This window comes from Mobula hypostoma, chromosome X1, assembly GCF_963921235.1.
Source record: "Mobula hypostoma chromosome X1, sMobHyp1.1, whole genome shotgun sequence".
Classification (NCBI taxonomy): Eukaryota; Metazoa; Chordata; class Chondrichthyes; order Myliobatiformes; family Myliobatidae; genus Mobula; species Mobula hypostoma.
The window spans coordinates 12,360,971-12,418,543 of record NC_086128.1 but is presented as its reverse complement, the minus strand read 5'-3'; the positions used below and the strand labels follow the sequence as shown (position 1 = coordinate 12,418,543).

The 57,573-nt window shown below is 41.2% G+C and overlaps 1 protein-coding gene across 2 annotated transcripts; it reads left to right on the top strand.

Moving 5' to 3' along the window:
- The first annotated feature begins 19,712 nt into the window (after positions 1 to 19,712).
- letmd1 (LETM1 domain containing 1) lies at positions 19,713 to 55,554 on the top strand. Of its 2 annotated transcripts, XM_063036954.1 has the most exons (9): positions 19,715 to 19,815; positions 23,798 to 23,958; positions 33,354 to 33,469; positions 34,161 to 34,243; positions 37,362 to 37,548; positions 46,224 to 46,325; positions 46,561 to 46,713; positions 49,257 to 49,353; positions 51,644 to 55,554. In XM_063036954.1, exons 1-9 carry the CDS (start codon positions 19,724 to 19,726, stop codon positions 51,724 to 51,726), a joined length of 1,074 nt encoding a protein of 357 aa, XP_062893024.1. In that variant the 5' UTR covers positions 19,715 to 19,723; the 3' UTR covers positions 51,727 to 55,554. The 2 variants fall into 2 exon arrangements, with proteins under 2 accessions (XP_062893025.1, XP_062893024.1); XM_063036955.1 differs by lacking the exon at positions 23,798 to 23,958 and having other exon boundaries at positions 19,713 to 19,815.
- The last annotated feature ends 2,019 nt before the right edge of the window (positions 55,555 to 57,573 follow it).

Sequence of the window (57,573 nt, the reverse complement as noted above, 5' to 3'; positions counted from 1 at the left end):
GTTGATGCCAATCTGAACTGACTGAGGTCTACAAGTGAGGAAATCGAGGATCCAGTTGTACAAGGAGGTATTGAGACCTAGGTCTCACCATCGTTGCTGGTTCTAAAGCCTGGAATTCCCTGTCCAGCAAAACTGAGGGAGCAGCTTCATGAGGAGGATGCAGTAATTCAATAAGGTGACTCATCACTACCTTCTGGAGGAAAAATAGGAGCGGCCAATAAATGATAGCCTTGCCCATAACATCAGGATCTTGAAAGTTAATGTTTCAAAAACTCCCCGATCTTGACTACAGAGCATCAAATTCACTCTGTGCCAGTACATTACTGAATCAGTTGAAATACTTATCGAATACCAAGAGGTTATCAAACTAGTCAACAGCATAACTGAACTCACGAAAATAGGAGCCTACAGAATCAGTGAGACAAAGTACTTAAATTTCTGCTTTCCTATTGAAAATCTTTGAAACATATGTGTTGTTCACTTCATGAAGAAAACAAAGTACTTGAAAAAAGAAATTTAGTTCCAGTAGTTAGGAACTAAAAAAAAAATCAATATTTGGCACTAGGACTAACTGACCTTTAATTATGGACTGCTGTTGTAAACCATTCAAGATTAATTTGTCAACAGGTCAGGTTTAATAAGATAATGAAAATCCCTGCTATACCAGTTGAATCTATTTAATACATTTACTTCCCACTCAGATTATTAAACTGTGAAGACTGCCTTAAAGTGTGTTTAAATGGATACAGAAATGATTTCTTGTCAAATTCAGCTTTGCAGCACTGCCTTCATTATTGAATCTAGACTGTCAATATTTACACTGGAAAATGGCCATTGGAGTTGCTAGTCTCAGTGATGATTCCTCCCAAAATTTAGTGGAAAGCCCTTCCTTTCCTACCATTTTTAAATCACTCTACCCCGAAGAGCAGCTTTTAACTTATGCATTCTTGGCAAAGAAATGAGCTTACTGCAAAATGATGTGGGACCCACAAGTTGCTGACTACTTTACAGAAATCTTATACATGACAGTTAGGCAATGCAGTGAATTGGATATGGGATTTGCACTCCTGGGGCTTAGTTCAAACTGGATGCAAGAACTCACAAGGAAATAGGAGCAGGAAGAGTCTGCCCTACTATTCAATATGATAAAATAGATAATCTGCCCTAGGAAGCTTCAACTCCCTCAGTGCCAATTACATACAACCCAAAAATCCCCAAGCTTTAAACATGTATCTACCCTCCAGTGATTCACTACCCCCTCCACAGAGGAATTTGCGTGCACCTTCAGTTTTAAATGATTGCCCTCTTATCTTGAATATAACGCCCCCCTTGTTTGAGAAATTCCTACTAATGAAAACATCTCGATGTCTATACTATCATGCTTCCTTAGGATTTTATAGAGTCATAGAACACTACAGCACAGAAAAAGGCCTTTTGGTTCATCTAGTCCATGCCAAATCATTAATCTGCCTAGTCCCATCAATCTGCACCTGAGCCATAGTCCTCACCTCCACTTACCTATCCAAATTTCTCTTAAATATTGAAATTGACCCCACATCCACCACTTATGCTGGCAGCTCATTCCACACTCTCACAACCCTCTAAGTGAAGAAGTTTCCCCTCATGCTCCCCTTAAACTTTTCACTTTTCATTCTTAACCCATGACCTCTAGTTGTAGTCCCACCCAACCTCAATGGAAAAAGTCTGCTTGCATTTACCCGATCTATACCCCTTATCATTTTTATACCTCTATCAAATCTCCTCTCAATCTTCTACGTTCCAAGAAATGAAGTCATAACCTATTCAATCTTTCCTCATAACTCAGGTCTTCCAGTCCCAGCAACATCCTTATAAATTTTCTGTGTATTCTTTCAACCTTGTTTACATCTTTCCTGTAGCTAGGTGACCAAAACTGCACACAGTACTCCAAATTAGGTCTCACCAATGTCTTATACAACTTCAGCATAACATCCCATTTCCTACAATCGATAGCAACACACTCAAAATGCTGGATGAACTCAGCAGGCCAGGCAGCATTTATGGAAAACATTTTGGGCGGAGACCCTTCATCAGGATTAGGAAGGAAGGGGAGAAGTCAGAATGAGAAGGTGAGGGGAAGGGAGGAAGAAGTATAAGTTGGTAGGTGATTGATGAAACTGGGAGGGGGAAGGGGTTGAAGTAGAGAGCTGGGAAGATGATAGGTGAAAGAGATAAAGGGCTGGAGAAGGGGTAATTTGATAGGAGAGGGCAGAAGACCATGAAAGAAAGGGAAAGGGAAGGAGCACAAGAGGGAGGTGATAGGCAGGTAAGGAGACAAGTTAAGAGTGAGAAACAGGAATGGGGAATGGTGAATGAGAGGAATTTTGGGGGGGGGGGCAATTACTAGAAGATTAAGAAATCAATGTTTATGCCATCAGGTTGGGGGCTACTCAGACGGAATACAAGGTGTTGCTCTTCTAATCTGATTGTGGCCTCATCATGGCAGTAGAGGAGGCTATGGACTGACATGTCGGAATGGGAATGGGAAGAAGAATTAAAATGGGTAGCCACTGCTTTTTCTGGCAGGCGGACAAAGGTGCTTGGTGAAGCAGTCTCCCAATCTACGTCAGGTCTCATCAATGTACAGGAGGCCACAGCGGGAGTACCGAACACACTGGATGACCCCAACAGACTCACAGGTGAAGTGTCGCCTCACCTGGAAGGACTGTTTGGAGCCCTGAACGGCAGTGAGGGAGGAGGTGTAGAGGCAGGTGTAGCACTTGTTCCACTTGCAAGGATAAGTGCCAGGAGGGAGACCAGTGGGGAGGGATGAATGAACAAGGGAGTCGCGTAGGGAGCGATCCCTGTGGAAAATGGAAAATGGGGGTGAGCGAAAGATGTGCTTGATGGTAAGATCCAGTTGGTGATGGCAGAGGTTACAGAGAATTATGTGCTAGACATGGAGGCTAGTGCGGTGGTAGGTGAGGACAAGAGGAACCCTATCCCTGGAGAGGTGGCGGGGGGTGGGGATGGGGTGAGAGTAGATGTGTGCGAAGTGGAAGAGATGTGGGTGAGGTCAATGTTGATGGTGAAGGAAGGGAAATCCTTTTCTTTGAAGAAAAAGGACATCTCAGTTGTTCTGAAATGAAAAGCTTCATCCTGACAGCAGATGCTGCGAAGAAGGAAGAATGAAGAAAATGGAATGGCATTTTTACAAGTATCAGGGTGGGAAGAGGTATCGTCTAGATAGCTGTGAGAGTCAGTGGGGTTATAAAATATATCATTAGGTAGACTGTTTCTGGAGATGGAGACAGAGATATCGAGAAGGGGGAGAGAGGTGCCAGAAAAGGACCAAGTCAATTTGAAGGCAGGGTGGAAGTTGGAGGTGAAATTGATGAAATTGATGAGCTCAGCATGGGTGCATGAAGTAGTCCCAATGATATCACATAGGAAGAGTTGGGGAGCAATGCCAGTGTATGCCTGGAACATGGACTGTTGCATGTAGCCGATGAAAAGGCAGGCATGGCTGCTGGCCTGGCCTGGCTATGAACACTGCCTCACTTTTTTAATATATACTATTTCTGCTTTTGCGTGATTTTTAATCTATTCACTGTAATCTGTTTATTTTTTTTCTTCTATATTATGTATTGCATTGAACTGCTGCTGCTAAGTTCACAAATTTCACAACAAATTCTGGTGATAGTACACCTGATTCTGATTCTGATTCCTCCAGCATTTTGTGTGTGCTGCTTTGGATTTCCAGAATCTGTAGATTTTCTCATGTTCCTGTACTCAGTGCTTTGATTTATGAAGGCCGATGTGCCAAGAGCTTTCTTTACAACCCTATCTACCTGTGATGCCACTTTCAAGGAATTATGGATCTGTATTCCCAGATTCCTTTGTTCTACCGCACTCCTCAGTGTCCTAACATTCACTGTGTTAGACTTACCTCTTGTTGGTCCTACCAAAGCACAAAATTTCACACTTGTCTGCATTACATTCCATCTGCCATTTTTCAGCCCCTTTATTCAGCTGTTCCACATCCAAGTGAATCTCTTCTGGACTGTCATGACTACAAAAATTGGTGTCATCTGCAAATTTGCTGATTCAGTTGACCGTTGATCTAGATCAGATAGTTGATCTAGATTATATAAATTGATTTACATGTTTCAATAAAATTATCCCTCATTTGAATTGAATGTTGCTTGTTTGGTCTGGTTTAAGCAGTGTATATGCATGGATTGACTGTTGACTACATTTATTAAATCGGAATGTTGTCGGTGCGGAGAAATTAAACTTACTGCAAAAGCTTTGGTGAATAGAATCAAAAGTTTTCAAAAGGAATATAAGAAAAATGTGAGTTAAATTAAAGGTTTAATACAATAAATTAAGGATTTATGGGAGATATGGAAAATGTCTTACGTGCAGTCTTAACTTAAAAACTTGAATAGTCGCTGTGAAGCTGTTGCTGAGGAACATCATATGTTGTTGTTCTTAATTCCAGAGCCAGAGCAAGGTAAAAAAAAACTGCAAGTTTTGTAGATATTGAATCGCTTAGTAGTGTAGGGGATGCTGAACAATGGCTGATACAAACACGTGCTGTCGAAGGTCATGTTGTTGAAACAAGTGAAAATGCTTTTCAAATTCCAAGGCATGTTTTGACCATGCAAAAAGTGGAGAGCTCACAGGATGATGTGAACCCGAGTGACAGTGCATCATATGTCCAAGCTCCAAGTTCTGCTGCAATCAGAGCATTTTCCATACTTAATACCTCCTCTGCACGCATTAAAATGGAAGCTAATTTAGCTGCCTCTATTTCCTTGATCAGTTTACTGGAAGTCATCCTAGAAAGCTTGTCAGAAGTTGCCAGCAGGTTGACTCTAAGGAAGGTTATCTAAAGGCCAAGGTATTACTACAGGAACATTTTTGTGAAGAACAGAAAATTGCATCAGCCTAAATGCGAAAGCCTCTTTCTTGGGCACCTATCAATTCTGAAGACGTGAAAGCTCTTCAAGACTGTGGGCTATTTCTTAGAGGCTGTTGTAGTGCCATGGGAGAAGTGCAGTGCATACAAGAGCTGAATATGTCTGCCAATATGTCGATTGTTAAAAAAGAAATTGCCCTATATGCTTAGGGATAAATGAAGAACAGTGGTATGTGAACTGCAAGAAAGGCACAACCATAAAATTACACATCAAAGTTGCTGGTGAACACAGCAGGCCAGGCAGCATCTCTAGGAAGAGGTACAGTCGACGTTTCAGGCTGAGACTCTTCATCAGGACTAACTGAAAGAAGAGCTAGTAAGAGATTTGAAAGGGGAGGGGGAGGGGAGATCCAAATTGATAGGAGAAGACAGGAGGGGGAGGGATGGAGCTAAGAGCTGGACAGTTGATTGGCAAAAGGGATATGAGAGGATCATGGGACGGGAGGCCTAGGGAGAAAGAAAGGGGGAGAGGGGAAGCCCAGAGGATGGGCAAGGAGTATAGTGAGAGGGACAGAGGGAGAAAAAGGAGAGAGAGAAAAAGAATATATATATGTAAAAAAAGCGATGGGGTATGAGGGGGAGGAGGGGCATTAACGGAAGTTAGAGAAGTCAATGTTCATGCCATCAGGTTGGAGGCTACCCAGACGGAATATAAGGTGTTGTTCCTCCAACCTGAGTGTGGCTTCATCTTTACAGTAGAGGAGGCCGTGGATAGATATGTCAGAATGGGAATGGGACGTGGAAGTAAAATGTGTGGCCACTGGGAGATCCTGCTTTCTCTGGCGGACAGAGCGTAGGTGTTCAGCAAAGCGGTCTCCCAGTCTGCGTCGGGTCTCGCCAATATATAGAAGGCCACATCGGGAGCACCGGATGCAGTATATCACCCCAGCCGACTCACAGGTGAAGTGTCGCCTCACCTGGAAGGACTGTTTGGGGCCCTGAATGGTGGTAAGGGAGGAAGTGTAAGGGCATGTGTAGCACTTGTTCCGCTTACACGGATAAGTGCCAGGAGGGAGATCGATGGGGAGGGATGGGGGGAACGAATGGACAAGGGAGTTGTGTAGGGAGCAATCCCTGCGGAATGCAGAGAGAGGGGGGAAGGGAAAGGTGTGCTTAGTGGTGGGATCCCGTTGGAGGTGGCGGAAGTTACGGAGAATAATATGTTGGACCCGGAGGCTGGTGGGGTGGTAAGTGAGGACCAGGGGAACCCTATTCCTAGTGGGGTGGCGGGAGGATGGAGTGAGAGCAGATGTACGTGAAATGGGGGAGATGCGTTTGAGAGCAGAGTTGATAGTGGAAGAAGGGAAGCCCCTTTCTTTAAAAAAGGAGGACATCTCCTTCGTCCTGGAATGAAAAGCCTCATCCTGAGAGCAGATGCGGCGGAGACGGAGGAATTGCGAGGAGGGGATGGCGTTTTTGCAAAAGTAAGCACTGCACATAGGAAAGTTAAATTACAAGGAAAATTCTTGAAAAAATACCATTTCTACACCCTAATTCAACATTCCCCCCTTTGCTTCCAAATCCCACAAAAAGAATAATCACAACCAAAAATTTAGAGGCAGAAAAACTTGTGGTATCTTTGCTGAGATTAAAATTTAATCAAAAGGACACCCTATATCCAACACGTTTGATGGCTCTAGGCCTGTGTTTACTGAAGTTTAGAAGAATGGGAGGGTGGCATCTGTTTGAAAACTGTCAAATATAGAAAGGCCTAGATAGAGTGGATGTGGAGAGGATGTCTCCTACAGTGGGAGAGTTTAGGACCAGAGGGCACAGCCTCAGAATAGAATGATGAAGAAGAATTTATTTAGCCAGAGGGTGGTGAATCTGTTGAATTCACTGCCATCTATCTTCCAACATCTAACATCACCTTAATAAGAACAAACTTATAAAAGAAAGTTCTCCTTCAATGAGACCCTACATTTTAAATTTTACATTGATTCATTCTACTGCTTTACCACAACCCAGATATATTGACCTATTCCATTTACCTCATCATAATATAACCAAAAATAGAAACTTCTTCTGAAAGTGTGTTGTAGAAAGTATAAATTATTGCTGATTCTAGATTAATAGAGATCTTACTCAAAAGTCAAGGGTTACTTTGAAACACTTGGCATTGACATGATGAGCCAAAGGAACTGTTTCTGTGTTGTAAGGCTCTATGACAAACTTGACAAAGTAATTCAACTTCCTCCCTTCCAGCATTGTAGTTTTCAAGAGTGGTGTAATACCATGCAATGGAGCTTGGGTGAAAATTGGTAGCAGATGCTAAGTTCACTCAAATATCTACACAGCACAAATGGAAAAAATTGCTAGGGTATATGTAAATAAGGCATTAGTTCAATCTTTGAAAGTATGTAAGTGATGGGAAAATAAACTTTCAAACCTGATATTAAGGCTGATATTTCAAGTGTTGATCCCTGTATGATGGATATTCACTGTCCAGGGTCATGGGGTCTTTCTGTTTTGCCAAGCTCAGCTTTCTAAACACAGCAGCTGACGCTTTTAGAGATCAAAGTGTTGTTTTTGAATAAGTTAAACTTTTAACCAATATTCTTTGTTCAGCTTCTTGTCATAAATGGGAGCCAATATTCTTAATGTAAATGGCAAGCAATAATCAGTCTGAATTTAAAAGGACAGCTTTGCAAATAAGCACTGTTTATAGCGCAGACTTGCTGGCCCACAGCACCGAGACTTATTGCTCAAAAGGTGCGGTGTACGACAATGGGGTATGTTAATGTGCTTGCTTCAAACCAAATAATGCTGGCTAAGTTGTTAGTTCAGGGAAGCTTGCAGACCAGATTAATATTATCACTTAGCATATGAAATAGTTGGAAAATGTGTGTGCTCGGAATTGGCTTCACAGCATTAATTGTAGGTACCTGGGATCTCTGTCTCCAGAAGCTTTTAGACCACTTATGTTAAAAACATCACATGTGTATAAAGTCACCCAAGTGACAAAGAAATTGTATAAATAAGAATAGCAGTTCAGACTTATTATGACAAAAGATGGGGTACCAGAATCCATTTTTCTGCCTTCAGTTTCTGTGACATGTGTTTGCAGGCCATGGGTACAGAATGTCTTTTTAGCTTATAGGAACTGTGCCTGTGTTTTGGAAATCCTTTGTGTTTTAGAAATAGTTTGAATTTACACGTGTATCACTGAAAATGAATGAACTGTGCTTTAAATTACTTTGTTAGCTGGAAGTATCTTCTCCTTGTTGGAGGGGAGGGTGGGGGGCAGACCCACCACTCAAATAATGGGTATTGGCAGCTAAACTCACCATGGAGAATAAACAACTAAGTAAACTAGCCTTTAAATATTGGATAGTTACAGTACAACCTCCCTTTGGTGAGAGTGCACATAGTTATCTACAGAATATCGGATAAGGCTTAAAATCTTTGTTTGAGTTTAGAACTGTGATCAGCAAAGCTGATACTATCGCACTAGCAGTGTGATACAAACTAAAACATTTTTTTCGGCATTTGATATGTAAAATATCATGAGAGTGCTAAATCGTCAGACATGCCATGTTTTGAATGTGACCCCTAGTTTCCCTTTCATTTGAATGTAAAAGATCCCATGAGCATTTCTTGAAGACCAGGAGAGTTCTCCCTGATAGGCTGTCCAATACTTATCTTCAGTTGACAAACTGAAATAGATCATTTGGTCATCATTAAGCTGCTGTTTTTGAGAACTTGCTGTGCACATATCATCTCCCATATATCCTGTATTACACATAAAAGTACAAGTCCTTTGGACATTCTACAGTTATGCAAGATGTTATAAAATGCAAGTTCATTCTGCTTACCTTCGCAGTAAATGGAGGGAAGTACGAATTGCCTTTTACTTTTGTAATTTGTTGCTTGACCCAACTAGATTCCATGTCGAAGGTAAAACTCTAGCTATTTACAGTGAGATATCCAAATATATCATTGAAATTTCTTAATTTAATACTATACTCTCATCAACTAATCAGAACCTCAAACAGGCCTAGTATTAGGACCACAGTCCCACCAATATTCCTCTTCAATATATCAAATTATAGAAGCAAGAATCACAACAGAATCATTTCCAGAAAGTCATTGCTACTTGCTTATTTAATGTGATTTAATTAATCTTACTCTACCCAAAGAAAATGAGATGGTATATAGCTGCCATAATAATTGCTCTCTACTGCCACAATATAACCCTAAAAATTACAAAGATGTAAGAAGATTTACCAATCCCATCTTCCAATTGCCATCTATAAATTCACCCATGCCACAACCGATATCAGCAGAATCTCAGGTGGTGACGAGGAGGCGTACAGGAGCGAGATAGATCGGCTGGTTGAGTGGTGTCACAACCACAGCCTTGCACTCAACACCAGTAAAACCAAGGAAATTATTGTGGACTTCAGGAAGGGGAAGCCGGGAAAAGATGCACCATTGAGGGGTCAGCAGTGGAAAAGGTGAGCAGTTTCAAGCTCCTTTCTACAGACGTACTGTAGAGAGGATTCTAACAGCTTGCATTACCATCTAGTATGGAGAGGCTACTGCATAGGATTGGAAAAAAAGCTGCAAAGGATGTGAACTCAGCCAGCTCCATCATGGCCACTAGTCTCCCCACCATTGAGGACATCTTCAGAAGGCGATGACCCCACCACCAAAAGGGGACATGACCTCTTCTCAGTACTACCATCGGAGAGGAGGTACAGGATCCTGAAGGCACACACTCAACACTTTAGGAACAGCTTCTTCCCCTCCACCATCAGATTTCTGAATGGACATACTATATATTTCTTATTGTAATTTATAGTGTATTTTCTGTACTGCACTGTACTGCTGCCGCAAAACAAATTTCAAAACAAACTGTATGCCAGTGATAATAACACACATCAAAGTTGCTGGTGAACGCAGCAGGCCAGGCAGCATCTCTAGGAAGCGGTACAGTCGACGTTTCAGGCCGAGACCCTTCGTCAGGACTAACGAAGGGTCTCGGCCTGAAACGTCGACTGTAGTTAGTCCTGACGAAGGGTCTCGGCCTGAAACGTCGACTGTACCTCTTCCTAGAGATGCTGCCTGGCCTACTGCGTTCACCAGCAACTTTGATGTGTGTTGCTTGAATTTCCAGCATCTGCAGAATTCCTGTTGCCAGTGATAATAAACCTGATTCTGATTCAATTGGTCCAACAGGTATCATGATATGCCTAATGTATCTTCTCCCATGCTCTTGTCACTTCCCACCAATTCTGAATGCACTCAGCCTTCCTGTTCTCTCCCTCATATTACCTGTAACACCATTGCCATACCTGCCGCTTTGTGGCTGAACACTCCTGCATTGAAGATCTAATTCTGTTATGGTGATCCAAATGGATTTTTGGAAGTTCCTGGATCCAGAAATTACCTTCACACTATCATGTGTTTTTCCATCTGGAAGTAATAGAACATTTCTGAAAAGAATCATGTTACTAGGTGAATAATAAACATCAGTTTAATAAAGAAAAGGTGGCTTGTATAAAGTAGTTGTATGGAAGTTGCCTCACAATCAGAACATAACATACTGTATGTTTAAGTTAGTTAATGAAAAGTGAAAAACTACAGATGCTAGAATTCTGAAATAAACAGTAAATTCTGGATATACTCAGCAAGTCAGGCAGCATCTATGGAGAGAGAAACAGAATTAAAATTTCAGGTCAATCACCTTTCATCAATTCTAATATAGATGGAGGATCCTTGACTTGAAATGCTAACTCTGTTTCTCTCTGCATATTTTTGCTTGATCAGTTCATATTTCCAGCACTTTCTATTTTTGTTCTTGTCCTTGTGGACAAGCCTTCCTGGTTAGTCACACAGAATTGAGGATGACATGTTTTCACTCCAGTTTTATGGATTCTGAGGTGGTTGATAAGATCAATGTAAGATTCCTCTGCAGATAGGGCAAGAGGTTTCTGACAGGGTGGATGGGTAGGTAGTTTGTAAGGTGGTGTGTTCTCGCTGCCATTTACACAGGATGCTCCTTCTCCACTCTAAGTGGTCATGGGCCACAGACCAAGTGTGAGCAGAATGTTGCATTTTTCCAGGGTGGATTTGAACACATCTTTGAATATTTACCTCTGTCCATTTGGTAATCTCTACCCATAAATGAGCTCGGAACAGTGTTTGCATCAGGGATTGGAAACACTAATTACCTGGTCTGGCTGATAGAGCCAGCTAGGTGTAGTTAGGACTTCAGCATTGGGATGTTGGCCCGGGAGAGAACATTGAGACTGGTCGCTTATCCTTCCAGACAATTTGGAGTAAAACAGTAAATATAACAGCAACTATTTAAGTGGAATGAAGGGTCTGAGCATGAATATGTGTTATCAAAATCACAACCTTGGCATTTGTCTCACATCTATTGGTTCTTGCAAGACTAACACTATATTTTCTGCTATTATCTGCTGAGTTGGAGTGAAAACTTCCTTGATGACTAAATGTTAATTGTGCCATCTGTTGTGGCATAAAGGCCATTCTTGATCATGCAAAACCTGAATTAAAAACCAAAGCAATTGAAGCAATGAACAGTCTGCAATCCATGCACAATGTAATCAATCAAAGGTGGACATTATAATCAATAAAAGGTTTCAAAGTAGTCCTCCATTCTTCAAAGAGTTATTCTGGAGAATGGAATGGCAATGATAGGCAATCTACCAAAATTTGCAAACAGGTAGGTAGAACTCCATCCAAAAGTCAGAATTTTTTTAAGAAGTTCAAGCATGGAGGGATGATTGTAAGCACGCTTCCTAGGAAATATTTTGATTAGGTTTTAAAAAATTGAGCATCTTGTAAAAATTAATGAAATATCAAACATATTTTTATTTTTCCCTCTGAAAGTCCCATTCCACAAGGCAGCATGTCAGTCTAACAATTGATGCAGCCATGGATGCTAAATAAAGGCAGAATGGTAGCGTAGCGGTTAGTGTAACACTATTACTGTCACAAACACGGATTCGGCAGTGCAGCAGATTTGGCAATTGCGCTCCTGAATATGCACATGTCAGCTAATTATTACTTCATTGTGATAGTACTTAACTCCATTCATTCTGTCGCAGTATTTGTCGAGACTTGGACACAGCAACGCTTCACTGCCTGCATTCCACCTTGCCTGAGAAATTGGACTGTCGAGTCAACTGACTCTGAAGACTACGGGTATTCGTTTTATTCTTAGTCGTTCTTTTCAGCCACAGTGCAGGCTTCGTTTTTCATTTTGAGAGTTTTAGATAACGGCCCTGTTCAGCCTAGCATTTATTGTTTTATTTTCCCTTTAACACTGTTCTCATTAAAGTCTGTGAACTATCGACCCACTTCAGTGTCTCTCACTCCGCACTTGGGCCAGATCTGAACCTGGTGACAATTACAGCACCAGCAATCTGGATTTGGCTCCACCGCTCTCTGTAAATTGTTTGTACATTCTCCCCGTAACCGCATGGGTTTCCTTCAGGTGCTACAGACGTTTGGGTTAGGGTTAGTGAGTTGAGGGCATGCTATGTTGGCGCCAGAAACCTGGCAACACTTGTGAGATGCCCCCAGCATAATCCTTAGATCATTTTGGGTGTTAACGCAAATGATATATATTTTAATGTACATATGACAAATAAAATTAATCTCAAAATAAAATCTTGAATTGTAAATTTCAGAGTAGCTATAAATGCCAGTGAAGGAAATATTTGTCACAACATCAAGCTGCTGTGCTGTTGGATTAAAGCAATTATTGCATAAAACAACTGGATGTCATATGTGACCCACAGGTTCTGTACTGTCACTGGCCTTATTGCTTACCATTGATTTTATACAAGTTCATATAGAACTAGTCTTACATTTCATGCTAGGAAGAAGAAAATATTAATTGGTGACACGTAAGCAAACCTGAATTCACCATCATGGCCAGTAAAGAAAGTAACCTTGCTTCTTTCTGACATAAATAGGAGTCAATGTTGTCACGGTCCTGACCGTTAATTCCCTATTTGCTACTAATTCTCTTTGATGACAGCAGATCTGGTTTCCATTAAGACCTGCAGCATAAGAACCCCGGTTTTACAACCACTGGTTGCCAGATCGCTGGTTTTGCCTGTGTGGTAATTAACATTTCCCGGCCACTTAGGACTGTGTGTTCTAGGTTTTGCTCCAGTACCGAGAATTACCTGTGAAAGTCAAGATAAGTCTTTTAAAGTTTTACTTCAGCACCAAGGTTTGCCTGCATAACTCCGTCTCTCCGTGCTAAGAAGAGTTTTGTATGCCATTTCCTTTTCTATGCACTGTGTCAAGATAATTCTGCCTGTCTCCTGCCTTCCTGCTCTCCCTCCTGTTTGCCATTCACGTCTGAATCCCTGTGCCTGTGTCCTGCACTTGGGTCCACCTCATTCGTTGCAACAAATGCAGCAACATAGGCTTGAAGTTGCACCAAAGAGTACACCTTAACTGCAACTTATTATGTATCACAGCAGTGCTAAAGTTATGGTATTGACCCCTGACCTGGCCCGGAAGGGGAATGATGTAATATTTCTCCAGCATGGTGTGATATCAGGTTATATGCACCTGGTATTTCATTGCCTTACATTGACTTGATTCAAATATACTAAAAGTTTAGATGTTCCCTCCTGCAATTTCAATCCCAGCAGCAATCCCAGCTGTAGGTACTGTCAAATGGATAATGCAGCAGGCAATCTACAATAAACTGCATTCAATCAAATGAGAAAGCCACTTTAAGGACAGGATGAATTGATGAGGAGACAAGAGGTAGGAATAAATAGGTGTTTGGGTTGTGGGGGTGAAGAGAAGAAGTAGAGTGTAGAGCGGGACTGTGAGGATACAGTAGATGTGGGGTCTGGAGGTTGGATGTAAGTGGCTAGTTTTGGCAGGAGAATCAGAGCTGTGGAGAAAATAAAGGTGCAGGTATGGAGTTGGACTTTGAAGGGAGGGATGGAGGATGGATGGATGGATAATGCTGGGAGTAAAGAAAAGAAATGGAACTGGTTGAAATAAAACAATTCGATGAAGTGTCATCATGGCTGAAGTTCAAGATATGAATGGGGCTGTGTTGTAAAAGCTTGAATAAAATTGGCTAAGTAACAGAAAACAGTAAAAGGTTGCTTTTTGTAGGGCAGTGGCAATGAAGTTTCCTGAGGTTGGTACTAGAATCACTGTTTTTCTTTATATTAATGATTTGGTCTTGGATATACAGGACAAAATTGAAAGTCAAAAAACTGCAGATGCTGGAAACTGAAGTAAAGCCATACAGTACTTCAAAAAGCCAGAGGGATAGGCAATATTTGTGGAGAGAAAAATAAAATTAATGCTTCAGGTCAATGACCTTTCATCATAACTAGGAAATATTTGAAATCAATAGTAGGGTGATTCTTTAATTAGGGTAACATTTCTGCCCCTGGGGTAGATTTTCAAGAAAAAAATAGTTTTTACAAAAACAAGTAAACTGTAGTTTTAAAAGTTAGATAATAGTAACTCTAAACTTTTTTCAGTATGCTTCATATATAATATTTTCTTAACATTTAAGTGAGTTAAGAATTTGAATGTGCCAGAATTTCACTATTTTGGGCTTGTCCCCAACCCAGACTCTGTAACTTTGTCTTCAAAATAAGGTAATAATAAGTATTAATTTCATGAAACTTTTAGCTTGCATTTTCTCACAAGAACTTTTAAAACACATGTCAAACTTATGTGGCCTATTTTTTATACAATTTGTACATTTCTTTGTGACAAAGAACCGCTGTCCCCAACACCTCTTTCATTACCAACACACAACATATTTTAGAGACCTAACAAGTTTTTTCAAACAACTGCTTATGTGGTTTCCATGGAAATGTGAGTAATTTCAAGATTTATACCTCCTGATCCAAGTGTACGTTCATTATGTGTCATTACCAAACGTTATTATTTGAATGTTTTAACTGAGAAATAAATAACATAACTCTATTTCTGTATATTTCAATTACATTTACAAGCTAGCTATCCAGTCAAGTTAGCAAGTGTGAGACTTAGCCAACTTTTTCTATAAAAAGTGAGAAATGTCATTACCATCACACAACTGGCAGTGAAGTGGTCAGGATGGCCCCAAAATCATCAGCTGACCAATCAAAAAAATACAGAGGCACAATCAAAGAAGGCCCAGTAAAATATCAGCAGTACTTTGAAAGAGAGAGTGAGATACAAAAAAAGAAAGTAGACAGGAAAAGTTAAGATCATCTCACAATTACCAAAGCACAAACAGACTGAAGGGACGACAGTGGAGAGTTAATCAAAGAAACAAAAGAGCTGCTGATAAGAAAAGACAGCCAGTACAAAGTTTTATAGCAGAGAATACCCTGCCAGAATCTCCAACAGGCCAGCAACAAAAACAGAATGACTGCCATCTTCTTGAGGCTTCACCTATTTACTAATAAAGACTATAAGAAGGTGCTTTAAAATTCAAGTGTTGCTTTTTTCAGAGTTGTTGAGATTTCAGTGACTGTTTCATAGACGTACTGTGGTAAACCATGTATGTAGGTTGTAACTGGGTTACCTGTCTGGACCCGCCCCTCTGCTGACTGCTCCTGCGGCTCCTCCCACAGACCCCTGAATAAAGGTGATTGTGCCACTGCTCCTCCCCCTCAGTCCAGGACAAACATAGCATGGACAAGGACCCATTTTACTGTTAATAAAAGCCTTTCAGTATTTACTCTACTTCCAGTCTTTTGCAGTAATTGATAGTGCATCACGTACTGATAAAAAAAATGTGCGTAGAGGGTTGAGTAAATGTTTCGTCAGTGTTAAAAAAGTATTCTCTCTTATGGACAGTTGAAAAATAATGATCTCTATAACCTGTTTGAAATTTGATTTGCTGCTTATTCCAGATTCCAGACAAATGTTTTGTAAGCATTATTGTTTTTTTCTAATAAGACAATAATCATTTCGTCCAGTAGCACTCACATCTATGGTGATGAAATGCTTTGAGAGGTTGGTCATGGCCAGAATCAACTCCTGTCTCAGCAAGGACCTGAACCTGCTGCAATTTGCCTATTGCCACAATAGGTCTGGATGATACACCTACCAGATATGGCATGGAGATTAGCGCAGAGAAAACCAAGCGGATGAGAAACAGTGAGGAGCCAATCATGACAAAAATCACTGACAGTGGACAGGAACCAGAGACTGACAAACGGTTCAAGTATCTTGGCCATCATCAGCCAAAAAGCATCAAAGCCTTAAGTCCTTGCAAGGACAGCCCAAACAACAGCAACGCTGGCTAAACTAATACTAGACTGGAAAGACAATAACATTACTCACAGATCCAAGTTGAAACTCCTGCATGCTCTTGTGCTCTCCATCTTCCTGTGTGCATGAGAATCGTGGACTTTGACAGCAGAACTACAAAAGAAAGTCCAGGCAGTAGAAATGAGATGCTTCAGAAGGGTCCTTGGCATTTCCTATACAGACCATGTCTCAAACGACGAAGTATGAAGAACCATCACCCAGCACATGAGACACTACCCAGGTGGGTTGTAGGATCTGTAACCGTTACTGTAACAATAGGTCTACAGCAGATGCAATCTCAATGGCTCCTCACATGATCTTAGATCACCTGGACAATAGAAAAACCTACGTCAGGATGCTGTTCATTGATTACAACTCACCATTTAACATTATTCCTACAGCCCTGATCAATAAGCTACAGAACCTGAGCCTCTGTGCCACTCTCTGCAACGGGATCTTCAACTTCCTAACTGGAAGACCACAATCTGTGCAGACTGGTATTAATACTGTACCTCCTCCTCACTGGCAATCAACATTGGCGCACCTCAGGGGTGTGTGCTTAGCCCACTGCTCTACTCCCTCTATACCCATGACCGTGTGGCTAAGCATAGCTCAAACAGCATCTATGAATTTGCTGATGATACAACCATTGTTGGTAGAACCTCAGATGGTGATGAGTGGGTGTACAGGAGTGAGATATGCCAACTAGTGGAATGGTGTTGCAGCAACAACCTTGCACTCAATGTCTGTAAGATGAAAGAGCTGACTGTGGACTTCAGGAAGGGTAAGACGAAGGAACACATACCAATCCTCATAGAGGGATCAGAAGTAGAGAGAGTGAGCAGTTTCAAGTTCCTGGGTGTCAATATCTCTGAGGACCTAACCTGGTCCCAACATACCAATGCAGCTACAAAGAAGGCAAAACAGTGGAAATATTTCATTAGGAGTTTGAGGAGATTTGGTTTGTCACCTTAGACACTCAAAAACTTCTACAGATGTAGAGCATTCTGACAGGCTGCATCACTGTCTGGTTTGGTGGGGGGGGGGCTGGTTAATGCACAGGATCGAAAGTTGTAAAATTAGTCAGCTCCATCTTGGGTACTGGTCTTCATAGTATCCAAGACATTTTCAAGCAACTATGTCTCAGAAAGGCTTTGTCCATTATTAAGGACTCCCATCACCCAGGACATGCCCTCTTCTCATTGTTACCATCAGCGCTTCAAAAACAGCTTCTTCTTGTCTGCCATCTAATTCCTAAATGGACATTGAACCCACTTTTGTAATTTCTGTTATTGCACTATTTTTAATTTAACTATTTAATATACATATATATACTTACTGTAATTGATTTCTATGTATTGCATTGTACTGCTGCTGCTAAGTTAACAAATTTCGCAACATATGCTGGTGATATTAAACCTGATTCTGAAGACTAGACAATGCCATGTTTCACGTGGATGTTTTTAACAAATTTCTCTAGCCACCTGCATTAAAAACTGTGATCACTTATAGAATTTTGATAAATAGTGCCGACTGTAATTATGTGTTTTTAATTGTAAATGTTTCTTCTTCTAGTTGAACAGATGTTTTTCAGAGTTCATGTTAAACTAAAACCATTGTATGTCAATGTCAAAGTATTTTGTCATTACTATCACAATGCATATTTTGATGGGAAATAAAGTTTTGTTTAGTAATATTGGTCTGAACACAACTGCTGGAGCCAAGTGCTTTGATCCTAAAATCAGCGTTCTGTCAAAAAGGGTTAAAATTCCAATAGTCTAATTAGTAAACAAATGTTTCATTGTTGAGCCGAGGAAAATATTGACACACTTCAGAAAACGTGTCTCAAAAATATATTCTGAATGTACTTAAAATGAGCTAAAATAATTAAACAGCATGGTTTTTAATTGCAGGATTGACTATGAAATCTTTGTCATTTCATTTTAAATTAAATTCAGTATTTTGATGGTGTGATGGTGGTGACATTCATCTGTGAAAGCTCTGCAAAATAAGCTTAAAATATTTCTCTTAAAGGTTGATCAATGCCAAGATCTAGTCTTTATTCCAGAGCCTAAAATAAAGGTTATAACGTAAACAAAATGCTGGAGGAATTCAACAGGCCAGGCAGCATCTGTGGATGAAGGGTCTCGGCCCATAACGTCCACTGTTTACTCTTCCATAGATATTGTCTGGCCTGCTGAGTTCCTTCAGCATTTTGTGTGTGTTGCTTGGATTTTCAGCATCTGCAGATTTTCTCTTGTTTGTGAGAGTTTCAAGAAATATTAGAATTTCAAGCAGTCAAAACTGTCCCTAATTGAAGAATTACCCAATTAAGAAAATGATGCCTGTGATATAATAGAGATTAAGAGAAACGGAATGATATAAAAGGTGGTGGTAACTGCTGTGACAGGGTGATGAAGACCTGTTAATTAAAGCTGAATTGTCAAGAGAAATTGTAAACAGAAAGTGAACGAAAAAGAGGAGTGCTGGATTCGCGAGATACGAAACACTATAGTTCCTGGAAATCTGACAGCTGGAAACTCACAGAGAATTAGACAATAAATTTGATGATCTTTCATCAGAACTGGTCAGGCTGACACAAACCAGAAAGGCTGGTTGAAATGAGAGAAGTGGGTATTGATTTGGAGGATGTGGTTGGACTTGGCAAAAAGGCGGGAAGCTGTGGCAGGAGTCGGGAATGGAAACGCTCGGTAGCGAGCGAGCAGGGGAGTGGTGTTTTAGCCCTGATCCTGTGCTCACTGACTATCGGAGACAGACAGACACAAAGACAGGCAGACACAAAATATTGGATGGGGAAACCACTTTAACTTTATCAAAGTCTTTCAATATTCAGATATTGTCTTCAAGCAGTCATCCTAATGAATTTCCCCCGGGATCAATAAAGTATGACTATGACTATGAAGAGGCTAATCTGTTTTTCTCACAATAAAAGCCTCTCACCCGTCAGTAACTCTGTGTGTGTGTGTGTGTGTGTGTGTGAGTGAGAGAGAGAGAGAGAGAGAGAGAGAGAGAGATCATCTCTTTTGTCCTGTTTCCATGGCAACCCTAAAATGGTTTTTCCTCTACTGAAGAGGGAGGGGCCTGAGTGTGAGGAAGCCCCTCTCAATTATTGTCATAGTACCACCCGAGGGAGCCACATAAGTGACAACAGTCCTATTGGTTTAAGGAATGTAATAGAACAGCACTGGAAGCATTGACTATGAGTTTAAGAATGAAAAGACATTTCACGGTTTATTCTTGTAAATAATTTTTATTTTGAATGAAGTTTATTTTGATAATTTTTAAAAACCAAGATGACCTCATCAAATGACCATTGTGATAATAAATACGTAAATAAGGCAAATGTGGTTAGCAGTTAGCCCCGCATTTTTTCAGCTACGCATTGCAAAGATTTTTCTGCGGAGGATGGCTGTCATCGCGAGAGCCGTTGACCTTTCCACTCGTTTGGCCGTTTGTTTTGTAAAGATGGCGCTTACTAGAAGTTGTTTCAGGCTTCAGCAGCTAAATGGTCGTAATTTCTCCGAGCTTTTACGCTATCCGACAATATATGTCTCCCAGTAAGAGAAGTTTTAATCTGGGGCTTTTATACGATTATTGTCTCTGTCGTGTCTTTCGCGTGTATCATATGCATCATAATTCCGCAACCGACATGCAAGTAGCGCAGGAGCAAGGGTGTACTTCCACGTTAATTATTATAGGGATGCTTTTTAAATGATTTGAGTTGCTGTCATTCGATGAATTTGACTTTAAACGTCATGCCTATAACATCCTAGCAGTCTCACGTCTTTGCTGAGGCTATCGGTCTTTTTGTAGTGATCTCGAAAGGTGTAGAATCAAAGAACGACACTGCGGAAGAGGCCGGCACTTGTTCTTTGGTAGAGCTATTCTAGTTAGCATTTTTTCTCTTCTTTTTCTTCATAGCCTTTGTTTGATGTTTTTAGCTTTTTCCACTTTTAACAGCTGACGAACAGTTTTTCACAAGTTTGCAGTTTGTGGCTAAGTAGGGTACCACAACGACCGGTACTTGCTACTCACAATCTGTGCAAATGTTTGGCTGTCATATTTCCAAATTTGATGCTGATAAAACTACCTGGTGTTGTGAGTGGTGAGAAGGATGCAGCGATGGCGATGACTCATAATCTGAGTTGGACTACCTTGTTGCATTAAACAGTGAAGTAGAGTGTTTGTTTTAAATGGTGATAAATCAGAAAGTTGTTCAAAAGAAACCTCGGTCTTTTTGTACACAAAACTGAAAACTAATATGCAGATAAAGGAAGTTGTTAAGAGGGCAAATGCTATATTGCATTCATTGGAAGAGAGAAAGAGGTCTGCCACAATTGTATTTGGTCTTGATGAGATCATGTCTGGAGTTTCACGTACAGTTTTGGATCCTTTGATTAGCCTCTTGTTTCTAATTGTCATATTGTTAAATCAACACCAATCTTGTTTTGTGGCAGTGGATTTCCAAATAGCCAAGAGTGTTGCTACTATTAGTTCTGGGATATAATAAAAATAGAAAATGTTAAGCAGGTCATGTAGCATCAGGGAGAAAGAATGTAAATATTTTGGATCAATGGCTTCACATTCTGATGAAAGACCATTGACTAAAAAAATGTTAACTCTCAGTTTCATGATCTGATTATTTGCAAGATTTTCAGTTATTTCAGATTTCTCAGTCATAATATTTTTATTTCTGTACTCTGGTGGAATGTTTGTATGTGTGCTGGATGCCAAGTTCAGCTCCTCTCAAAAATTTATCCCAGCCACATGCTGCTTTCCTTGTCAATTTTTATTTTTATTTTTTATTTCATGTTTGTTTTTCATCCAAAGTATTTCATGGATAGTACAGTAGCTGGGTGTTTTAAAAGGTTATATTATGTAGTGTCAGAATGAAGATTCAGTCTCTTATCCATTGCAATGTGTTTCCATGATCAACTACAGGGAAGCATCAAAGCTAGGAAAAAATGCAGATTATATCATTAAGGAAGTGGTCACAACAAAGTTAAACAGTAATAGGATTGGCAGTCACATGGATGTAGGAAAGGGGAATGTAGTTTAATAAATCAGTTTTTTTGAGACTAATTAGCAGAACAGATAGGAGTAAATTAAGCACATGGGATTGGGATGATATACAGATGTGAATTTAAAATTGGTCATTTAAGGAATAAATAGATCATTTTGAGGCAGTAATGGATGGAGATGTTTCAGGGATCAGGTTAGTGCAAGAACGTGTTGCTGAGCGAGGTAAAAGATGAGCCATGATCAAGGTAAAAGATGAGCCATGATCTTATTGAATGGCAGAGCGGGCACGAGGAGCTGACTAGTCTACCGTTATTTCTTTTGCTCTTGTTGGTCAGAGATTAGAAGTCTCCTAACACAAGTGTGAGCTACCTATTCTCGCCTCGGATATAACTGATCACATTACGTAGGATACAGGAAAGGCATTCAAACTATTAACTACAACCAAGTGTAAAAGTTCTAGGAACTATAAAACACTGAAAATATTGGAGAAAATATAAGTTAATGTTTCAGATTGGTGAACTCTGTCTAAACTGGGTATTGAGCTGAACCATCAACCCTTAATTTGACTCAACACATTGCCAAGTGTGTTTACCTGTGCAGGCATATTAATGTCCACCTTAAGTTGACAGTTTTACTTTTTTAAAAAAAGTCCACGAGTACTGAATCTATGGTCTGTTTATACTTAAGAACTGGTTTCTTTTTGATGACCAGAAAGAAATCACTGGAAACTCAACAGTATCTGTGCACAATTCTGGAATGTTTTGCAACACTTGAACGCAAAGCAAATGCAGCAGAAATTACAGCACAAAATTCTTACTGTGCTTTATAAAAGCTTCCTAGCGCAAAAGCAAATGCATCATAAACCCGGCTAGAATATACATTGCAAGATTTCCCAGAGTGTTTTGTAAAAATAAAAGAGCAAAATAAACATTTTTTTTATATAAAAAGGTATCTACAGTTTATATCTTAATCTTCGCAATGCTTTCTTTTCCAAGTAATGTGCTTTCCAGTAATGCTGATAAAGCAGACAAATTATGCTATGTGGTTGTTATTTCCTAGTCTGGGTTACGTTAGCTAATCTTGACAGGCCAGCAACAGGTTTTTACAGGCCTTGATGTTTTTAGGAGAGTTGGCCAAAATTTGTGGTCTTGATTGCTGATTCATGACCATTGCTGGAATCTGCATATGCACGGATCAGTTTAGGACCTGGTTTTCTATTGATGCATTCTTCCTCTCCCTCTGTTCTACCTGAAGGTAAATTAGTGTCAAAACAATGAGAGGTATTCAAGATATCAAGAGACTGAAGAAAGGAGGAAAAATAGAATGTTGAGGTTGTATACTGACTGCTTGGAGAAGTATGGAAAATTAAGAAGGCAAAGAGAGAGTGTGATAAAATAATAGCAAGGAAAATTGAGGAAAACCCAAATATGATATAAGTACATAAGGGGCAAATGGATAACTAATGAGGGCCGATTGAGTATTAAAAAAGTAACATTTGCCGACACAGAAGGGTATGGTTCTTAATAAAACGTTTACCAAAAAAAAACAGGGAAGATCCAGTTTGTATTTGAGGAGTTGTGTATATGTGTGTATATATATATATATATATATATATATATATATATAATAAAAATGAACAGAAAGAGGAGTGATATTAAGGTGTTTAGTATCTTTGAAAATAAATTTCTCCTGAGCCTATTTACCCAAGGAGATGGGGGAGGGAAACTAGACATGGTGTTAGATGATTGGAAGGTTGCTACTGGTATTATTTAAAAAGTAAAGTAAGGAACTGTAATTGTGGGCAAATTATTCTGGAAAAAATATGGGTGCCATAATGTGTAAAGAGAGATGATTCAATCAAAGACAGTGGATTTTTTCAGAGTTCACATGTGAGAAGCTGTTGATTTGCAATTTATTGAGGTGTTAACAAGAAAGGTCGACACATTTGATGTAGTCTACATGGATTTTACCAGTGTTTGAAGTCCTTTGTGGCAAGTTAATCAGAAAGGTCTAAAGACCAAGGGATGCAAGAGAAAGTGAAACATTGGAAGCAAAATTAGTTCAATGGCAGGAACAAATGATGTTGAGTGCATTTTAATAACTGGAAGGCTTTTTGCATGGATATTGTTGGTATTGGCTTAGTGCTACATCCATGACTTTTTGTTTTGTATATTGATGGTGTAGATCAATAAAGATTTCTTCATTTAAAAAATGGCCGAATGATTACAGGTATTGATTGTATTTGATAAAGAAAATTATAGACTGCAAGAAAATACCAGTTGGCTAGTCAGATGGCATAGACTAAGAACTGGGACATGTGATTAAGATGGATAGGTCTTTGTCCAGCATGGATGTATTAGATCAAATGGCCTTCATCTGTGCCATAGATCTCTATGATTCTCTCTGAATACAGTTTAAAAAGTAACAGCATACTTTATTGTGGTTAAACTGCTAACAGATTAATTGATGACTTTCTTATTTTATTTCCCTCACCACCAACACTATATTCCATCCCAGGCTTACTAGTCACCAGTTGTCACAATTTTTCACAACAGCGAAGAGGAGTACTTTAAGTTCAGCCATCATCTCAAAGGCCAAACGTTTGAACGCAAAATATGAACGATTTCTGGAAAGAAACTTTCCCCGTTTTTATGTGATCTATTCAAACTTTTTCCAAGGTAAGTTAGTGACTAGAAGATATTGATAATTTTTCACAAGGTAAACATGACAGAAACTTTGGGAGAAGGAAGAGGAGCATGTAACTCGTGACATGTTTGTGAAATACACTATAGAAGAAAAAAGCCAGAATTACATTTACTGTACGTCTCTATAATTTAAATTTTGAGCATTAAATTTGATGGAATCAACTACATTAACAAAGTCTGCAGCTGGCTCCGTTGGTGAAAGTATTGCCTGGTGTAATATTATATCTTTTTTTTAAATAAACAAGGATTTGATTTGCGCTCTGTAAAATTAGGTTCATCTTGGATAGAACTGTGGTTGTACTATATTTGTGGGTGTGACACAGTTCAGGATGATACAATGGCTTGCAGAAAGGAGAAAGAGGAAACAGTTTTTCTGATCTGGATTACTATATAGCATTCACCAAAAGTGGCTTGCATTGATATTGTGCCTTAACTTTTCAAAATTTTCTCAAGTTATTTTGAAAGAAAGAAGGTATTATTGCTTAGCAATTGTAGGAGAGAGCAAGAAGTGATCAAGTTTTCTGTTCAAACTGTTAATACACAGGTCGACCTTCACTAATCCGACTACCTGTAATCCGGTTCCTTCGATAATCTGGCATTGATTATGCTTAATGTGATCCTTCTGTAATTCGGCAATTCGGCATTTTCACTAATTCGGCACTCCTCAGGTCCCAATGGTGCCGGATTAGTGAAGGTTGACCTGTATAGTATGACATTTTAAAGAAATATAATTTCTATGTGCCTTGATTCTTTCTCCCCTACCCTTGGTCTCCCCTGCGCAACATTGCTGTCCTGTCCATATGTAACAGATCTTTGGGAGAGTGCTGAGATTCTTCTCACAATTGTTCAGTAGAAAACTAGAACTGTGAGAATGTGTATTTGCAGGTGATATTTCTTTGTCAAGAGTTTTTGTTTGTTTTAAAACAAAAATGCTTGAATTCTAGATTGAGTTTGAGGGTAAATGCTAGGTCAAAATCAGTGTCCTTAACTTAAATAAGGGCATTTAGAAAGGTATGTATGTTGAGTTGTCTAGAGTGAACTGGGGAAAATAGGATAAAAGAAAGGTCAATGGATAATCACTGGAAGATATTTAAGTAGCTATTTTGTAACACTCAGCAGAAATTTATCCTGATTAGAAATCAGTCTCATTGAGAAGATGAACCATTAGTGGTTAATAAGGTGGTCCAGGAAAATATTAAATTAAAAAAAAAACATAAAGCATACTAAATATAAAATATAAAACTAAAGGTAGAGCAAAATGCTGAGAATTTTTCAGAGACCAGCAGTGAGAGGGATGGAGAAAATTGATTATGAAAAAAAGAGGCTGATGTGTAATAAACTCTTCTCAGGCTTCCAGCTGGGTATAGGTATCAATTTTAATTGATGTTCCGATGACAAACTGCCGTTTTCATTAGGGATGGCATCTTCATCAGTGTTTGTCATTGAAACGTCAGTTAAAATCGATACCTGTACCTGGCTGGAAGCCTGAGAAGAGTTTATTCGTAATATACGCTGGGAAAGCACTGATCCTTTTTCAGCTGATGAGTAATATCAAAACAAATAGCAAGATCTTTGATAGATATATGTGTGGGTTCCCTAGAGGGTGAGATTGGGAAATTAGTAATGGAAAATCAGATAATTTAAACCAGTACTTTGCATCAGTGTTCATGGAGGACACTGAAGTTATCCTAATTATAACAGATGGGTGAGATTCAAATAGCTTGAAGGAACTTTTATTTATTTATTGAGATACAGCATAGAATAGACCCATCTGGCCCATCAAGCCACACTGCCCAGCAAACCCTGATTTAACCCTAGCCTAATCATGGGACAATTTACAATGACCAATTAACCAGCCAACCATCTTTGGACTGTGGGAGGAAACCCATACAGTCACAGGAGGAACGTAGAAACTCCTTACAGGCAGCAGCAGGAAATGAAACCGTTGCCAGTACTGTGAAGCATAATGCTAACTGCTATGTTGCCATGAACTTGTAACAATCCCTATCACAAGGACAAGGTATTGTGAAAAACTAATGGGACCGAGGGTAGATGAGTCACAAAGATTTGATAGCTTGCATCCAAGGCCATTAAAGGAACTGGCAGCATATATAGGAGAGCCACTGAAGTTTTTGAAAACTCACTCGAGGATACCAGTGGATTGGAAACCTACAAATCTGAATCCCTTGTTCAAGAAAGGAGGAAGAAAAATGTGGGAAACTGTAAGCTAGATAGAACATAGAATAGTACAGCACATTACAGGCCCTTCGGCCCACAATGTTGTGCCGACTCTCAAACCCTGCCTCCCATATGAGCCCCCACCTTAAATTCCTCCATATACCTGTCTAGTAGTCTCTTAAACTTCACGAGTGTATCTGCCTCCACCACTGACTCAGGCAGTGCATTCCACGCACCAACCACTCTCTGAGTAAAAAACCTTCCTCTAATATCCCCCTTGAACTTCCCACCCCTTACCTTAAAGCCATGTCCTCTTGTATTGAGCAGTGGTGCCCTGGGGAAGAGGTGCTGGCTGTCCACTCTATCTATTCCTCTTATTATCTTGTACACCTCTATCATGTCTCCTCTCATCCTCCTTCTCTCCAAAGAGTAAAGCCCTAGCTCCCTTAATCTCTGATCATAATGCATACTTTCTAAACCAGGCAGCATCCTGGTAAATCTGCTCTGTACCCTTTCCAATGCTTCCACATCCTTCCTATAGTGAGGTGACCAGAACTGGACACAGTACTCCAAGTGTGGCCTAACCAGAGCTTTATAGAGCTCATCATTACATTGCGACTCTTAAACTCTATTCCTCGACTTATGAAAGCTAACACCCCATGAGCTTTCTTAACTACCCTATCCACCTGTGAGGCAACTTTCAGGGATCTGTGGACATGTACCCCCAGATCCCTCCGCTCCTCCACACTACCAAGTATCCTGCCATTTACTTTGTACTCTGCCTTGGAGTTTGTCCTTCCAAAGTGTACCACCTCACACCTCTCCGGGTTGAACTCCACCTGCCACTTCTCAGCCCACTTCTGCAACCTATCAATGTCTCTCTGCAATCTTCGACAATCCTCTACACTATCTACACCACCACCAACCTTTGTGTCGTCTGCAAACTTGCCAACCCACCCTTCTACCCCCACATCCAGGTCATTAATAAAAATCACGAAAAGTAGAGGTCCTTGTGGGACAACACTAGTCACAATCCTCCAATCTGAATGTACTCCCTCCACCATGACCCTCTGCCTTCTGCAGGCAAGCCAATTCTAAATCCACCTGGCCAAACTTCCCTGGATCCCATGCCTGTTGACTTTCTGAATAAGCCTACCATCTGGAACCTTGTCAAATGCCTTGCTAAAATCCATATAGATCACATCCACTGCACTACCCTCATCTATATGCCTGGTCACCTCCTCAAAGAACTCTTATCAGGCCTGTTAGACACAATCTGCCCTTCACAAAGCCATGCTGACTGTCCCTGATCAGACCATGATTCTCTAAATGCCTATAGATCCTATCTCTAAGAATCTTTTCCAACATTTTTCCCACCACAGATGTAAGGCTCACTGGTCTATAATTACCCGGACTATCCCTACTACCTTTTCTGAACAAGGGGACAACATTCGCCTCCCTCCAGTCCTCTGGTACCATTCCCATGGACAACGAGGACATAAAGATCCTAGCCAGAGGCTCAGCAATCTCTTCTCTCGCCTCGTGGAGCAGCCTGGGGAATATTCCGTCAGGCCCCGGGGACTTATCCGTCCTAATGTATTTTAACAACTCCAACACCTCCTCTCCCTTAATATCAACATGCTCCAGAACATCAACCTCACTCATATTGTCCTCACCATCATCAAGTTCCCTCTCATTGGTGAATACCGAAGAGAAGTATTCATTGAGGATCTCGCTCACTTCCACAGCCTCCAGGCACATCTTCCCACCTTTATCTCTAGTCAGTCCTACCTTCACTCCTGTCATCCTTTTGTTCTTCACATTATTGAAGAATGCCTTGGGGTTTTCTTTTACCCTACCTGCCAAGGCCTTCTCATGCTCCCTTCTTGCTCTTCTCAGCCCCTTCTTAAGTTCCTTTCTTTCTTCCCTATATTCCTCAATAGACCCATCTGATCCTTGCTCCCTAAACCTCATGTATGCTGCCTTCTTCCACCTGACTAGATTTTCCACCTCACTTGTCACCCATGGTTCCTTCACCCTACCATTCTTTATCTTCCTCACCGGGACAAATTTATCCCTAACATCCTGCAAGAGATCTCTAAACATCGACCACATGTCCATAGTATATTTCCCTGCAAAAACATCATCCCAATTTACACCTCCAAGTTCTAGCCTTATAGCCTCATAATTTGCCCTTCCCCAATTAAAAATTTTCCTGTCCTCTCTGATTCTATCCTTTTCTATGATAATGCTAAAGGCCAGGGAGCGGTGGTCACTGTCCCCCAGATGCTCACCCACTGAGAGATCTGTGACCTGACCCGGTTCATTACCTAGTACTAGATCTAGTATGGCATTCCCCCTAGTCGGCCTGTCCACATACTGTAACAGGAATCCGTCCTGGACACACTTAACAAACTCTGCCCCATCTAAACCCTTGGAACTAATCAGGTGCCAATCAATATTAGGGAAGTTAAAGTCACCCATGATAACAACCCTGTTATTTTTGCACCTTTCCAAAATCTGCCTCCCAATCTGCTCCTCTGTGTCTGCTGCTACCAGGGGGCCTATAGAATACCCCCAGTAGAGTAACTGCTCCCTTCCTGTTCCTGACTTCCACCCATACTGACTCAAAAGAGGATCCCGCTACATTACCCACCCTTTCTGTAGCTGTAATAGTATCCCTGACCAGTAATGCCACCCCTCCTCCCCTTTCCCCCCCTCTCTATCCCTTTTAAAGCACTGAAATCCAGGAATATTGAGAATCCATTCCTGCCCTGGTGCCAGCCAAGTCTCTGTAATGGCCACTACATCATAATTCCATGTATGTATCCAAGCTCTCAGTTCATCACCTTTGTTCCTGATGCTTCTTGCATTGAGGTACACACATTTCAGCCCTTCTACCTTACTGTCTTTACACCGTTTATTCTGCTTCTCTTTCCTCAAAGCCTCTCTGTATGTTAGATCTGTCTTTACTCCATGCACTTCTTTCACTGCTCTATCGCTCCGGGTCCCATCCCCCTTGCAAATTAGTTTAAACCCTCCCGAACCATGCTAGTAAACCTACCTGCAAGGATATTGCTCCCAATCGGGTTCTAGTGCAACCCATCCAATCTGTACAGGTCCCACCTTCCCCAGAAGAGATCCCAATGATCCAAAAATCTGAAACCCTGCTCCCTGCACCACCTCCTCAGCCACGCATTCAACTGCCATCTCCTCCAATTCTTACCATCACTGTCACATAGCACTGGCAGCAATCCTGAGAACGCCACCCTTGAGGTCCTGTTCTTCACTCTTCTGCCTAATTCCCGAAACTCACACTTCAGGACCTCATCCCTCTTCCTGCGTATGCCATTGGTACCAACATGTATCACGACTTCTGGTTGGTGTCCTTCTCACGTCCACAAAAACTCCTGTCTGCTCCCCTGACTATAGAGTCTCCAATGACGACGGCTGCCCTCTTCTCCGTCCCACCCTTCTGCATCACCGGGCCAGACTCAGTGCTGGAGGCCCTGCCACTGTGGCTCACACCTGGTCGGTCGTCCCCGCCAACAGTATCCAGGATGGTAAACTTATTATTCAGGGGAATGGCTACAGGGGTGCTCTGCACTACCTGTCTGCTCACCTTCACTTTCCCCCCTCTGACTGTCACCCATTGACCTGCTTCCGACAGCCTAGGTGTGACTACCTCCCTGTAGTTATCATCTATGACTGCCTCATTCTCCCTTATGAGTCGAAGGTCATCCGGCTGCTGCTCCAGATTCCTTACATGGTTTTCCAGATCGCCAGATGTTGGCAAGATGCTGGAGTCTAGAATTGGGGAAGAAATAGCCAGTCTTTTAGGAAAGGTTAATGCAATCAAACCAAGGCAATGTAGTTTTATGAAAGGAAAACGTTTTAAACAATTTTTTAAAAGAGTTCTTTGAGGATGTAACACACTTAAGCATACCAGTATTTGTATGGTGTATTTGCGTTTCCAGAAAGTACTTATTAAGATGTTACAAAGATCTGCAACACAAGTTACAAGCTTGCAGTATTGTGGGGGAGTGTGCTAAAATTGATTGAATGAAAACTGGTTATCATACAGAAGGCAGTCAGAATAGATGTGTCTTCAGGCTAGGATACAATAAGGATCAGTTCTTGGCCTTTACTTATTTCTAATTTGTATCAATAACTTGGAAGCCATATCTGCTGTTAATACAGAATCAGGTGGGAGAGCATGTTGTGAAGAGGATATCTGGACTCTGAAACAGTATGTAGATTGGTTGAGTAACTGGCTGAAATCTTCCCAAATTGAGTGTAATGTAGGAAAATGTGAGGCCAAGAATGGAAAAGCAGACTATTATCTAAATAGAGAGAGACTGCAAATGAGTGAAGAAGAGAGCAATCTAGCTGTTCTTGTGTACAAACCATTAAAAAGTTAACATGTAGGTGCAATGAAGTAGTTGGGAAGGCAAGTTTCATATTGCCCTTATTACAAGGAGGTTGGCATTTAGAAATGGACAACTATTGTTTTAAAATTTTACAAAACAATGCTGAGGCTGCACCTGGAAGGACTGTGTACTGTTTTGTCACGTTATTTAAGGCAGAATATGCTGGCATTGAGGGCAGTCTTGGACAGAATCACTCTGCTAATCCCTAGGTTGAAAAGATTGTCCTGTCATGAATGGCTAAAACAAGTTCAATCGTTATTCTTTGGATGTTAGAAGAATGAGGGGTGATCTTATTGAAACATATCAGATGCTCAGGGGGCAGTTTGAAGGTGAGCCGTTTGTTCTTGTGGGAGAGTCTTAAGGGTATATAATTACAAGATAAGGGGATGGTCATTTGAAACTGAGATGTGTCGGAATTTGCTCTTTCAGAGAATGGTGAATTAGTGAAATTCTATACCCTGGAGGGTTTTGAGGGCGAGATCACTGAACGATAGGGCCCTGAGTAGACCAGCTATGGTAATATTCAATGGCATAGCAGACCTGAGGAGCCAGATAGCCTACTCCTGCTCCTAATTTACTTTTCTGTACTTGTGTGCATTTTGGCTGTTCATATCATTGTTTGGACCTATTCCACTGCCTCGACTAGCATCCTTCTTTCAAAATTCACCTGTAATCTGAGTGTAATGAGAAAACACCTCAGTCATTGTTGGAGCAAATTTTGTAATGTCCTGTCTTGCTTTTCTCATAAATGCAGCACCATTAAACATATCAGGCCATTATCTCATTGCTGTTTACCATCAGGCCATTGTCTCCTGCACCATCATCAACTCTGGAGAACTCCCATTCACTGCCACCAAGCTCAGTTCCCTTATCTCACACTGCTCACTTCTACCTCCTACCCAAGATCCACAAACCTGACTGTCCAGGTAGGCCCATTGTTTCTGCCTGCTCCTGCCGCACTGAACTCGTGTCCATATAGCTCGATGGTTCAGTCCATTCTGACCTACATCGGCGACACTTCACATGCTCTCGATCTCTTCAACAACTCTCATTTTCCATGCTGAGCTTGCAAATGTCATCAACTTTGCCTTCTGCCTCCAACCTCCACCCTGCCCTTAAATTCACTTGGTGCATTTCTGACACCTCTCTCCCCTTTCTCAATCTCTCAGTTTACCGATATCTTTTATAAACCTACCGACTCCACAGCTAGCTTGACTATACCTCTTCCCACCCTGTCTCCTATAAAAGTGCCATTCCCTTTTCTTAGTTCCTTCGTCCCTGCTGCATCTGTTCTCAGGATGAGGCTTTCCTTTCCAGGCCATCTGAGATGTCCTGTTCAAAGAATAGGGTTTCCCTTCCTCCACCATTGACGATACCCTCACTTGCATCTCCTCCATTTTCTGGAAATTTGCCCTCACCCCATCTTCCCACTGTCTTAACAAAGATAGAGTTCCTCTTGTCCTCACCTACCACTCCATGAGCCTCTGCAACTTCCACCATCTCCAACAGATCCTACCGCCAAACACATCTTTACCTCCTTCTCCCCCACCCCCCCCATCTCCACTTTCCCCTGGGATTGCTCCCTCCCCAATAATGTCCCTCCTGGTACTTATCCCTGCAAGTGGCAGAAGTGCTACACCTGCCCATTCACCTCCATTCAGGGCCCCAAACAGTCCTTCCAGGTGAGGCAACACTTCGCTTGCATTGCAAAACTGTTGGGGTCATCTACCCAGTGCTCCCAATGTGGCCTCCTCTACACTGGTGAAACCTGACTCAGTTTGGGGGACTGCTTTGTCGAGCACCTTCGCTCCATCTGCAAAAAGTAGGATTTCCCAGTGGCCAAACATTTTAATTCCAATCCCCATTCCTATTCCGATATATAGGTCCATGGCCTCCTCTACTGCTACGATGACACCACTCTCGAGGTCAAGGAACAACACCTCATATTCCGTCTGGGTAGCCTCCAACCTGACGGCATGAACATTGATTTATCCAACTTCCAGTAACTTTTCCCTCTCCTTCTTCCTTCTTCCATTTGCCACTCTGGCTCTCCTTTTACCTCTCCCCTTCTCCTCACCTGCTTATTATCCGCTGGTTCCCCTCCTTCCCTTTCTCCATGGTCCACTCTGCCCTCCTATCAGATTCTTTCTTCTCCAGCCCCCACCTTGTCCACCTATTACCTCCCAGCTTCTTACTCCATACCCTTCCTCCCTCCCTCCCCACCTTATTCTGGCTTCTTTTCCAGTCCTTATGAAGGCCTGAAACGTCGACTGTTTATTCATTTCCTAGATGCTGCCTGACCTGCTGAGTTCCTCAAGCATTTTGTGTGTGTTGCTGTTTGTGGGAGCTCATGTGCAGATTTTTAACAAAGTCCTTAACTTGACTCAAAGCACCTGGAGCTTCCTGGTGTGAAATGCACAATGGAAGTGCATGTCTATTTTTCATTGAATCTTGTTGTGTAAAAGGATGCTGTTCTGCCCCTTGTATATCAGTCAGTTCTTTGAAAGAGCTGCCCAGTATGCCCAAAGAGCTGCTTGCTCTTTCCCATAGCCCTGCAATTTTCCCCTTCATGTAATAGCAACATTCCCTTTCAAAATTGGTTATTACATTTGCTTCCACAATCTTTCAGGGTGTAAATGATTTCTGATCATAACAGCCTGTTGCTTTATAATTACTAAAATAATAGTTATCTTGTCAAATACCCTGAATAGTGTTTGCATTTTCCACAATGGATAACTTTTCACTTTGCTTATCTTGCAGGTTTCCGTCTGTTGTATCTTGACTTCAAGGAAGTTAGCGAAATAAAGCATAACATGACTAATAAGGGACTAAAGTACAACCAGCTGCCTTACAGAGAAATGGAAAAATTAAGACAGGTGGGAATCTTTTCCACAGTGAAGGCCACACAGTGCCAAATTGTTCCTTTTTCAAGCAATGGAGCAGAAAAACTCCTTTCTTGCAAGCCAATTGTTCAAAAACACTTTTGTTTTCCTTTGTATTTGCTTTCTCCTTCTGCTAATGAATCGCATACCCACATCTTTGGCTGCAAAAGTAGATAAAAGCAGATTTTTCTAAAGCTTTTATCCATATAGTTTAGGTGATGGTTGGTTGCAAGGTGCAGATTTGGAGCCGTTTTAAAAATTTGTTCTTGAGCCAAAGGGTACAGGAAATGACAATTGTTACTCTGAGGTTGGGGGAAAAAAGATAGTATGGAACTTTCTTTTGCATTTTATTGTGCTATACCTGATCTGGGCTATCTCATTGCTGGTTCCAAATGCCCAAAATGGAAGGAGTACTACTCCCAACATCATGTCTCTCATCTGAATTTTAAACAAAATCTCACAGAAAAGGAAATGAAGTAAGAAACTGGAGTACTTAAAGTCTGTTACAATGGGTTTCAATAGGTACATTTGATGTCAGAGAAATATATACAAATTCATTCTTAAATTCTTTTTCTTGTAAAAAAATAATTACTGTTGTGAACAGTAATGAATTTGGTAGTGTACTGGTTGCCTGAGAATGAACAAAATTGTTGGTATTTACTAATACGAGTATCTTCTCTTCCAGTTTCGCAGAGATGTTATAAAGGTAGTACCAGTGGTGCTTCTCTCCATTCCACCATTTGCAAATTATGTTGTCTTTGTATTGATGTAAGTATTTTAAGAATTTTCATTAATGTTCTCAAGTTGGGCAGTGACCATTTATGATAATTTAGCCATATTTTTAAATATATTTGTGACCAAAGCTTTAAAATTTTGAAACATCATAAGTTGACATGGTATTATAAAAAGCACTTAAATACAGTTTTAAACAAAAAACAGTTCTAATGCCAACTGGCAAATAATGATTGAGTATTTTAGAAAATATACAGTCGGCCCTCCTTATCCACGTGTTCCGCATGCGCGAATTCAACCAACCGTGAATTGAGAAAACCCGGAAGTGCTCTTCCAGCACTTGTTGTTCAAGCATGTACAGACTTTTCTTCTTGTCATTATTCCCTAAACAATGCAGTATAACAACTATTTTATGTAGTATTTACATTGTATTAGGTATTGTAAGTAATCTAGAGATGATTTAAAGTATACGGGAGGATGTGCGTAGGTTATCGTGGATCGGGATCGAAAAAAACCCGAAGTTCTCTTACTCAGTAAGTTAGAACAGGTACATCTGGTATTATTTAGTGTCAGTTAGTCAAACGTTTGTCTTAGTATATAGTATGTATTTTACCTTTCTATGCATATAAAATACTTAAGAAACGTATGTTTCAGCGCCAGGCTCGGGAACGGAAGTTCCCGAGTTCGATCCACTGACAGATCGTTCCTGGGTTCGATCCAGTGACAGATTGCTCCCGAGCACACTGTCCATCTGTGCCGGGTTGATGTGAAGGATCAAAACCCCAAAACCCAGTAATTAAACCACTGCGTTGCTTAGTAATAATTGTAGCTTTAATTGGGCAGGGCCTTACTCATCTTATCCTTTAAAAGTGTGCCGATCGTTGACCGACTGTAGCCTAATGCTTTTCCGATGACCGATGGCGTTTCACCTCTTTCTGATCACTTTATTATTTCCACTTTATTTTAAATCGCGATCGTGATTATTTTCGTGAACAGAAACACTGCAGATTCAGAGCTCTGCCGCCGGGTCCTAATGCCCACTGCACTGAGACAGGTTAAATAAGGTCCGGGGTTCCGCTGGGTCCTGAGGTCCATCACATGAGACCGGTTGAATAAGGGACTTGAGCATCTGTGTTTTTTGGTATCTGCGAGGGGTCCTGGAACCAATTCCTCGCGGGTAAGGAGGGCCGACTGTAGTTTAACCAGCAGGTCATTCAAAACCTGTTAGATGTTGCAACCTATGTATCAGATTACTTTTCCCCCTTGCAATCTTCAGGAAGTTTAAGGAGTTCAAAGTAAATTTATTATCAAAGTACACATATCACCATATACAACCCTGAGATTTATTTTCTTCTGGGCATACTGAATAATTCCATAATAGAATAATAAACATAATATTGAAAGACTGCACAACTTGGGCGTTCAACATTGTGCAAAAGACAACAAACTGTGCAAATACAAAAAGGAAGAAATAATACTAAATAAATAAGCTATAAATATCGAGGACATGAGATGATGAGTCCTTGGAAGTGAGTCCATAGGTTGTGGGAACAGTTCAATGATGAGGCAGGTGAAGCTGATTGAAATTATCCTCTGGTTCATGAGCCTGATGTGAGGGGGTAATGATAATTCCTGAACTTGGTGGTGAGAGTTCTGAGGTTCCTGTACCACCTTCCTGATGGCAGCAGAGAGAAGAGAGCATAGCCTGGGTGGTGGGGCTCCCGAATGATGGATGCTGCTTTCCTGCAACAATCTTGGTGTAGATGTGTTCAATGGTGGGGAGGGCTTTACCCGTGATGGACTGGGCAAAATGCACTACTTTTTGTAGGATTTTCCATTAAAGGGTTTCCATACTAGGCTGTGATGCAGCCAGTCAATATACTCTCCACCACACATCTATAGAAGTTTATCAAAGTTTTTGATGTCATGCTGAATTACGTGTACCATATATTGTAATTTTTTGGTTTTAGTATGTCATGCCCTCTAGTGGAAAGCGATAATTCTGGAAAGACATTTAATTGTCTGAAACAGAATCTTACAGGACAGAAGTAACCCACTGCCTGTCGGACTTTCAAAGAGCTAGGTGGTTAGTCCTACTCCAAGTTGTACTCACTAAGCTTGTAGTAAGAAGTGTGCAAAGTAAACGGGGATAAGCTTTCCTCCTTTCCCTGTGGCCTGATAGTAGTAGTTCACACAAACATAACTGAGGTTGGGAGGTGTGTACAGAGATTTTTGTGTACACTTCATTCCGTGAAGCAATACGCATTATTCTGAGATACATGTTTGAAATGTGTAGTGGGCATTGTTTTGTGATTAACTTCTATAGTTCTACTTTTGGGTGATGAACATTGGTAGAACTATTGGCTTTGCATTTCAAGTTGTGATCTTGACCACTGTTTTGCTTTCAGATCCAATGTGAATGCTGGAGGTTTGAGCCAGTGATCCTAACCCCTGGGATGTACCTACCATTGTACTGCCACGTTCCCTGCGACACTTGTATCCATTTTCTCGGAACCATTTTTGACCTCTGTTAAATTTTTAAACTGAATCTCATTACCTCTTTTGCGCGGTTGTTAGTGTGGTCCAACCTTCCTCTCCTTTGTATTTTTCTTGGACCCACTTTTCATGCTTCTAATTCATCTCTAGCATCTTTCAGTTCTGAACACTTGAATCATTAACTCTTTTTTCTAATGATCAGAGATTTACTGAGTATTATAGCATTTTTAATTTCAGATTTACAGTATTCAATTCTTCTTACCTATTTAGCACCTGCCTTCAGTTCACTGGCGCTAGCTTTTGATAGTGATGTTCCTGGGAATTCTTAAACAAAATGAAGAACTTGGATTTATATGGCATCCATTGAGAAGTTACTTTGAAAAGTAGATATGGCACAGAAGGAATCCTGATATTCTTGATTTTTGAAGTGTAACCACAGTTGTAACCTGTTGTAACTCAGTGTTTATGTGTATTGGCAACACTGCAGCATGATGTGCCACAAGGCTTTGATGCGTTAAATGTTTTTACAAGCAGTAGTTATGGGGCTTTATGTGGACTTTAACATACATTTGTGTCAGAATTAGTGAATTACCTTTAGCACTGAACAGTTGGAACCCACATATGTGTTTCCTAAATCTGTACCTTATTTTATTTGTAGGTATTTCTTTCCACGTCAGTTTTTAATGAGGCACTTCTGGACCCTTGAACAGCAGCAGGAATATAAAGAAATCTACCACTCATTACGGGCTCAGGTTTACCCAGTTGCTGTGAGTGGCTTAATCAAAGCAGCCTCAAAAGTTAACGACAAACAACTGAAACACCAGCTTATAAATCTTGGCAACAAAGTACGTACACAGATATGTTAAACTTGAAGCTTTATTTCCAGGATTACCTTGGAACTGGTACTTGCCAGGTCATTGGTATCCTAATGAGTTGTAACATGGAGTGGCAAGGTACATATTTATTTCTATTGCTCTGAGTGTTGTATTCTCAATGTTACTGAGAAGGCAAAAGGCTAAATATTTGGTCCTGCCCAAAAGAGTCAGGGAAGAAAAATGGGGGGGGGGGGGAAATCCCAAGGTTTTGGATCACTCTTGACTATTAGTGTGACAGCTATAATCCAAGAGAGAGATCGACCTATCTATTATCTCGGCTAGCATTTAGAGTAAGATACAAAGGAAGGGGTTGCATAAGTGAGGCTAGGCTTGGGTGAAGCAGTTTGAAAATGGAGTTGAGACCAAGATCAGCTCAATCATGAATTTATTGAATGGTGAAGCAGACTCAAAGCCAGTATGGCTGCCTCCTGTTTCTCTTTCATCTATTCATACATTAGTGTGTCAGAAGTTGTTCTGGGTGACTAGCTTGTAAGTTCTATTGTAATTGATGGAAATGTTTCTGTTATTATTAAATGCCTGTTTCAAAGTAATCAATTTGGATCTTATTGGTGAGTAAAAAGTGAGAAATACAGTGGTTTAATCAATAAGGAAGACCATGCTGTGCTGAACGTGTACTTATTTTAGAAATTACCTCAGGTTACCCATAGCCCTCTATTTTTCTAAGCTCCATGTACCCATCCAGGAGTCTCTTAAAAGACCCTATCGTTTCTGCCTCCACCACCGTCGCTGGCAGCCCATTTCACACACTCATCACTCTCTGCGTTTAAAAAAAACAACTTACCCCTGACATCTCCCCTGTACCTACTTCCAAGCACCTTAAAGCTGTGCCCTCTAGTGTTAGCCATTTCAGTCCTGGGAAAAAGCCTCCGACTATCCACACGATCAATGCCTCTCATCATCTTATACACTTCTGTCAGGTCATCTCTCACCCTCCATCGCTCCAAGGAGAAAAGGCCGAGTTCACTCAACCTATTCTCATAAGGCATGCTCCCCAATCCAGGCAACATCCTTGTAAATCTTCTCTGCACCCTTTCTATGGTTTCCACATCCTTCCTGTAGTGAGGTGACCAGAACTGAGCACTGTACTCCAAGTGGGATCTGACCAGGCTCCTATATAGCTGAAACATTACCTCTCGGCTCTTGAATCCAATCCCACGGTTGATGAAGGCCAATGCACCATATGCCTTCTTAACCACAGAGTCAACCTGCACAGCAGCTTTGAGTGTCCTATGGACTCGAACCCCAAGATCCCTCTGATCCTCCACGCTGCCAAGAGTCTTTCCATTAATACTATATTCTGCCATCGTATTTGACCTACCAAAATGAACCACCACACACTTATCTGGATGGAGTTGAACTCCATCTGCCACTTCTCAGCCCAGCTTTGCATCCTATCGTTGATGTCCTGCTGTAACATCTGACAGCCCTCCACACTATCCACAACACCCCCAACCTTTGTGTCATCAGCAAATTTACTAACCCATCCTTCCACTTCCTCATCCAGGTCACTTATAAAAATCATGAAGAGTAGGGGTCCCAGAACAGATCCCTGAGGCACTCCACTGGTGACTGACCTCCATGCAGAATATGACCCATCTACAACCACTCTTTGCCTTCTGTGGGCAAGCCAATTCTAGATCCACAAAGCAAGGTCCCCTTGGTTCCCATGCCTCCTTACTTTCTCAATAAGTCTTGCATGGGGTACCTCATCAAATGCCTTGCTGAAATCCATATACACTACATCTACTGCTCTACCTTCATCAATGTGTTTAGTCACATCCTCAAAAAATTCAATCAGACTCGTAAGGCATGACCTGCCTTTGACAAAGCTATGCTGACTATTCCTAATCATATTATGCCTCTCCAAATGTTCATATATCCTGCCTCTAAGGATCTTCCCCATCAACTTATCAATCACTGAAGTAAGACTCACTGGTCTGTAATTTCCTGGGTTACCTCCAGTCCCCATTGATGATGCAAAGATCATTGCCAGAGTCTCAGCAATCTCCTCTCTCGCTTCCCACAGTAGATTGGTGTGTACCTTGTCTGGTTCCAGTGACTTATCCAACTTGATGCTTTCCAAAAGCTCCAGCACATCCTTTTTCTTAATGTCTATATGCTGAAGTTTTTCAGTCCTCTGTAAGTCATCTACAATCACTAAGGTCCTTTTCCGTAGTGAATACTGAAGCAGAGTATTCATTAAGTACCTCTGCTACCGCCTCTGGTTCCACACACACTTTTCCACTATCACACTTGATTGGTCCTATTGTCTCACACCTTATCTTCTTGCTGTTCACATACTTGTAGAATGCCTTTGGGGTTTTCTTGAATGCTATTCGCCAAGGCCTTCTCATGGCCCCTTCTGGCTCTCCTAATTTCGTTCTTAAGCTCCTTCCTGCCAGCCTTATAATTTTCTCGATCTCTATCATTGCCTAGTTTTTTGAACCTTTCGTAAGCTTTTCTTTTCCTCTTGACTAAATTTTCTACAGCCTTTGTACACCATGGTTCCTGTGCCCTACCGTCCTTTCCCTGTCTCAGTGGAATGTACCTATGCAGAACTCCATGCAAATATCCCCTGAACATTCGTCACATTTCGACCGTATGTTTCCCTGAGAACATCTATTCCCAATTTATGCCTCCAAGTTCCTGCCTGATGGCTTCATATTTCCCCTTACTCCAATTAAACATTTTCTTGACTTGTCTGTTCCTATTCCTACCCCTCTCCAATGTTATGGTAAAGGAGATAGAATTGTGATCACTATCTCCAAAATGCTCTCCCACTGAGAGACCTGGCACCTGACCAGGTTCATTTCCCAATACCAGATCAAGTACAGCCTCTCCTCTTGTAGGCTTATCTACATATTGTGCCAAGAAAACTTCCTGATCACACCTAACAAACTCCACCCTATCTAAACCCCTCACTCTAGGGACATACCAATCGATATTTGGGAATTTAAAATCCCCCATCATAACAACCCTGTTATTATTGCACCATTCCAGAATCTTTCTCCCTATCTGCTCCTCGATGTCCCTGTTACCATTGGGTGGTCTGTAAGAAACACCCAGTAGAGTTATTGACCCCTTCCTGTTTCTACCTTCCACCCACAGAGACTCAGTAGACAATCCCTCCATGGCTTCCTCCTTTTCTACGGTCGTGACACTATCTCTGATCAACAGTGCCACGCCCCCATTTCTTTTGCCTCCCTCCCTGTCCTTTTTGAAACATTTAAAGCCTGGCACTCTAAGTAGCCATTCCTGCCCCTGCACCATCCAAGTCTCTGTAATGGCCACAATATCATAGAAACATAGAAACATAGAAAATAGGTGCAGGAGTAGGCCATTTGGCCCTTTGAGCCTGCACCGCCATTTATTATGATCATGGCTGATCATCCAACTCAGAATCCCGCCCCAGCCTTCCCTCCATACCCCCTGATCCCCGTAGCCACAAGGGCCATATCTAACTCCCTCTTAAATATAGCCAATGAACTGGCCTCAACTGTTTCCTGTGGCAGAGAATTCCACAGATTCACGACTCTCTGTGTGAAGCAGTTTTTCCTAATCTCGGTCCTAAAAGGCTTCCCCTTTATCCTCAAACTGTGACCCCTTGTTCTGGACTTCCCCAACATCGGGAACAATCTTCTTGCATCTAGCCTGTCCAATCCCTTTAGGATTTTATACGTTTCAATCAGATCCCCCCTCAATCTTCTAAATTCCAACGAGTACAAGCCCAGTTCATCCAGTCTTTCTTCATATGAAAGTCCTGCCATCCCAGGAATCAATCTGGTGAACCTTCTTTGTACTCCCTCTATGGCAAGGATGTCTTTCCTCAGATTAGGGGACCAAAACTGCACACAATACTCCAGGTGTGGTCTCACCAAGGCCTTGTACAACTGCAGTAGTACCTCCCTGCTCCTGTACTCGAATCCTCTCGCTATAAATGCCAGCATACCATTCGCCTTTTTCACTGCCTGCTGTACCTGCATGCCCACTTTCAATGACTGGTGTATAATGACACCCAGGTCTCGTTGCACCTCCCCTTTTCCTAATCGGCCACCATTCAGATAATAATCTGTTTTCCTATTTTTGCCACCAAAGTGGATAACTTCACATTTATCCACATTAAATTGCATCTGCCATGAATTTGCCCACTCACCCAACCTATCCAAGTCACTCTGCATCCTCTTAGCATCCTCCTCACAGCTAACACTGCCACCCAGCTTCATGTCATCCGCAAACTTGGAGATGCTGCATTTAATTCCCTCATCCAAGTCATTAATATATATTGTAAACAACTGGGGTCCCAGCACTGAGCCTTGCGGTACCCCACTAGTCACCGCCTGCCATTCTGAAAAGGTCCCGTTTATTCCCACTCTTTGCTTCCTGTCTGCTAACCAATTCTCCATCCACATCAATACCTTACCCCCAATACCGTGTGCTTTAAGTTTGCACACTAATCTCCTGTGTGGGACCTTGTCAAAAGCCTTTTGAGAATCCAAATATACCACATCTACTGGTTCGCTCCTATCCACTCTACTAGTTACATCCTCAAAAAATTCTATGAGATTCATCAGACATGATTTTCCTTTCACAAATCCATGCTGACTTTGTCCAATGATTTCACTGCTTTCCAAATGTGCTGTTATCACATCTTTGATAACTGACTCCAGCAGTTTCCCCACCACCGACGTTAGGCTAACCGGTCTATAATTCCCCGGTTTCTCTCCCTCCTGTTTTAAAAAGTGGGGTTACATTAGCCACCCTCCAATCCTCAGAAACTAGTCCAGAATCTAACGAGTTTTGAAAAATTATCACTAATGCAGCCACTATTTCTTGGGCTACTTCCTTAAGCACTCTGGGATGCAGACCATCTGGCCCTGGGGATTTATCTGCCTTCAATCCCTTCAATTTACCTAACACCACTTCCCTACTAACATGTATTTCGCTCAGTTCCTCCATCTCACTGGACTCTCTGTCCCCTACTATTTCTGGAAGATTATTTATGTCCTCCTTAGTGAAGACAGAACCAAAGTAATTATTCAATTGGTCTGCCATGTCCTTGCTCCCCATAATCAATTCACCTGTTTCTGTCTGTAGGGGACCTACCAGTCTTTTCCTTTTTACATATCTATAAAAGCTTTTACAGTCAGTTTTTACGTTCCCTGCCAGTTTCCTCTCATAATCTTTTTTCCCCTTCCTAATTAAGCCCTTTGTCCTCCTCTGCTGAACTCTGAATTTCTCCCAGTCCTCAGGTGAGCCACTTTTTCTGGCTAATTTGTATGCTTCTTCTTTGGAATTGATACTATCCCTAATTTCTCTTGTCAGCCACGGGTGCACTACCTTCCTTGATTTATTCTTTTGCCAAACTGGGATGAACAATTGTTGTAGTTCATCCATGCAACCTTTAAATGCTTGCCATTGCATATCCACCGTCAATCCTTTAAGTGTCATTTGCCAGTCTATCTTAGCTAATTCACGTCTCATACCTTCAAAGTTACCCCTCTTTAAGTTCAGAACCTTTGTTTCTGAATTAACTATGTCACTCTCCATCTTAATGAAGAATTCCACCATATTATGGTCACTCTTACCCAAGGGGCCTCTCACGACAAGATTGCTAATTAACCCTTCCTCATTGCTCAAAACCCAGTCCAGAATAGCCTGCTCTCCAGTTGGTTCCTCGACATGTTGGTTCAAAAAACCATCCCGCATACATTCCACGAAATCCTCTTCCTCAGCACCTTTACCAAGTTGGTTCACCCAATCTACATGTAGATTGAAGTCACCCATTATAACTGCTGTTCCTTTATTGCACACATTTCTAATTTCCTGTTTAATACCATCTCCGACCTCACTACTACTGTTAGGTGGCCTGTACACAGCTCCCACCAGCGTCTTCTGCCCCTTAGTGTTACGCAGTTCTACCCATATCGATTCCACATCTTCCCGGCTTATGTCCTTCCTTTCTATTGCGTTAATCTCTTCTTTAACCAGCAATGCCACCCCACCTCCCCTTCCTTCATGTCTATCCCTCCTGAATATTGAATATCCCTGAACGTTGAGCTCCCATCCTTGGTCACCCTGGAGCCATGTCTCTGTGATCCCAACTATTTCATAATCATTAATAACAATCTGCACTTGCAATTCATCCACCTTATTACGAATGCTCCTTGCACTGACACACAAAGCCTTCAGGTGCTCTTTTACAACTCTCTTAGCCCTTCTGCAATTATGTTGAAAAGTGGCCCTTTTTAATGCTTGCCCTGGATTTGTCGGCCTGCCACTTTTACTTTTCTCCTTAGTACTTTTTGCTTCTACCCTCACTTTACACCCCTCTGTCTCTCTGCACTGGTTCCCATCCCCCTGTTGTGAACTAACCTCCTCACGCCCAGCCTCTTTAATTTGATTCCCACCCCGCAACCATTCTAGTTTAAAGTCACCTCAGTAGTCCTCGCTAATCTCCCTGCCAGGATATTGGTCCCTCTAGGATTCAAGTGTAACCTGTCCTTTTTGTACAGGTTACGCTTGTGCCAAAAGAGGTCCCAATGATCCAAAAACTTGAATCCCTGCCCCCTGCTCCAACCCCTCAGCCACGCATTTATCCTCCACCTCATCGCATTCCTACTCTCACTGTCGCGTGGCACAGGCAGTAATCCCGAGATTACTACCTTTGCGGTCCTTTTTCTCAACTCCCTTCCTAGCTCCCTATATTCTCCTTTCAGGACCTCATCCCTTTTCCTACCTATGTCATTGGTACCTATATGTACCACGACCTCTCCAAGTACTGATTCACGCTCTAAGCTCATCCGCTTTATTCATAATACACCTCTCATTTAAATAGACACATCTCAAACCATCAGTCTGAGCACATCCCTTCTCTATCACCTGCCTGTCCTCCCTCTTGCACTGTCTACAACCTTTCTCTATTTGTGAGCCAACTGCCCCTTCCTCCGTATCTTCAGTTCGGTTCCCACCCCCGCATCAATTCTAGTTTAAACTCTTCCCCAATAGCCTTAGCAAACCTTCCTGCCAGGATATTGGTCCCTCTTGGATTCAAGTGCAACCCTCCTTATTGTACAGGTCATGCCTGCCCCAAAAGAGGTCCCAATGATCCAGAAATCTGAATCCCTGCCCCCTGCTCCAATCCCTCAGCCACACATTTATCCTCCACCTCACTCTATCTTATACTCACTGTCACGTGGCACAGGCAATAATCCCGAGATTAAAAACCTTGTGGTCCGGCTTCACAGCTTCTTTCCTAACTCCCTGTAGTCTGTTTTCAGGGCCTCGTCCCTTTTCCTACCCATGTCATTGGTACCAACATGTACCACTACCTCTGGCTGTTCACCTTCTCACTTCAGGATATCGTGGACGCGATCAGAAACATCCCAGATCCTGGCACCTGGGAGGCAAACTACCATCCGTGTTTCTTTCCTGCATCCACAGAATCACCTGTCTGACCCCCTAACTATAGAGTCCCCTATCACTGCTGCCATCCTCTTCCTTTCCCTACCCTTCTGAGCCACAGGGCCAGACTCTGTGCCAGAAGTTGTTTCCCACCCCCCCCCCCCAAACAGTACTCAAACAGGAGTACTTATTGTTCAGGGGAACAGCTACAGGGGTACTCTTAGCTTCTGACTCTTGCCCTTCCCTCTCCGGACTGTTACCCGCTTATCTGTCTCTCGAGGCCCCGGTGTGACTACCTGCCTATAGCTCCTCTCTATCACCTCTTCACTTTCCCTGACCAGACGAAGGTCATCGAGCTGCAGATCAATTTCCCTAACCCGGTCCCTAAGGAGCTGCAGCTTGACACACCTGGTGTAGATGTGGCTATCCGGGAAGCCGGGATTCTCCCAGATATCCCACATCCGACACCCAGTACAGAACACTACCTCGCAGACATACTTCCTATTCCTATTCTTCACAAGTAAATTACCTCGCCTTGATGAGTTATCGCCGATGCTCCGTTGAGCCAAAGCCCTCCTACTCTGACTCTCTCTACATCACCCGCTCTATAAAGCTGTCTTATTTTTTAAATTCTTCCCACCGGTCTCACTCACTGACATCCACACATCTCTGCTGTCATGCCTTGATCAATGGAAAAGGATTTTTCACAACATGAAGGGCAAACTGGATACAGATGCCAAATACTGATACTGTCGCCTCATCCACACATGGTGGAAATGAATTCATTCCTTTAGATCCTATTTTCAGTTTTGGGTCGGAGAATATACAGCAAGAGAGAGCCTTGTCTTACATCTCAGGCACATTCTGTCTCATTTAGATGCAGGAGTAATAGTTATGTCGCCCAGTAAAAAATCCTTTGGATTATTGGTAAGGAGGAGAAAAAGTCTTGACATCCAAAAAAGAAAACATTAATATTGCAATGTTGTTATTACATTAGAATTTCAAGGTTATTGGGTACTGAAGGTGTATACTCTCTTTGTTTCTATCAACTCACTTACCCTTTTGAGGTTCCAGGTGTGTGTGTTTTCTTTCCCACTGGTAAAATGGTTTTGAGGAACTTTGGAAGGGGGAAAAAAAAGTTACTACCCTATTATATTGATTGCAGTAAGCTGTATTTTGGGGTTGCTGACTGCATTTGTGATCCACTACTGTTTTAAATGAAGGTTCAGGAAGGCATTCACCCAGAAATCTCCCAGCTACTCACAGTGGTAAAGCTGTTCTCCAGACAGCCACTAGGAATCCATCATATTGAATCACAGCAGGCGGTAAGGAGTATATTCCTATTAGCCCATTAGTAAGCAACTTAAATGATGCAAGACTTTGGAAAGCTATTTTAAGCAGTATACTTGTTAACCGACAAAGTTGTTTCATATAAGTGTTGGATAATTTGCAAAGTAAGATTGTGTTTTTTTTTAAATTAGCTATATGTCTTTGACTTCTGAAATAAAAGGCAAAAGGAATGGTTGCTCATTCACCTGCATCCTACTGTTATGTTGTTAGGAAGTCTTTAGTCGGGTAATGTTTCTCACTCCACACATGCCCTCCTTCATCCTACGCCGTCGTCTCTGGAGCCACATCATGGAAATTCGTCACTTGGACCAAGCTTTAAATACCTTGGGAGTGCATGACCTTTCAGAGGATGAACTAAGAACTGTGAGTTGAAAGGTTGATGGTGTGGAACAACCACTTGCATTTTATAAAAATGTTTGTAATGTGGCAAAATATTTCCGAGGAGTATTCAGGTGAAAACTGAGGCCAATTCAAAGAATATTGGGAAGGGTGACACAAAGCTTGATTGGGTGGGATGTGTCTTTGGGAAGGAGGTCCAGAGGTTTAAGATCTCAGTTGAAAGCCTGATCACCAGTGGTGGTGTGAAGGGAATAGAAATTGGAGACTGCTATCAGAGGAGCCCTTCAGCTTATGGAGTCTGCATCAGCCATCCATTTACTCTTATTCTGTTTTATTTTCCCCATGTTTCCTCAACTTGCCCTGGATTCTATTCTTCATCACTGCACACTACAGCAACCAATCCTCCCATGCACCTACTTGACTTTGAGATGTGGGAGAAAACCGGAGCGGTTAGAAAGAGGATGGGCAAACTCTACAGAGATGGCACAAGCAGATCAACAAAGAAGCTGAGAGGCAGTAGCACCACTCTGCTGCCTGAGGCTGCGGGCCTGGAGAATGCTACAAAGCTAGGGATGTTGATTGTAAAGTGAGCTTAGCCTTCAGAATGTGGCTTATGGCTAATTGTCTCCCTAGTAAAGAGGCAATATTTCTGAGACACCAGCTTCATTAATATTGTAGTAACTATAGGCATCCCAATGCAGATCAGGATGTCAAGTGATCCTAGTTACATACAAAGCCTTCTAGCGGGTGGATGTGACAGCAGCCCAGAACCTGAAACATAGCAATTCCAGTGCAGCATTAGTCCATGTTATTTGTTTGGGCCCCATGAACACTTTGAGAGAGACCTGGAAGCATTGTCATTTTGTTCTGTTGCTTGGAGAGAAGAAGAGTATTGAGGGAAGAAAGGGGTTGTGGGTGAGGGTGACACTTTAAAGTCTACACATACCTTGTTTTCTATTTTGACCCTATAGTCTTGTAATACCTTGGAGAAAGCATTTGATTTAAGATCGTAAGACATGGGAGCAGAATTAGGCCATTTGACCCATCGAGTCTGTTCTTCCATCATGGCTGATTTATTATCCCTCTCAACCCTATTCTCCTGACTTATCCCCATAACCTTTGACGCCATTACTAATAAAGAATGTATAAACCTCTACTTTAAATACACACAATAACTTGGGCTTCACAGCTGTCTGGCAATATATTCCACAGATTCACTACCTGCTGGCTAAAGAAATTCCTGCTCATCTCTGTTCTAAAGGGATGTCCTTTTATTCTGAGGATAAGCCCTCTGGTCCTAGGCTCCCCTACCATAGGAATGTCCTCTCCATATCCACTCTATCTAGGCCTTTAAATATTCAATAGGTTTCGATGAGATATTTCCCGACCCCACCTTTTCTAATCTTCAGTGAGTACAGGCCCAGAGCCATCAAACGTTCCTCATACATGAATCAGAATCAGGTTTATTATCACCGGCATATGACATGAAATTAATTAACTATTTAATTCCTGAGATCATTCTTGTGGACCTCCTCTGGACCCACTGCAATGCCAGCACATTCTTTCTTAGATAAAGGGCCTAAAACTGCTCACAATACTCCCAAGTGCGGTCTGACCAATGCCTTATAAAGGTTTAGTATTACATCCTTGCTTTTATATTCTAGTCCACTTGATTTTAATGCTAACATTGCATTTGTCTTCCTCACCACCAACTCAAACTGCAAGTGAACCATTCGGGAATCCTGCCTGCACAAGGACTCCCAAATCCCTTTGCACCTCTGATTTTTGTATTTTCTTATCATTTAGAAGATAGTCTACACCTTTATTCCTCCTACCAAAGTGCATGACCATACACTTCCCAATATTGTATTCTGTGTGCCATTTCTTTGTCCATTCTCCTAATCTAAGTCCTTCTGCACTCTTCCTCCTCATGACTACCTGTCCTTCCACCTGTCTTTCTATTGTCCAGAAACTTAGCCACAAAGCCATCAGTTCTGTCATCCAAGTCATTGACATATAACATGAAAAGAAGTGGTCCCAACACCGACTCCTTTGGAACACCCCTAGTCACCAGCAGCCAATCAGAAAAGGCCCTCTTTATTCTCACTCTTTGCCTCCTGCCAGTCAGCCAATCCTCTGTCCATGTTAGTCCCTTTCCTGTAATACCATGGGCTCTTATCTTGTTTAGCAGCCTCATGTGTGGCACCTCATCAAAGGCCTTCTGAAAATCCAAGAAAACAACATCCACTGACTCTCCTTTGTCTATCTTGCCTGTTATTTCCTCAAAGAATTCCAACAGATTTGTCAGGTAAGATTTCCCCTTGAGGAAACTATGCTGACTTCAACCTATTTTAACATGTATTTCCAAGTACCCCAAAACCTAATCTAATACTGGCATTTTTGATCTTTTAAAATAATTACTTTTATTAAAGACTCTCCTCATACAGTTGAATAAGATAATCGGCCTGTCTTGATGTTTATTAAAAGGAAAACATTGTTTTCTTGGTGTTTTGATTTTGCCTGTCGAAACATGCTTCCCTAATTTTTCTTTTGATTCTGATCTCAAGGCATGTTATGTGAGAGGCCTGAATTCAGTGCACCTGAATGCAGCGCAGTGCAAGGACTGGTTATTCAAATGGGTCCAACTTTCCAAGAGATTAAAAGGTAAATGGGCACAAATCAAATGTTCCAGGTGTATTTATCGTCATCTTGGTGACAATAACTGAATCGTTGTCTTTCAAATAATTACGATGTTGTTACCTTTTACAGTGCAATAGGTCATGTGGGTCATTGTTCCTGCTTTTATTTATTTATATATATATGAGAAATAACTTCTCATTAATACTAACTTTCATTCTCTTTAGAATTCATTGAATTGTTACAGGATAGAGAAGGCTATTCTGGCTTTGAAATTTTGCTGGTTATGTAATTCTCTGCCCTTAAAGTTGTTGTACTTATATGGCATCAAAGTGTTTTTAGTCTTCCAGTTCCATTTGGAATGTAGCCCTCATATCTTCAAAATTTACAATGTTTCTGGTGCCTAGTTCGAGTTCTGAATACCACATTGAATGAAATTGAACAATCATTCTCCCGTCATTTTTTCCATACATGTATTTCATTGTGCTATCAGAATGACCTTCCTCTCGCCTTAAACCTATACCTTTTTGATAACCTTACAATAGAAAAAAGATTTAAACTATCTACCTTATTGATGCCTCTCATAATCTTAAGTACTTCTGTCAGCTCACCCACTTAGTCTCCTTTGCTCCTCAGAAAGCAAGGTCAGCCTATCTGATCTCTCCCCTAATTCAGCGGTTCAAGCAACTTCTGAAGAGCCAAAAGGTGTATGTTAACATTCTGGGTTGAGACCCTGCATCATATGCCTTAACTGTCAGGGCCAGCCCCTAAGAATTTCTTTCAGTAATTTTCTTACCATTGATGTAAGGCTCATGGACCAGTAGTTACCTGGCTTTTCTGGGAGTGATTCGGAAGGTGCAGGATAGATATACCCCAAAGTCGTAGTAGTATTCTAAAGGGAGGATGAGGGAACCGTGGCTGACAAGGGAAGTCAGAGACAGCAAAAAATCAAAAGAAAGGGCAAATAATATAGCAAAATTTTGTGGGAAGTTAGAAGATTTGGGAAACTTTTAAAAACCGTCAGAAGATAACTAAAAAAGTAATAAGGAGAGAAAAGATGAAATATGAGAGAAATTCAAGCGTGTTAGGAGGCAGAATTGAGTAGTTGCTATTACTAAGGAGAAGATCCTTGGGAAACTGTAAGGTCTGAAGGTAGTTAAGTCATCTGGACCAGGCAGTCCTAACCCCAGGGTTCTGAAAGAGGTAGCCGAATAAATTGTAAAGCATTAGTAATGATTTCTCAAGGATCATTAGATTCCACAGTGGTTCTGGGGTACTAGAAAATTGCAAATGTCACTCCACTCCTGCCTCCCTCCCTTCTTAAAAAGACAGGAAACTATAGGCCAGTTAGCCTGACCTCAGTGGTTGGGAAGATGTTGGCATCCTTAATAATGAATTTTTGGGGTTCATGCAGGCATTTGATAAAATAGGGGAAATTCAGCATGGTTTCCTTAAGGGGAAATTTTGGATGACAGAATTAATGCATTGTGGTCAAGTTTGCACATGATCCAAAGATGGGTTGAGGGGCAGGTATTGTTGAGGAAGCAGGGAGTCTACAGAAAGATGTGGACATATTAGGAGAATGGGCAATGAACTGGCACATGGAATATAGTGTAGGGAAGTGTATGGTCATGCACTTTGTTAAACGGAATAAAGGTAGAGACTATTTTCTAAATGGGGGAAAATTTTTAAAAATCAGAGGTGCCAAGGACTTGAGTCCTCGTGCAGGATACTCTAAAGGTTAACTTGCAGGTTCAGTCAGTGGTGAGGAAGGCAAATGCAATGTTAGCATTCATTTCAAGAGGACTAGAATATAAAAGCAAGGATTTTACTGTTGAGGCACTGTTGAAACTTCACTTGGAGTATTGCGAGCAGTTTTGGAACCATTATCTAAGAAAGGATGTGTTTCTATTGGAGGGGGTCCAGAGGATGTTCAGAAGGATGATTCTGGAAATGAAAGGCTTTTTGTATGATGAGCGATTGAAATTTCTTTAACCAGGGGTGGTGAATCTGTGGAATTTGTTGCTATGAGTGGTTGTGGAGGCCAGGCTATTGGGTGTATTTAAGGTGTAGGTTGATAGGTTATTTGTCAGTGTGCAAACTGTTATGGGGAGAAGGCAGGAGAATGGGGTTGAGGGGGAAAAAATGGATAGGCTGTGACGAAATGGCAGAGCGGACTGATGGGCCAAACAGCCTAATTCTGCTTCTACATCTTATGGTGCAGAATAGGCTTCTTGTGGCCACAGTGATTAGTTTTTCTACTATGTGTGCAAGTCAATCACCTACTAAGTGGAAATATCTAACTTTCTGTTTATAGATTCTGAAGTCTCTCTGCTGTTGCACAGCATGGTATTACTTTCTGCAAATTACCTCAGAAAACTTCCAGAAAAAAGCAAGTAAACAACAAATGCAAAACTAAGGAGTGGCTGGCCATACATGTTTACCCAAGACATCTATGTATTGTGTTGACAAGGATTTCTTCTTTAGTGGCAGACAAACTCTTGAATGCAAAAGCTCGTAACTATTAATTTGCCTCCTGTGACGCACTGATTATGCTTAGTGGAAGATTCTCCCTGAGGAGAGAAACAAAGGTGTATATCATTGTTTTCTTGAAGTATAAATGAATTAATTTAAAAGAATCTAATGTTTTTTGGACCAGTACTTTTTATTTTAAAGCATGAAGGTAGTTTATTGGAATGCTATAACTTTTCCTGTCATTCTCACAAGATGACTTTCTTTGCTACAGGTTTTAATCACTTTAATCCAGAGGTTGTCAAAGTGACAGTGAACCTAAAGTTTTGCTGTTGTTTTTGACAGTGGGACGGCATTTTCAGCCAAAGGCAGGTGCCGTTGAAACATGGATGTGTTTCTATGCTCACAGCCATGAGTAAACATTATCACACTGCCTGGTTTAATATTAAGTTACATCCAGTGTTGTGAAATTCCTGCACTTGCAACATAGATACAGAGCAGGCTCACCACAGAAAACCCAGTCAAATCAGTTCAAATCTAAGTACTGTACTATTTTAAATGAATTATAAGTGATAATTATTTCTAGTCAATCTGTCTAAAGCTGACCATTAGTCATTAGCCACTGGGATCTCTCAAACCTTTTCAGGTTTATATTCAGATTTTATTTTTTGGCTTTATTTTCCTCCTCTTCCTTCCCACCCCCGGTACTTGATTTGACACAGAAATGTATTAACTTCTAACATGCACTGTTCTACTTTCTTTTAGGTGTTCTATATTTTATCATTTCTTTATGTACCTTTATATTATTGTTCAGGCTACAATCCAATAATCTGGTGAGGGAGATGCACAATCACTAGCCTTGTTTGCTCAGATTCCAGATACCTTATTCTTATCTGTCACTTCCAGCAAGTTGCCTTGTAAAGTATCACTGATTAATATGGCAAAGGCACATGTAAGTGTAACTTAACTAAGTGGTTGACGTTATGCTCAGAAACAGCACCTCCTTCCACCTGAGTAGAATTATGGTAGGCCCAGGTCAGTGGTGAATCTGAAAGTCAGTTTATAGTATGGATTGTTTATTTAAAAATTAGTTAAACTTACTGAAGGGTGTTCTCATTGATTGGACAATCACCCAAATGACCCACACCTATTTCTTCCTATCCCTTTTGCCTGCCCTTAAAGCAGTACCTTCCTCCTCTCCATTCACTGCTCATCACTGAGAACACAGTAGGTGGACCTAAGAGCATTCTTATGCCTGTGAACCACCCTCCACCCCAGAAACAATCAGGGCAATGACACTAAATCAAAAATATGAATACTGTGGCTGCTGCAAATCTGCAACAAAACCAGAAATGACTGGTTATAGACTATAAGACATAAGAACAGAATTAGGCCAATTGACCCTTCGAGTCTGCTCCGACATTTCATTATGGCTGATTTATTATCCCTCTCAACCCCATTCTCCTGCCTTCTCCCAGGAACCTATTAACGTCTATTTTAAAGCTACCCAATGACTTGGCCTTTATTCTAAGGCTGTGCCCTCTGGTCCGAGTCTCCACCACTATGGGAAACGTCCCCTCCACACCCACACTATCTAGGCCTTTGACTATTCTATAGATTGCAATGAGTACCCCCCCCCCGCCCCCCAGCCCTCCTTTCATACTTCTAAACTCCAGTGATTATGGCCCCAGAACCATCAAATGCTCATATTAACCCTTTCATCTCTGGATCATTCTTGTGAATCTCCTTTCTTGGATAAGGGGCCCAAAACTGCTCACAATATTCCAAGTGAGGCCTCACCAGTGCCTTATAAAGCTTCAGCATTAATTACATGCTTTTATATTCTAGTCCTCTCAAATGCTAACATTGCATTTGCCTTCCTGCACAAGGATTCCCAAGTCCCTTTGCACCTCAGATTTCTGAATTTTCTCCCCATTTAGAAACTAGTCAATGCCTTTATTCCTTCTAACAAAGTGCATGCCCATACACTTCCCTACACTTTTTTTTTCATGTGCCACTTCTTTGCCCAGTCTCCTCAGCTGTCCAAGTCCTTCTGCAGACTTCCTGCTTCCTCAACACTATGTGCCCCTCCACCTATCTCTGTATTGTCAGCAAACTTGGTCGCACTTGGGGGAAGCAAGAAACAGAATTTGTGCTTCAGTCAAGTGAAGCATAATCCATGGCTTAAACATGTTATTAGCACACTGCCATTTCTTTAACAGCCATATAATTTGTACTAATGTAATTGTTTTTTTTTTGTTTGGATAATGCTTCTTGTGTGCAGTTCCTGTGTAACCAAATGATTCAGGAATTCAATGCCTTAGATTGGCTAAATTGCTCACTTAGTTGGGTCGATGAAGCAAAGCAGTTCTATTTATCCTGTCTCCAAAAGGTCATCTTTAATTAAAGATACTACCCATTTTAATATAATATGCAGCAGCTTAAAAAATCTGTAATTATCTTTTTATCCTATTATATTTGAGGTGTCAACAATAGACCCATTCTTTAAAAATTATTTTAATCCTAATTTTAAATGTTCCCACAGTTTCTGGCACACTTATTGCTGAATGTGGACTTTGATTAAATGTTACTGCACTATTGCACTGTTATTCAAGTGGTGAGACATTGTTCTCTGCCAGCTAAACAGTAAGATTAAGGCATGAACTACACTTGGATTCTGATAAAAAGAAATGCTAGGTTTACTACATTATATACTTTGTTAAAGGAGATTTGTATCTTAAATTCAGAGCACTGATCTCTATATTACAGTAGAAAATTGACCACTTTTCTGTCGAGGTAGGTTTCTGTCTCCAAATTTTGTTACCTTGCTGCATTTTGAATAGTTAGAATACATGGAAAGGACTGATTTATTTTCCCAAAGTTGCATTCAATGTTGTGGTGCTTTTTGCCTTCACTTTCTAACTATTAGCTGAATGGTGGGCCCAGCACTTGTGCCATTGAGTCCAATAGCAGTGATGATGAAAATAGCCTCAGTGTGCCCATCCTTCAAAAAAAAAGTTCAAAGCAGTCCTTCCACATTTACTACCACAAGCTACATAATAAATTCGTGCAGAAATGGACAGCTTGTTCTCTTAAAAAGTTTGAGCATGGATTAACATGCTTGCCTAAATCAGAGATTCTATAAACAGCCCTACATTGCACTGCTTTTATATTCTAGTACTGATTATTTTCTGTATTTCCTTTTGATTCTGCACTGCACAAGACATATGTTTACATTTTAATCTTGTTTTACTGTTATTTTTGTGAAAATGGATTCTTTAATTCAATAAGTATTTTTATTTGCAAATATACTTTAAATGTGATTAGAATTGTCAAGGGAATTGCTTGTCAATTGAGTGCAGTTTTGGTTAATCTCCATGTGGAGAAACTATAAAATCCATTGTATGTGAATAAAAAAAAAGTGTTGCTCCTTTTTGTCATGGGAACCAAAGGTTTAAGGAGGATCTCTAAAGAGGAAGTAGTAGAGAACAGAAACCAGAGTTTGGGCAAATGAATAGAGTCCAAGAGGTTAGAGTTTAAGGGTGGGGGAAAAGAGAAGGGATAGGCATTACTTTCCTTATTTATTTCATGATGCATCAGTTCTTGCTGTGTAACAATTTGACGGATTTCTACATTAAACTCCAGTTTGTTAACCTTAATAAAAGTGCATCAGGTTTCATCTTTCTAAATGTCCTTGTTAAAATGCTCTCAATTACTTCTGGAAGAGCTTTTGTCACCATATCTTAATATTGTTTTACAAAAGTAAAATGTTATGAATGCTATAAAATTAAATAAATCAGCAACTGTTAGAAATATGCTGTTCATCAGCCAGCTTCTATCATGAGTTAACTTTTCAGGTTCAAGATCTTTCATCAGAACTCTAAGTCAGTGACATGAAACTGTAATATTGTTCCTATATGGCCTGAGCTACTGAGTAGTTCCAACATTAACTTTAAAAAAATGCCTCCCAAGTGACCTGGTGTTAAATATAACCACCTGTGAAGTACTGCCTGTATTCTATATTAATCACATTTTATAAATGCTGAACAGTGGATGTTTGAGGTCATTTTATAGCTTCTGTGCAGATGATACGCTTGCCTTCAAAATGTCCCCCCAGCATGGCATGATGAAGCTATTGGGGCAAGCAAAAGATAGATCTAAAAGTTAACTGGTCAAGATTAGATTCAAATACTGCCCATCTATTGTAATAGAACTTAATTTGATTTTTATTTATAGCTACTTTCAAGTCTGTATGAACTTATAAATTTAGTTTTTCTTGGCCATCTTAGGCAACTTTTGAAACAATGTACCAGGGAGTTTCAGGAGTCATGTTTAAAAGCTTACATTCACAGTTATTCAATATCTATACATCTCATTGATTGTACCTGGTGTTCCAGTGAGTATTTATCTATCACTGAGGCCTAGTGAAGGGGTGAAGTATATTAGTAATACTAAGCTTGAGTTTGATGTTGGGTATACCACTTCAGTCCGCACTGCATAACTTTTGAGCACAGCTCTGATGTAGTTAGGTTAATTGATTCTGGGAAGAGACTGGAGTTTGCTCTTTCTCCCTTAGTTCACAAGACTTAATTTCATCTTGGAATAGAAACAGAAAATAGGTGCTGGAGTAGGCCATTCGGCCCTTCGAGCCTGCACCGCCATTCAGTATGATCATGGCTGATCATCCAACTCAGAACCCTGTACCTGCCTTCCCTCCATACCCCCAATCCCTTTAGCCACAAGGGCCATATCTAACTCCCTCTTAAATATAGCCAATGAACTGGCCACAACTGTTTCCTGTGGCAGAGAATTCCACAGATTCACCACTCTCTGTGTGAAGAAGTTTTTCCTCATCTCGGTCCTAAAAGGCTTTCCCTTTATCCTCAAACTGTGACCCCTCGTTCTGGACTTCCCCAACATCGGGAACAATCTTCCTGCATCTAGCCTGTCCAATCCCTTTAGAATTTTATACGTTTCAATCAGATCCCCCCTTCAATCTTCTAAATTCCAACGAGTACAAGCCCAGTTCATCCAGTCTTTCTTCATATGAAAGCCCTGCCATCCCAGGAATCAATCTGGTGAACCTTCTTTGTACTCCTTCTATGGCAAGGATGTCTTTCCTCAGATTAGGGGACCAAAACTGCACACAATACTCCAGGTGTGGTCTCACCAAGGCCTTGTACAACTGCAGTAGTACCTCCCTGCTCCTGTACTTGAATCCTCTCGCTATAAATGCCAGCATACCATTTGCCTTTTTCACCGCCTGCTGTACCTGTATGCCCACTTTCAATGACTGGTGTATAATGACACCCAGGTCTCATTGTACCTCCCCTTTTCCTAATCAGCCACTATTCAGATAATAATCTGTTTTCCTGTTTTTGCCAAAGTGGATAACTTCACATTTATCCACATTAAATTGCATCTGCCATGAATTTGCTCACTCACCTAACCTATCCAAGTCACCCTGCATCCTCTTAGCAACCTCCTCACAGCTAACACTGCCGCCCAGCTTCGTGTCATCCGCAAACTTGGAGATGCTGCATTTAATTCCCTCATCCAAGTCATTAATATATATTGTAAACAACTGGGGTCCCAGCACTGAGCCTTGCGGTACCCCACTAGTCACCGCCTGCCATTCTGAAAAGGTCCCGTTTATTCCCACTCTTTGCTTCCTGTCTGCTAACCAATTCTCCATCCACATCAATACCTTACCCCCAATACCGTGTGCTTTAAGTTTGCACACTAATCTCCTGTGTGGGACCTTGTCAAAAGCCT

What these genes read in the sequence shown, in the direction of transcription:
- letmd1 (XM_063036954.1), top strand. Translation starts at nt 19,724, where the DNA reads ATGGCGCTTACTAGAAGTTGTTTCAGGCTTCAGCAGCTAAATGGTCGT. An exon ending in TATGTTGTCTTTGTATTGAT is followed by an intron (nt 34,244 to 37,361) that starts GTAAGTATTTTA and finishes TTTTATTTGTAG; the next exon opens with GTATTTCTTTCCACGTCAGT. An exon ending in ACTTTCCAAGAGATTAAAAG is followed by an intron (nt 49,354 to 51,643) that starts GTAAATGGGCAC and finishes TTCTGTTTATAG; the next exon opens with ATTCTGAAGTCTCTCTGCTG.